This window comes from Cryptomeria japonica, chromosome 9 (assembly GCF_030272615.1).
Source record: "Cryptomeria japonica chromosome 9, Sugi_1.0, whole genome shotgun sequence".
In the NCBI taxonomy this organism is placed as follows: Eukaryota; Viridiplantae; Streptophyta; class Pinopsida; order Cupressales; family Cupressaceae; genus Cryptomeria; species Cryptomeria japonica.
Window position 1 is genome coordinate 474,954,794 of NC_081413.1, and position 72,089 is coordinate 475,026,882.

At 36.1% G+C, this 72,089-nt stretch overlaps 1 protein-coding gene across 2 annotated transcripts; it reads left to right on the top strand.

The window, feature by feature from the left end:
- Window positions 1-1,798: 1,798 nt before the first annotated feature.
- LOC131075964 (sec14 cytosolic factor) lies at window positions 1,799-46,842 on the top strand. 2 transcript variants are annotated; one of them, XM_058012963.2, is made up of 6 exons: window positions 1,799-2,174; window positions 32,852-33,110; window positions 33,294-33,330; window positions 33,448-33,553; window positions 44,864-44,974; window positions 46,242-46,842. In XM_058012963.2, exons 1-6 carry the CDS (start codon window positions 2,022-2,024, stop codon window positions 46,380-46,382), a joined length of 807 nt encoding a protein of 268 aa, XP_057868946.1. In that variant the 5' UTR covers window positions 1,799-2,021; the 3' UTR covers window positions 46,383-46,842. The 2 variants fall into 2 exon arrangements, with proteins under 2 accessions (XP_057868946.1, XP_057868947.1); XM_058012964.1 differs by lacking the exon at window positions 44,864-44,974.
- Window positions 46,843-72,089: the final 25,247 nt, after the last annotated feature.

A 72,089-nucleotide genomic window follows, 5' to 3' on the forward strand; every position in this document is an offset into this window, starting at 1 on the left:
AAGGCCCAAAGAGCTCAATCTATCATTCAAAGTCATAACATTTATCAAAATTATATTGAGATAAGCCCATACTAAAATAATTCAAAGTAACAACTAAATATAAACAATAAATTTTAATCTAAAAATGTGAACAAGTCTATAATCATCAATTCATAAAATTACTGAGTAATTAGTAACTTGATATTTTAATATCATATCAACAACATAAATTGTAATCAAAATATAAACTAATATAAGGTCCATGAGTGTCTAAAAAAAAAAAGTCTATCAAAAGAGGGTGTAAACATGAGGAGAAATGGGCCTCACATAAACTTAAAGAATGACTAAATTTGAGAGGAGAAAATAGTGTTCTTTTAGGAGAATATGTTATGAGGCTTTTCTTGTATGTTGACCATCTCATCATGACTACCCGATCCATTCAAGAGTTACAAGAGCACTTATATGCCTTAGAGCACTTTTGCAAGGAAGTAGATATGCAAGTCAACACGAACGATACTAACATCATGATCTTCTCTAATAGAAACAAAAAATACTAGCTCAACTTTTATTTTGAAGGGAATATTGTAGATGTCATAGAACATGGAAACCCAAGATTACCTTTAATAATAAGCTCAATTGAGATACTTGTAGGAGTAATAAAACTTTGAGAGGATGGACAACACTTTTTGCATTACAAAATAGAAATAAAGAGGTAGAGCTATGAGACTAAATTTTTTTGTGGATGTTATTCAAGCTTTTATTCATTTTGGTGGTACTTTATAGATGTGAATTATAAGCTAGCAACACTTTATAGGTAAAATGGAAGCAAATAAAAAGGATACAAAAATTCATGATCACAAACAAATTTAAACTCAAAGCTTCAATCTCTTATGAAATTCTAGTTGAGAAATATATCTTCCCTATTGATGCTATTGCTATGGTATGCCTCTTAATTTAGAAAAAATCAACAAACAAAGGCACATAGTGACTTAAGCCTATCATCAAAGAAGTCTTGAATGAGAGAAATGAGTTTTAGATGAAACAAAACTTCAAGTGGATATGCAAGTGTAGTATCCATCTAAATGTGTGCTTAAATGATAACAAAGAAATTAAAACTTTCTTTATAAATAATTTTCATAAATTTATGTGGGAAAAGTTGTTAGGGAGAACGAGAAAATATTACTTTCATTAATATAACCACACCTATTATCAATGACAAAAAGCATACAATCAAATATCTCTCTTAAAGGGCGATGATACTTATAGTCCAATTGAAAACTAGCTTATATCATTTTTGATGTGAATCAAGGAGAATAAGGAGAAAGAGTTGTATCTTTTACTTGGTTAAGATGATAGAATAGAAAAACATTTTATCTTAGAATATGCAGCTAATAGTCACTTTCAAAACTAGATAGTAGGTAAATGAATAAATTAGTGATTGCTTCTTCTTTACATAATCTATTTGAAAAAAGAAAGATTAAAAACTGAAAGAGCTCACATCAAACTTCTTAATAATAAATCAACAAATCAGAAAGCTGTACTTGGCATGTAAGGTTGGTAACTTGGTATCCATCTAAAGCTGTTTTAATTCAGAAACATCTTTCCATCTATTTTGGATTGTGGAAATCTCTTACAAGGTTGGTATTGGTATCCATCTAAAGCTGGTTTAATCCAGAAACATCTTTCCATCTATTCTATGAATTGTGGAAATCTCTTACAAGATTGGTATTGGTATCATCAATAGAAAATCAACAAATCAGAAATAATCCTTTTTTAATAAAAAAGCCCGTGTTGACTATTATATAAAGAATATCATGAATTGTATGACGACAAATGTGCGCTGAATTAGATGTGCTTGTTCAATGTGACACGACAGTGATCAATGCCCAATCTCGCCTTCAAATGCTGTATGTGGCGACAACTACTCGCAGTCATTATTAGCAGCTCATTAAGACAAATTAATTTTCAACTAATACACAGTAGGTACCATTGAAATTGAATGTCCCGACATTGACAATGTCGCTCCATTTGCCAAGCAGAGAATGCAAATGGATCCCCTCTCAAGCCCAAACCAAAATGGGGTACATGGGGATTGGAACTCGGATCATACTCACACTCAACCCATTTCCAATGAAGACAGGAACTTGATATTGTCGATGAGAGATATGATCGAGAGAGAGGTTCCCAATTCACAGGTCTGCCTATCCTCCTGGCGCTTTGTCTTAAGAATTTTTTTTTTTTTTTCAAGCACGTTGGAAATTCGCTCTATAATTTATGCAACTCAACGGCTAATACATAGTTTTACTATTGAAAGGATTTAATTTTATAGCGCTTCGCTTCTGTAAAATCAAACCATACAATGAATTAGATGGCTCTACCTGTTTAAATTCAGGTATGGAATTTCTCAATAGGAACCATTTCTAGGATTTTTTATGTTTTTGTTTCAGAATAAGATGATGGATAGCAGTGACGTTGCAAGTGTCAGACGGTAATTATGGGTTTTGTTTAGTTATATATGTTGGCCAAATCTTCCATTATAAGAGAAAATCCACAGATGGTTGAAAGCCTTCCTTTTTCTCTTGTTTTGCATGTATAAGCTAAGGCTCGAGCTCGGGATCTTCCCTTTTGTTTACATGCCTATTCCGTGCGTGGAGCCCAAATTGTTCTTTCAACATTTTGTAGGTTCTTGAAAATCATGGATTGGTCGTTTGGTGTGGATTTATGTTTACAAATTGAAATGATTCGAAGGGGCCCATGTAGTGGCTGATCATTCTTGCTTTTTTATTGCCCCACAAATGCTGTGGTGGTCTGACTAAATTTTAACTTTCACTTTTAGAGGGGTTACCATAAGTTAACTAATTCAGACTAATTCAGACTATAGGCATCACTCCTAATGTTTTGAAATATTTGAGGTCTTGTTTGAGAATGCGGAACGATGTTTTTGGGCATCTTCTATGTTATGCTGAGAGTAGAAAGGATTGTTTTAGAGAATTAAGCATAAAAATTGCAGCTTTTCTTTATAGGCACAGATAGTTGCAGGAGACGTCGACACAAGTTCTTTTATACACAGTTCTTTTGTGAATTACCTCAAACAAAAAATATGGATTGTGAAAGCTTAAACACTCTTAAAAAGATATTGTTTTGGCATCTTCTAGGTTTTGCTTGAATATCAGAAACAACTCTGAAAAATTGGAAATATTGAATGCTAAGGCAAATTTTAAACTTGATTTTGTATGGCTTGAAGCTTTTTACATTCTTAGTTACCAAATCTGGCCACATCTGGATTTTTTGGACCGGCAGGATTTTTCTGATTTGATCTGGAGTTTTAAAAATTAAATTCCTATGGAAATTTTACCTAAAGTTACTGAAAATTCCGGACATCCAAAGTTTTTTGACTTCCAGACTGAATTGAGTTTTTTGAAGAGGGTAACTATGGTTACATGTGTCAACCAAAAAATTTGATGTTACAAAAAGTATAGCAGCAATTAATAACCTCTACATGTCAATCAAACATTCAATTTTAAGAAAAACATAGCAGCAATTGAAAGCCTTTCCATAATTTGCACTGAGATTTGCCCATCCAAAGAAAAAGTTCTATGTGCCTTAATGAAAACCCAGCTTTTGGTCCTTTGGTGTGTTTCTATATTTGCAAGTAAAATAAATCGAGTTTCATGTTGTTGAGATCCATGGATATAGCCTTATAGGTATCATTCATTATTTTTATGTGCACAATGTCTACTAAAATGTTTGAAAAGAGTACTTAAATCTTGACCTTAGAGAAATCCTGTTGGGAGACTTTGAGGTCACTGGATAGGGAATCTGAAGGTTTGCAGGCTGTTGAAATATTGTTGAAAGCTTCCCCCCAAAATTGTAGATCGTGTAATGATACTTCCGAGGGAATCGTTAAATGGTTGTTTCAGATGCTAGTTCTAGAAATATTGTAGCCAGAAGGTAGAATTTTTATATTTAATTGCACCATTTTATTGCAGATTGTTTTGAATCTTTGTCAGCAACACTTGCTGAAGCCTGAGACAACTGGATCATATTCCTTTAGGAAACCCTTACCTAATCTTAAGTTGAAGTTAGCATTTTCCAGCTGCATTGCAGCTTTAGTTTGTTTAAAAAGAAGTAAACTAAAATGGAGGGGCAAATGCCTCACAAGTTGACAAAGGTATACATCTTTTGACATGTTATTAGGCTGTGCCAAGGATTGAGATATTGGATCCTTTGGAAAGAGCCAATCTAAAGTTTTTGAGCAAGTATTGTTGAGAAAATTAAGTTCATCCTTTGCTGTAATTCATCTCTTCCTGCACTAGATTTTCTACTCATTGTTATCAATCTACAAAACAGTAATTAACAAAGATATTAATAGCCATGCCACTAAATGATTTACATCTCAAATGGAAACAACTTAGTTTCTTATAAGCATTGTTTTCTTAGTATCATAAATAAATTGGGATATGCTTGTAACGAATTGGGAAATGCTTATAACTTGTTAGTAATAAATTGGAAAAATGCTTGGAAAGTTTAGTAAGTTGGAGAAGATCATGGGGGATCAAATGCGAAAGTTAGGCATTTCCATGGAGGTTCCCAAAGAAAATGAAGAATTGTCAAAAGAGCAATCTTAAACCCATGAGAAGGGAAGCCAGGATAAAGATTCAGCCTTTCAAAAGTGAAGTGAAAAAAATGTGATCTTTGGCTAACCCAACTTGAAGTATATGTTAGTTGATATCAACTTTGAGGAACAAAAAATTTCTTTGGCAAGGTTCAAATTGGTATTCACGCTTTAACTTTGTTTGGAAGTTATGCTTATTTATTGGCTACGAGAATCCTCCCTCAATTTTTGAATGGGATGACTTTAAGAAATTGATTGAGAAACAATTTTATTGCTATCACAATGAATAGTAAAAGTCTATTAATTGACATTATTTTACACAAAACAAGGCCAAAGCATTTAGGATTAAACAAGTGAATTTTGTAAGGAGGATGGTGAAAAAAAGTAAAGATGTGCAAGATTATGAAATGGTGATGAAATATATTGTAACTCCATTTGCATTTAGGGAGGCTTGTATTGTTAGCCAAGCCCAAGGAGATAGATTTGGCATGTTGCAGAGTCCATTGTCTTGAGATTAACACGAATTGCCCTCTTCACAAACACATAAATAGCAAGTGTAATGTCCCTTCCTAAATTCTGGAATATGAATCAGAAAAAAAACATAGAATTAGGTTTAGAGATTATACCTGGTCAACTGGAAAACATATGATTAAACATAATTTCCTGCATATAACCATGAAACCATATGCAAATAGGTACATTCCTCTGTTAATAAACATGTAGGTTTAACATTATGATATAAATTCCAAATTATATATAAACATAATGTTGGAGGGAGGATACTATGGGGTCTGCTTTGGAGTCTCTCTACCCAAGTCCAAGAGAGGGCGTTAGCAACCTTCTTGCTCCACTTGGTGACTCCAACTGACCTCCTCATATATCAACCCTCTTCATGACTTTCTTACCTTGTGAGTTTGGGATGAGGCTGTAACCAGGTTGCTAGACTCCTTAAGGTAAGTACTCTCAAGGTCCTAGACGCCTCTGGGGTCATTCTAGGACAGCCAACTTACAAGTCTCTCTTAACCTCTCCATGACACCTTCATTCCCTCCCTCACACGTAAGTGCTGTCATTCTGATTATAGTTCTTTAAATTCTTATCAGCATGTCCTTTATAGCTTGTTTGTTAATTTCTATCCATGATTTATTATACAGATTTTCATAGTAAATGTGTACACCTTATATTCACTGTATCGTGTTATTATTATGTTTGCTGAGATAGTATTTATCTAACTCTATGATGTTTCTGTCAGATTGTATAAACAGTAACTTTTTCATTAACTCCCTTTTGTTACTTGTGATGTTATTTAGGATTGTCATTTATGATTGTAATTCTGATCTACGTGCTTAATATTTTAGCCGTATGATTTGAGCATTCATGATTCCTTTATAGTCCTTCGTGTTATACATCTTGTATCTATTATGAGCGATTCTCCATCAAATTGTGAGCTCAGTGAATTAATCTATTCATGCCATTATGACCAATTATCTGTATATTACTGAAGTAAATGATATTTATTCCTCATGATTCTAATACTGTGACTGTGAGTCTTAACAGTGTGCATATTCAAATCTGATCAACATTTTAGGAAAGATGTTACTGTGCTTGATATGCAGAAGTACTGTTTTGCTGATGGTGTGTTTTTCTGCCTTGTGCGAATTCCCCTCTTTTTTCTCCTGTCCGTGTGTTTCCCTGAACACCCGATGGCCCTTCTTAAGCCTGTCAAGCGCTGTGTCTCTTTGTTTGGAAGGAGACGTGTTATTATGAAAAGAGACTACTCTCTCTTACCACCGCCCTTCTCAAGAGGGTTATGTCCCTTTGACCCTAAATAGTTATTAGTTACTTTTTATTAATTCATCCATTCAAGATATTAAGACTAGTTATCGTACAGACTACATATATATTTAAATATTACTTTTTATTAATTGCATAAAAGGATAAGTGACGATTTTAGTCACCATACATAACTGTTTTGAATATAAAATAAGAGACATTAGGGTTGGGACATGACAGCAAGGTAGTTTCAAGCCAAATAGGAAAGCTAAGTGTACTTATGCAAAGAAAGAATCTAATAAGTACTAAGAGATGAATCTTGAGGTTCCTATCTAATGTATGTAATGTAATAACCTGGTCTAATGGGTCAGTACATAAATTGTTTTATGCTAACTTTTCTTATATACTTTTTTCTTCACGAAAAATCAGTCATACTATCCTATGATATGTTATACTTGTCATCATCCTATAACACAATCTGCTTACTAAAACTTTTATTCTTGTACTAAATAAGGCACGTTCTTGATCACACCAAATCCCTAGATTCAATCTAATTCTCTGAGTCTGTCTACCATGGACCACTTAATCATCCCATGCAAGGTATCAGGGGTATGTAGTTCCCCAAATAAGTTATTGATTAACGATTCTTGATAATTTGTTTATTGTTTATATTTACACTTTCCAATTCCAGCTTAACCTAAAGACGTTGATTTATTTAATCTGTTTATCTTTCCAGTCTACTCAATTTTCATATGACCATTCACAAGATGAATTAGAGTCTAGTCAATTAATATTACGAAACCCCCTTTAAATTTGAATCTTGTAATCTAAACCTCTTCTCATACATTGATATAGCTTGCCTTATATATTAGTTAAAATCCAATTCTTCTTTTCACTATAAGTGCTAGTCTTTTCCCCTTACAAGTCATGTGTAGGCCATGTCTTATTAGACTTCATTTACCCTTTGCTACAATCTCACTACTATCAGCTGGTCCTTCAAAGGTGGGACTTCATGGCTTAAAAGAGAAAGGTTAGTTAAGGTCCCTTTAGCTTCTTCACTCAAAATGTGATCAAAGTAAGATATGCCATTAATGGATCAAATTCAAAATGAGAGTGTAGGTGCTAAAGGGACCTTAACTAACCTTTTCCACCAAGACATGCCATGAATGGATCAAATTCAAAATGAGAGTGTAGGTGCTAAAGTGACCTTTACTAACCTTTTCTACTAAGCTGTAAAAGAGATCAAAGCAAGACATGCCACAAATGGATTAAATTCAAAGTGAGAGTGTAGACACTAAAGGGACCTTGACTAATCTTTTCTTCTATGCCATGAACTCACGACTTCGAAGAAAAGGTCAATTAATATATATATATATATATATATATATATATATTGATACATAAAGAACTGCCATGGTCTTTTATATTGATGGGAAAAAGTAAAACACCCCATCCCAAGTGGAGGTTGTAATAGCTACATTTTAGTCTAAGGCATATCCATCCCTATCTTATTGCAAAACAAGAACATGAGCCTGCTTGATAGTTCCCAAATATGATCCTTTTGTTGTTGAAAGAAGAGAGACGAGCATTGAAGTTGATGGAAATTGAAGTCTTGCAAATTGTGTTTTACCAAATCACACTTGAACAGACACAAGGACTCTTTGAGAGCTCCATTATCTCACATTTGGGAGATGTTGAAAACACCCCCAATGACACGTGTTGGGTTCTTGTTGAAAATTGAAATAGAATGCCTTGCAACCTCCTACAATGGCTTATGTATGAAGATATTAGCTAAGTTACTGGTTCCGGTTCGGATTCGCGGATTCGGCAATTTTTTTTTTTTTTTTTGGTACGGGGACGGGTTCGTTCGTACACACACACACACACATATATATATATATATTTTTTTTTTTAAAATTTTTTTTTTTTACATATATATGTTCAAACTTCAAACATCAAAATTATATATGTTCACAGTTGAAACATACAAATATGAAACATACAATGTAACTTTCCCATACAATGATAGATAAATGATAACAGATAAATCATAAATCATAAATCCATAATTGCCAATGCCAATAAATATTCTGATATTGATATATCCTAAATCATAAATGTAATATCATATTCATAATTTGCAAAAAAGATAATATTCGAGTTTCAAGTTTCAAAATGTTAAAATAAGATTAAAAAATTTGTTTTTTAATTGTTTTTCTTTGTTTTCTAACCCGTGGGCCCCGTTTTTGGGAACCCACGGGCTTGGGTTCACTCGGGTCCTCCCTGGTTCAACCTGGGTCCCACCCGGGTCCTGCCTAGGCGGACCCATAGGGAACCCAACCGCCTGGGCAGGACCCTGGTGGGACCCAAGTCAAACCAGGCTCGGACCAGGACCGGGCATGAACCAGGACCAGGACCCGGCCATTTTTGGCAAGAACCGGTAACTGAGGATATTAGCTACCAACTTGGCCCACATCTTCCTCCCCATGATGAGGACAATGTCTTTAAAAACTCCTCTAGTAGTCCCTCATTATGTGTGATCTCCTTCAAACAAAGAAGAGACAACAAAGGCTTTGATGGCATTCTCTAACTCATTGAGGTATCTTCCTTGCTACAATCATAGATACATTTTTGAATGAGAATTTTTTTTCTTTAGGAACTGTTGACGTGTATTTTGTACACAGCCTAACACAGAATAAAATACCCAAGGGTACCTTATCCTCTCTTGAACAAAGCCTTCGATTGCTGAAGATATCGCAAAAAAGGATCAACCAGGATGACTCCAAGGTTCCTGTATGTAGGGTCTCTACGTGTGGACAAGCTCCAGTGGTATGATGTGATTTGCTGGAATCACAAGGGGACTTACATTGAACGTCTGATCTGCTTTGATTATTGCTGGAACACGGGCTCTTACTAGCTTAGATTAAAAAAAAATGGGAAAAGGGGGTGAGGGCGAAGAGAGGATCTAATCCTAATACTAAGAATGTAGGAGCAATGATTTGATTTTTGATGAAACTCTAACTAGGTCTTGTTTTGACATCAATGGAACATCTACACAAGGCTAGTGCGATCTTCTAAGGGAAGCTTTATGATGTTCAAATCATCACCGCAGGCATAGACACCATCAAGTTGATGCATATCAATGAAGAAGCGACAAATTGAAATTGAGCTTACGCTGAACGATTCCAGTTGACTACACAAGGCAAGTCTGCAATCAACAAACTGCTAGTAGTATGGATATACGAATTTCACCATCAATCAAACACATTTCCTCCATTCATCTAATCATCTACCATCTAGGATTGAAGACTCAACAAGAAACCATGCAAATTGCAAAAAAAACGACACACTTCACCATTACTTCAATGAAAATGGAGTTTGTTTACAATCAATGGCAACAATTTCTTGCCTTGTCCTCCTATTCTACTCTAATTGCTATTCTATCAATTTCTAACTACTCTCTATCTACTAACTGCTTTCTATTATTTACAACTCTCTCTAATTATTTTACAAAATGAAATGTCAGGGCTTATATAGTGCCCACAATACAATTTGATGGCTTAGATCAATTCGAGATCAAGGCCAAGATTCAACAATGAAAACCCTAATTAGGGTTTGTTACAACCATTACATAACATTTAATGCTTGACCAATGATAAAATTGTATTGCTTGGACACATGTCCTCTCTAGAAAAATCGACCAATGGATAGCCGGGGTAGGTACATCGGAGTTTGTGCCACCTTCCATGAGTTAAGTGCATTGAATCTAGACATGCTGAGGTGGACCTCACTGATTGGAGAAATGATGACTAGGACGCCACCTCATTTGACACTTGTAACTTGGTAGATATTCAACTTGATGTTGTTGAGAAGCTTGCTTTAATTAATTCATCTGAAACTATTTACTTCTTCAACGAGCCCTTGTTCTAACTCCTTGTGTTCTTGATGTGCAGGATGATGATGTACCTCGCCTTGGAACGTTGGATTGAAAGAGGTTGCCCATGTCCTGGCTTGATCGTCCCGGCAAAGACCGTCCTTGATCCGGCTTGATTTTCCTTGATGAGATCTCCATTTGATGCCTACACAACATTTCAAAATTAGTAACATGATTTTGCAATACATAACATGAATTAGAGAGCAAATTTTAGGAAACTTAATGATAAGTCCTTGAATTATCATTTCCTCAATGACGATTAAGCTACTGGAATTCAAAATTCAAAATTCAAAATTCAAGGCTATGACGATCAACATTCAAAATCAAAACAATAAATCAATATCGCCATACCTCACTAGAGAGCTAACTCTAGAATGCAAAATGAAGAAAATCGCCTAGGCAAAAATCAATGCTTGAAGCTTTCAACGTGATCTTGAAGGATAATGAACGTCCTCTTTATCAATTCACCACTCTTGGGGATGTCTTTGACGTAGTCTTTGGCAAGTTCGCCTAACTTGAAACTCGAACTCCTTTGATAATGCTTGTGCCTTCCTATTGATAAGACTTGCACCTTGAACACAATTCGCACCTCCTTTTGAATGATAATATCGCACCTCCTTTGTATACTCCAAATTGCATATGAAAGAGGATGCTTGAATAATGATTTAAAAATGAAATAAACACCTCCTTTTATAAGCACTTTCCTCATGCATTACCTTAGGCCGACTTGGTGAAAACAAAGATAATTAAAAGCCATTTTTAATAAAAACCAAGGCCGACTTTTGTAAAATAAACCCAAGCGCTCAATTTGATTTTATAATTAATTAACTTTATGCCTTTATAATTAATTTTTTCGATTTTTAATAGGCAAAATTAATTAATAAATGTTATGCGTTATTTTTAAATGCTTTTTGATTGAATTTTTTAAATTTATCGATTTTAGCATTTAAAATAAATTCAAAAAATGTTTTAACGCCAAAAAATTTTGAAAAGGTGGAAAGATACAAACCTATCGCTCTGGTCCCTGGGAGAGGGACAGGAGCGATCTACCATTTTGGTCTTGATCCTTGCGCTTTTGACATTTAAAATCTCTATCCTTACGTTGAAATTGCCATTTTCGTTGGGTCATTTGAGCTTGATTGATTTGCTTGTGCGAATGAGTGCCTCTAGATGTGATATCGCCCTGGTCCCTTGGAGAGGGACAGAAGCGATCTTGATGTTTTCTCCATTTCTAGCTCAAATTGGTAACATTTCAACGTTCACCTCTTTTGTATCGCCTTCCAAATGATGTCCTTGACCTTGCCTATCCTTGCCTTGTCTTGGTTTTGACGGAACATGAGTGTTTTAATGAAAATCGCCTTGGTCCTTGTCCAAAGGACAGGAGCGATATAGCTTTTTTATTCAAATTGGTATACTTTTGACGTTTGAAACCTTTGTATATCATCTTCAAAAGACACCTTAGACCTTACATGATCTTGCAAAACCTTGACTTAACGTGATTTTCAAAGGATTTGGTCAATATAATCAATATCGCTCTGGTCCCTTCCTGAGGGACAGGAGCGAACTTCCATATTTTGAGCTTGTCCTTGTCTTCTTCAACTTGTAATTGCTTTCAACGCGTAAAATGAAGTCCCCTTGATCCCCTTGGTCGCTTGACACTTGACAAATTTTCGAAATCTATGTCATTATAAGAATTTCGCTCTGGTCCCTTCCTGAGGGACAGGAGCGAACTAGGGGTCTTGGTGTAATTCCTTCAACATAAGCGACCTTTGTAACTTTGTGCTTGATTAAGACGCCTTAAAATGTCTTCACCACCATGTATCCGAACTTGGAGTGTCCTGAACTTGAAGAAAAGGCAACATAATCATCATATCGCCTTGGTTCCTTGGAGAGGGACAGGAGCGATCCTGGTCCTGTAGGCTTCATCTTTCTTTTTCACCTTCAAAAATTATCTTCAACGGATTCGTAATGTACCTTTTCATTCATCCACGCCTTGGAAATCATTTAAATTTGGCAAGAAAATCATCTAAGACAAAAATCGCTCTGGTCCCTGCCTGAGGGACAGGAGCGAACTTGGGCATTTGGGTCCCTTGTTGACATTTGGTAATCTTCAATTTGTCTTCAACAGTTTCAACTCACCTCCTTTCTTGCCTTCAAACCTAAAACTTGCTCGATCTTCGTCCAGAACATGCTCTATGAAGGATTTCGCTCTGGTCCCTGGGAGAGGGACGGGAGCTACAAAGAGTTTCGCCCTGGTCCCTGACTGAGGGACAGGAGCGATTTTGCTTCTTTGGTCCATTTTCCTCATGTTTGCGCTTTCAAATTATATTCAACTGATGAAGTGTACTTCCTTGGTTCTCCTCAAATCATCAAATCGTTCAAATCCTGCAAGGACAAGACAATGTTGGATTTTAAGCTTAGGTCCTTCACTGAGGGACAGGAGCGAAATTTGCTCTCTAGGCCAAATCGTTACAATTTTCATCAAAAAATGTCTTGGCTAAGGAAGATATCATCTTACTTAATGCTATGAATAAAAGTTAATGTCCAAAAAAGTCTAAAATTGTGTATCTAAAGAAAATCGCTCTGGTCCTTCAATGAGGGACAGGAGCGAATTTGACCTTCTAGGCAAAACTTCCTCATTTCATTGTTTTTGATCAAGTCTGGATGCTCTATCATGCTCATTTTGTCCTTCACCATGCTTTTGATGTCTCAATTTGCTCAAACAAGGTCAGGAATGATTCCACTAAGCTTTTTCGCTCTGGACCCTTGGTGAGGGACAAGAGCGCTTCGCCTTGGTCCTCCTGGGAGGGACAGGAGCGAAATTCGCTCTGGATCCTCAGTGAAGGACAGGAGCGAAATTTGACTTTTCGAACTCTCTATCAGGATAATTTTTATGGAATATAACATTTAAGTATAAGTGTTATACTTTAAGTTATATTCCATATATACTTTCAGGATGTTTGAGAGTGGTTTCAGACCTCCAGGAGTTATATTGCAAAATCTAGTTTTTTGAGGTTTTTCAGTTTCCAGACTTAGTCAAATTTCAGGATCAGGACATTCCAGACTTAGCCAAATTTCAGGATCAGGACCTCACTCAAGCCGGACTTGCTTATCCATGTGATCCCCTGGGCGACACTCAAAATGCAAAGGCTAGCTAACAAAACCCTAAAAAACCTTAAAAAAAAAAAACAAACCCTAAAAAGCAAAAAAAAGCAAGGGTCCCCATTTGCAATGGGGCGATGTGTGAAAACGTCACAACAGGAACCCACGCAAATCTCATTTTAAAGAATCTAGAAGGGAAAGAAAAGAGACTACCTCATAGTTGAGGAAATACTGCATTGGGATAGAGGGATTGACTTGTTGTAATGATGGGATGGGTGAAGCATACGACAACAATGTTTCTAAGGTTAAACATTCAAAAAACATCCCTGGATGATGTGAGAGAATGCTGTTGTTTAAGTAGGCCTGTGAACTATCCCATCCAAGCCTCTAGATTGTTTGAAGTTCAAAATTGCATCAACTTCATATGTTGTTCACTATTATCATATCTTCCTCTTAATCACAAGCATGATTTGTTGGGGAGTCAACATCAGAATTGGCCTCCTTGAAACAATGCTTGTGTAATTCTCTAGCCGATCTATCATCGACCAAGTCAAACCCAAAATGTTCTTTAATTTCTAGTTAGCTACTTTCCTTTGGCACACTTAATTAATACAAATTAATGAGTCACCTTCTATGTTAACATTTTGAAGTCTTTTCTGCATGCAAAGATGGAGATTTGCTAAGAGTGCTTGCAATTCTAGCTCATTGTTAGTTCCATTCTAAAGCCTCTTGGAGATGGCCCAAACTTAATCCTCATTCTCGTTTCTAATTATGCATCTAGCCTTAGGTATGCTTGGATTGCCCTATGTAGCTCCTTCAAAATTTTGGAAGTCGACCCCTTAGAGGAGGGCACCATTTGATTTTAGCCAGTGCTCCCTGGGGACACATCCCCTACCCTTTTACCCTCATCTCCTATAGGGAACATTTTAGGGGTGCCTAGGAAATGCCCCTTGTCCCCTTTTTTTTCAAAATTTAGGAAATATCCTTGGGGCATAAAAAAATTTGTAGGGTACATTAGGGGACAACTAACTGTCCCTAGGATGGCTAGGGGACATCTAGATGCCCCCCTATCTATCTCGGGGATGACTATATTATGAAAAGTAAATGGTAAAATATTGAATGTATTAACAAGAAGCAAAATGCTTCAATATTAAGAATTTACAAAATTAGCAAGTTTCTAAGAAGAAATTGAAGAAGATTGTTTCTTATCTACATAATTTACATATTTTACATAGATGACCATTAAATAATGATAAACAATATTATTCTAATACCCTCCCTTAATGGTCAATCTATCAACTACACCAAGTTGCCCCCTAAATTTCACAAACTTTTCTGAGCTCAGAGACTTGATGAGGATATCTGTTGTCTGATCAGCCGTCAGAACATACAGCAACTGAACTATTCCGTCTTCAACCAACTTCTGAATGAAATGACAATGAAGTTCAATATGCTTGGTTCTCTTGTGGAAGACCAAATTTTTGGCTAGTTTGAGCACCCCCCGATTATCACAGTAAAGGGGAGTAGGACCTGCTTGAGACATTGTATGTTTGAAAGAATCCGTCGAAGCCAAACTACCTCACAAGCTGCTTTAACTGTTCCTCGATACTCTGCTTTTGTCGAGGAAAGAGCCACCACTAGCTGCTTCTTACTAGTCCATGTGACTGCACCAGATGCCAATCTGAAAACATACCCAGATGTTGATTTTCTGTCATTGACGAAACCTGCCCAATTTGAGTTTGTGTAACCAGAGAGTCTAGGATCGTGACTTTTGATGTATAGGAGTCCAAAATCAGAAGTGCCCTTCACATAACGCAGCACACGCTTCGCTGCTACCCAATGATCAACCTTTGGAGCTGTCATGAAGCGTGAAATGTAGCTCATTGCAAAATTGAGATCAGGCCGAGTAGCAGTAAGGTAGATGAGAATGCTGATTTGTTTACCGCAGGTGAGTCCGATTTGGTTGTCAGCTTCAGCCCTTTCTCCATAGGTGTGGATGCAGGTTTGCAGTCTTGCATCCTAAACTTGTCCAGCAAGCTTCGGGTATACTTAGACTGAGAAATGAAGATATTACCTTCTGTTTGCCAAACTTCAACACCTAAACAATAGTGGAGAAGTCCCAAGTCTGTCATGTCAAAGGATTGGCACAAATTCTGTTTGTTCTGATCAATCAAAGTTGCCGAACTACCAGTGATAATCAGGTCATCAACATAGACAACAAGAATAAGAATATCATCACCAGTGTTTTTGACATACAAATTAGAATCAGATGGACTCCTCTGAAAGCCATTATCTGTGAGGTACTTGTCAATCTTGATGTACCAAGCCCGAGGAGCATGTTTCAAGCCATTGAGTGCCTTCACTAGTCTACACACCTAGTGCTCTTTTCTAGCAACCTTAAACCTTGGAGGTTGCGTCATGTAGACCTCTTCCTGCAACTCACCGTTGAGGAATGCACTCTTAACATCCATCTGATGGACTTTCCAACCAAACAAAGCTGCTAAGGTAAGAACAAGCCGTATGGTACTCATTTTGGCTGTGGGAGCAAAAGTCTCCTCATAGTCAATGCCTTCCTTCTGTGAGAAACCCCAAGCAACGAGATGAGCTTTGTACTTGTCAAGGGTTCCGTGAGCTTTGTACTTAACTTTATACACCCATTTGCAGCTAATGGACTTATTCCTTGGTGGAAGATTAGAGAGGACCCAAGTGTTATTCTTCAGAAGACTTGGGTGTTCAGCTTCCATAGCCTTTTCCCACTTAGGAATCCCTTTAGCCTCATAATATGTTTGAGGCTCAAAAACACTATGAATGTTGGCGATGAGAGCAAAGTTGACTATATGTTGTTGCTTGCTCTTATTTCTAGAAGATCTACCCTCAATGAGCTCATCAAGACGAAAATCACTGATGGTCCTAGCCCACCCTTTAGACCGGAGAGTAGAAGAACCAACATCAGATGCAGGAGGAATAACTGGAACTGGAGGTGGAAGGGGATCTGGAACAACTGGAAGATTAGCATCATCCAAAGGAAATTCAGGTAGTGCATCATCAAATTCAGAATCTGCATCATCCCTCCCATCAGGTGAAGCGAATGGAAGACGAACACCTAAATCAGAAGCCTTCAAAGGCTGATCCTCAGAATTTTGCTCAGATGAGGAAAGCTGAAAAGGTCCTCGTTCTTCATCAAAGACAACATGACGATTGAAGATAAGACGATCAGTGTCTACATCAATCAACTGGTAGGCCTTGTGGTTGTCACTGTACCCTGTAAACATAAGTTTCTGATTCTTGGAATCCAACTTGGAGTGCTTGGCATTTGGAATCCATACATATGCTAAAGAGCCAAAAACTTTTAGATGATTGATCCTGGGTTTGTGACTAGTCCAAGCTTCCTCAGGAGTCTTTGACAATAGGACAACCAGACTCTTTCTCTACTAAGGCCTTAAACTTCTGAAATACAGTAAACACATTTGATTTTTGTCTAGGAAAGTACACCCACATTTTACGACTGAAATCATCAACAAAAAGCAAAAAATACCTGCAACCAGTAATAGAAGGTGTATTCATTGGACCACATACATCAGTGTGAACCAACTGCAATACCTTTGAGGCTTGCCATGAGTCACCATCCTTGAATGGTGTCTTGTGCTACTTCCCAGATTGACAAGCTCCACAAACTCATTGATTCTAAGTATGGATCTCAAGTAAGCCAAGAACAAGATCTTCTCGAACAAGCTGAGCAAGGTAATGAATGTTCAGGTGCCCATATCGCTAGTGCCAGAGACTGCTGATAGAAGATGATTTAGCTGCAAAGGCATGCTCAAGAGAATCACCCGTATCCACAAGTTTGTAAAGACCATGATCCTCGATGCCAACAATCACAGTAGTGCGAGTCGCACGATCAACAATCTAGCACTTGTGTGAATTGAATATCACATCAAGCTGAGGAGAGTGCCGCATAATTTGGTTCACTGAGAGTAGATTTAGTTCCATGCCAGGAACGTAGTATACATTGAGGAATATGAGATTCCTCCCTCCAGACTGTATCTGAACGTTGCCAATAAAGGGAGAGAATTCTGTAAATCAATCGCGCCGATGAGTGAAATGTTGAGATGCACCAAAATCTATATACTAGGCAGAAGACTTCACATGGTCTTTAGGTCTTTTAGCCACGAAGGTGTAAAAGGCAGACTCTTTCTGCTTTGTGTGCTCAACGACATTGGCTTTACGCTAAGATCCTCCTTGCTTCCATTGTTCAGAAGCCAAACAATTGCGACAATCCTTGATCATGTGGCCATATTTATGATAGTAGTTGCATTGAATCTCCTTCTTCGAACGATCCTGAGACTGACTGGAGCCCTTTTGCTGAGATGACTAAGATTTGCCTTTATCCTTGTGAAACGATTTGGTTGCAAAGGCTTGTTCTGTGGAGGATGAAGAAGCACTGCTACCAAATTATTGTTTCCAACGGTCCTACTGTAGAAGTTTGGTGCACAATTCTGGAAACTTCAGGTCAACATTTGTGGAAACTTCAGGTCAACATTCGTTGAAGTAATGTTGAGTGTTTCTATAAAGTGCTCATAGGATTTAGGCAGACTCTTCAAGGTGATGAATACCATATTCTCTTCCTCCATTTTCAGACCAATAGCTTTGAGCTGATCTCAAATGTCCTTAATCTTCGTGAGATGCACTTGTAAGGACATACGTTCATCCATCATGATGGAGAACAACTGTTTCTTCAGGAAGAACGCTCGGCTCTTGTTGGATGTCTCATGCAATTCCTTCAGGTGCTTCTAGATATCTGATGCTGACTTGGAGAGGGAATTTGAGGCAATTGGTCATCTGTGACGGAGAGCTTGAGGAGCATGACGACTTCTTGATTTTGCTCATCAAACTTGTCCTAGTCTTGTCCAACTGTGGTAGGACGAGTCTCTTTTCCCAAAACGAGATCATCAAGGTGGCGGTATTCGAAGATGGTCATCATCCACTACTTCCATGTGTTATAATTTTTGCCGTTGAATCGTTGACTTCCCTCCAACATGATGTTGGTCAATGACGCCATTGTACACGCTTCCCGAGGCACAAAAAATGAAAAATTTTGAAAGGTGAAGAATTGATTGCAGAAACAGATGTAGAATTAGGTACATACTTCAAAAAATGCGAAGTACGACTAGCACGAATCCCAAGGTAAAATTTTTGACAGACCCAAAAATTCTGACAAAGACCCAAAAAAATTTGGGAAAAACCCACAAGGAATCTGCAATTAAAAATTAATCCTGGCAAAAAACTAAGGGTTTTTTGCAAAACCTTAGCTGACAGGATGAAAACAAAACTAGGTTGTTGAAAAATTCGTGCAAGAAGCTATGAAAATTCACGCGTTTGATGAAGAAGAATTTGGAGGGTTGGAAAAGCCTAGCCATCACACATACACAAATACCCAGATCATAAAAAAGCAAAAAATCTGTCTCAAAAAAAACTAGAGGAGGCCGAAAATCCGCATTGTGGATGTGTAGATCAGAAGAGACGTCACAAAAGAAAACGTGTCGCGTGCTGGAAATTTTTTTCTGTGATTGGAGAAAGAAATCATGAAAAACGCGAATGACGTCGCATAAAAGAATCGCAGGCCGTAGACAAAAAAAATCCAATGCAAAGTCGTGTCGCACTCAAAAATGATGCGACACAAAGAGAAGAAAAGACGACATGGGACGAAGTCACGGGAGAGAAGATTGTCGTCAAGAGTTTGTAGAAGAATTTCCGTCGCGGGAAAAGAGATTCTCCACAAACGCGAAAAATCGCGAACACAAGAAGTGGCATCATGAGCTACAGAGGACAACGTGGGTTTTTGAAAATACGTCGCGCAGGTACGAACGCAAGAGGATACACACAACCTAAGAAACCCTTCTACACTCAATAAAAGACCTTTAGAAAAATTCGAATTCTGAGAAAATTTCTTGCAAAATATCTTGAAAAAAATTTGACGAATTTTTTAATGTGTTCCCCACTCTGATACCATATTACGAAAAGTAATTGGTAAAATATTGAATGTATTAAGAAGAAGCAAAATGCTTCAATATAAAGAATTTACAAGATTACAAAATTAGCAAGTTTCTAAGAAGAAATTGAAGAAGACCATTAAATAATAATAAACAATATTATTCTAATAGACTAGCCATCCAATAACATACCTAGGGACAATTTTAGTTACTTTAAAAAAAAGCTTACAATCTTTGAATAATTGTTTGGTTTATGACATGCCCATCTAGGATTTACAAAAAAATATGAAAATGGTGTTGCCCTGAAGGTTTGTGTGGTTTTGAAGGTGTCGCATTTGAGCCGTTGCCCTCGAACACCACAAGGGGTGTTACCCCTTAGCATCATTGGGGGCATTGCTTGAACCCATTGGAGACATTGCCCATAAACCTCCATCAAACTATAAGTCTAACCAAGTAATAGACCAGTGATGAGTCATGATCACAAAATCCACAAAATACACATCACTTGTTGCAAATTACTACATCTTCACAATGAAGGATTATGTCGTTTCATACATTGGACAACTTGTTTAGTATACAAGGATTGCCATAAACAAAGATGGTATGCTATAGTTATTACATTGTTGAATACAAGTTAAGTCATAGTTGGCAGGAAATGCCATTTTCATAATGCAAAAATGTGTTTGCATAGACAACTCATAGAACAATCCCATTTAGGGTCAGAGTGGAACATAAATAGTTATCTTTTTACTTAATTGTTACTCTTTGTTAATGAGTTTGATAACAAAACATGCAGTTTTGAAGGCTTGAGGAAAGCTTTATTAATAAATAATTCCTATTCAATTACCCATGCTCACAAAGGGTCTATAATGTCTATGAATGCTTTATCAATGTTATCATATGAATATTTGAAATTTCTTTATATTTTAAAAAAATTCTTATTTTTTAATAGCTGTCTTTTGCCATCCCTTAAAAATTGGCCAAAAAAAATCCTTGTATTAGAAACACATTTTGCCATCCCCCACCATTTTCATCCTGAAAACCATATTAGACCATTTGGTTTGAGTAAAGGGGATGATCTTGCTAGTGCCATTAATGAGGGCTAATTTGAGGTTTTCCCAACAATGCATTAGTCTCTCATCCCACATGTAGAGAGGGGAAGGAATTTTGTTAGGTGTTTTGGAGCTTTGACATTCGCACTTTGCAAATGCCCACCTCTATGCCTTTAAGCACTTTGTTGACCTTTAATTCCTTCTTAAAAATACGCTTGTGGTCTTTCTAGTTGTGCCAAATAATCATTGAGGGATTTGAGAATCAAGCCCCAACTCAATATGAATTGTTAGATCTTGACCAACTCTTAAAGTAAATGGGGAGGTCATTTAGGAGAGCACTCTTCTAGTTTAAGTAGCCGCACAACCATCGCCAGTGTGCCCTTAAAAGGGCAATTGAGAAGTGGTGATCACCATTTTCTTTTGATTGCTTAGACAAGACACACCATGAAGGACCATGGATTCCAATAGTTCTAAGATGATCTCGAGTTAAATTTGTTTTGTGGAGTGCAGTATAGGTGAAGGTCCTTACTTTAAGGAGGCAGTGCTTATTCCAGCAAAGGTCTGCCAACCAATCACTATTGATCTCTAATAGGTTCTGGAGTTTGTATCCCAATTTTATTGAGTAAACTCCTGAGTTAGCACCTAGCCATGTGCTTTGCCTTCATTTGGTGTTAAATTGACTTTTCTACTTGTGAGTTCCACTTGGAGAGAAACTTTATGATTATTCAAAAGAGGAGTGTTGTTTAAACTTTTCCAAATGCAGCCACCACACTCTTGCATCTTTGAATCCAGGTAGTCTACTACCTTTGTACACCAGAGATTTGAAAGAATCTCCATGCTAGAGGAGGATAAGGATAGAGTGCTTTGGCCATTATTGATGACCCAAGAAAGATGATTAGTAATAAGGGTGCAAAATTGAAGCATGAAGTTCTAGATATGGGAGTTGGCAGGGGGATTTGTCATTGATGGGATCCCTGTTGGGTTAAGCGAATTTGAATACTTGTGCAAAATTTGAATGCATTTTGCCTCCAAAGATTCAAACATTTTCCAAATGAGCTTTACCACAAGGGCCAAGTTTTGCTTCCCAAGCTCCCTGATCCCAAGATTGCCATCCTTCTTTCTCCACAAATCATTTCCCAACAAATAAGAGGAAGTTATTTAATCTCATATGACCCTTCTCATAAAACGTTTTTGATTAATTCTTACATGTTAGCTGTCTTCATTTTCTGAATGCTTGACCTCATGTATATTGGAATGGTTTAGAGAACAACTTTGATCATAAGGGTTTTCCCCGTTTGAGTAAGCCATCTCTCCTTTTTTTTTTTGCATTGATAATATATTACCAAAAGGAATCATAGAGGATACATTCCAGCTCAGCTCAGATCAGACAGAGCATCACAGTTTGGAGCATATTTTACAAACCAAAAATAAAGACGACAATGTTTCAGATCAGATCAGACATTACAGTCCCGAGTAATACTAGAGCCTATTACATTTCAGATTATATCACATGCCTATACTAGAGCGTATTACATTTTGCAGTATATATCACATACTACAAAAATAAACGGAGAACACTGTCCCTGTCACTGGCAGTATAGGGCACTACTGTCACTGAATATCATGCTCAGCATAGATAAAAAAAGAGGCCACTGTCAAAGTAGGTAGCTGAAACAAGTTTAAGCAAAGTTTTCACCATATGTATCAATATCATTCCACCCTATAGGTGGCTTAATAGCAGAGATTTCTTCATTGGATCTCACAACTTCTGGCATGAAGTCATCATTCTCTGACTGTCCTTATATTCATCCTTGAAACCTAGGTCCTCCATGAGAGTGGCTTGGTATTTCTTATTATATTTCTTTTGAAATTCAAGATATCTCCTTAAAAATCCTTCATTACCCTTCCTTGTGTATGGCCAATATCTAGCATACTTGATCTCTGACTTGTTAACAATGGTGTGCCCTGCATCCATCAACTCTTGGAAGCTCTCCGTGGAGATATCTAATGTAATAGTCACCGGCATTGAAACAACATTGAGTCTTCTAGAAGACTCAGTAAGCATTCTTTTTTTGCCTTGAAACCAATCTTCATTCCTATACTTAGACAAAAGCCAAAGAATCTCAATAGATAAAACAAGCCAAAAAAGATTATAAACTTTGCTAAGACCCTTAATGCAACCAAACAATGTTTGAAGCCTACACTGACTTCTGTTTGTACCCCAAGAATCCAACCCAGACAAAAATAAGGACCAGACTTCTTTAGCAAAGAAACAGTCAAAGAAAATATGCTCAATACTCTCAGGTATTGTACAAAGTGGACAGAGTTTAACACTGGGAATGGACATGGGGAGTTTCTTCAAAAGCAAGAACCATTTAAAGAAAGACTTCTTAGGCTCCAGAACACTAGACCACAGGTGATTAAGAATTTTAGACCATTGGGCAGGATTAAGGCTCAGATTCCAACAAACATTGAGGTGACTGGTCAGAGCATGTGTCTTCACCATGGAGCTGTAGACCACTTTGCTATTCACTTCAGATAATACTGTGCAATCACACCATGTTGCATTATCACCACGACTAAATCAACAGTAGATTTAACAGGAAAGTTCAGAGCTTTGCAAGCTTCCCTAACCACTGAGTAAGTTCTCCAATGGGATTGGGGGAGACCATACTCAGTGCTTACGTCAGACCAAGACCTTAACTGCATATTCTCAATAATAGGGTTTGTTGTTGGTTTTTGGCTTTTTATTGGGTTATATTTATGACAATTGCAATCCTCAGGAACAAAGTCTAAATGCTTCAGACGATGCCTGTGTGCAGTTATGCGTAATCAGTGATTCCTTTACGAAGGGGCAAATGTGACATTCAAACTACTCAGTAGTACCATCTCATAATTGAAGTCTAGGAGGAAAGCCACCTCATGAACTTGTTACTTACTGTGTTTAAAATGAGATGAGTTTAAGTAGGAAAATAATTTTTGAATATCTCTATATTATTTAAATTTATTTTTAAAACAAATATTATAATTATATTTTTATATTATATTTTAATGTGTATTATATAAAAAACATTGTATAATTGATAATTTTTGTATAGTATAAATTAAAAAATATAATGAATATTATCTATGAAATATATAATTTACATAATATTTATTTTTAAAAAATGTATAATTTTATTTAATGTATAATTATTTTTTTTTTGTTTTGATCGATAAAAGGCCGAGGCCAAAGAATTTAATATATAATTATTAATAATAAACGTATTTCTCAATAAATTTTTTAAAAATTTCTAAACGTGTAAAATATTTAATATTCATACACTTATGCATGATGAAGACTTGAAATCTTTTATGACAATGTCAGGTTTGCAAGTTCAAAACAAATTCAGGGTGCTTTCTCTCCTGTCAAAACACAAATGCCCACCTCCAATCACCCATAATGGTAAATGACCAAAAAGCTCAGTGGGCTGTCCAAAGCATTCGTTCTGCCTTGTGTGTCATCTGGAGTCTCCAGCCAGTCATTCTACTCTTCTCAAGGATCAAGTCCTTGTCAAGGAGGAGCAGCTAGATGATAATTTCCTTGAGTAGCTAATCTTTTTGTATCAATGATATCTATGTTGTAAAAATGATATATTTTGTTTTGTTTTCTGGTCAAGCTTCGCTCCCACTTTGACCATCTCAGCATCTATCACTTTGTAATCCACCTAGTATACTCCTGGATGTCCAAAATTTCCAGGCTATGCTTCATGTTTCAGTTCTATGCTTTACATCCATATTGTAATTACTATATTTCTATATACATTTAAATATATACACTCCTTGCGTTTTGCCCAAAAAAATAATTTTTTAAAATTTGTATTATATGTAAAAAGTATAATATATATTAATTATAATTATATTTAATAATATATTATATAGAACATAATCTGTAATAATAAAAATAGTTTGAATATTAAATTGGTATATAAGAGACAAATAAATATTAAACATATAGTTTATATAATATAAATAAAATAGTGTTCAATTAAAAATAAATTATGTAGATGACTCATTATTTACCATGATCGATTGCAATGTAATAAATTTTTAATTTGTCCTGAGTTTTATGATTTATTTGAAAAGAAGCTGCATGTAAAATCATCCTCTCATATATTGAAAAGTGAATGAGCAACAACATCTCTTTCCATTATGCTTTGATAGATGTCATTCATGTTGTCCATCCATTTTAACTGACAAAAATGAACAAAGCTATCAAGGTGAAAAAAGCCTTTTGTCATCTATTAAAAAGATCAACAATAAAGAACAACTCTCTCTCTCTCTCTCTCTCTATATATATATATATATATATATATATATATATGTATCACTTCCTCTATGTTTATCTTTATATAGCTCCAAGTTCCCCTCTCTCATTGTCTTTCTCTATTTATCTCTATTTCTCCCTCTCCCTCATCTTCTCTCCTTCCATCTCATCCTCTCTCTCTCTCTCTCTCTCTCTCTCTAAATGGACTACCAGTTGACCTCATGTACACATTAATGTATGGAAAAAAATAGACCGAAAATATCCCTATTTGATCTTTCACACCTCTTCGACGTACCCATTGCACACCAAGGTGCAATTGCTAGTAATAAATTGTAATTATAGAAACACTTTGCTAGTTATATAGTATTACTAGTAATATGGTGTACTATTGACCTAATCAGGCTTATGGGGCTGTAAGAAAGTACAATTTATATAAAAAGTGTTTAAGAAGAGGAATATAAATCATAGACCAAAATGAGCTCAGTTATGCCTATGAAATTGAGATTGACTGAAGGAATCTATAGGTGATCATTGAGACAGAATTGTGTTGACGACTCTTAAGAATGCAGACTTTTTGCTGGGTCATCTTTCTAATGAATAGAGCAACACATCGTTGATCTTACTAATGAACAAAATCCCAGTTCATTATGTCAACAAATATGGATACAATGTTAATGACAACACTATCAATAAATTACTTATTTATCCACCCTTAGTTATTTTCATTTTGTAAATATTTCATAGTCGAAATTTTGGGGCGTGACATGTAACAAATTCAATATAGACGCCTTATAGCACTCAACATTTTTTAGATAGACTGTTTAAGATATATATGCTAGTTACTTCCATCATCGATGGTCAATTTGCACCAATGACCTCCAACTTTTCACCGAGTTCTAAAAATATGCTTCCTTTTCCATGGAAATTCTTCCTCTTTCATAGGCTTCTACTACACTCTATTTAATAGTACATACCCTTTTCTTACATTCAACTAAGAAATTTTCAGACTTATTTCATTAGATAATTTATCTTCTTCACAAGCTACACAATCTCTTGTCACACTTTTATTTCCTTTGCTGTTTCTAGATATTCACAGTAAAAGAAATCCCATCAATTCCTCTATTACTACCTCTTCCTCCACAAGAGTAATAATCATCTCTCACTTTGCAGCGAGGAGATTGTTTTTGCTCCATCTTCTCATTTTTAAAATTATTTGCCTTTGCCAACAATTCTTTTTTTGCCTCCTTATCTTCTCTTTTCCTTTGTTGTCTTCTGTTGTCTTCTTAACAACCTTATCGTTAACCTCAAAGTCATCTCACTGTTTTCTTTAACAATTTCACTTCCACCCCCGAAGTCATTTGAAATGCTTACTCTTCAAGGTATAACTTAAACATATTTTTTTCATTTTAAATAGAAAGTCGAAGGCCATCTAAATACTTGTCACAATTTTTTTCATAACAACTTTACCTTAGACAAATTACCTTTACCTTCAGACTCATCTAATTGGTTTCCTTGACAATTTCACCTTTATCCTAAAATCCATTTGACATGCTTCATTTACAAAATGTAAACATACTTAAATAGAAATTCTAAGGCAATTCAAATACTTGGCACATTTCTCTTTATATTCATCTGTGTGGTTAGATCAGATGGCTAGGTTGTAGAATTCCTTCATACAATCCCTTGCATTGAACTATTTGTGCTTCAATTTTTGTAGCGTCATGAGCAAACTCAGATGATAATTAGAAGGAAGGATTTCTTTTGAGTTTAAAACCATTATATTTGAGGTTTTTATTTTTTCTTTTCCTTTTATTATTGTTTCTAAGTACACATGTTTCCATCAATGTATATTCTGATCTTTCAACTTGGTACTCGCAAATTTAAGGGGTTCATCTATCTGTTTATATTAACTTCATACTCAAATTAATACTTTTGATCTGCAATCCATTCTATGGATTCCTCAGGATTCAAACATCCAGAAAATGTGAAGCATCATGTTTTGAGTTACCTCCCATTGTTGAATGTTTTTTGTCATTTGATGAGATTTTCCTCAAGTGAGACTCCTATTCAAATGATTGGATTTCATGTTGCTTATCCTCATTTTTTAAGAAACAACTCCTCTTTGTTGGTTCACTTAGACAATATTCAATTTGGTTTGCTTGACTCCTAAAATCTCAAGAATTTTCATTGGTCAACCTCCTTAGTTTAGAAGAGCTTTTCCTCTATGAACTATTCTTCACACTTTTTTAATTATAGCTTCAAATTATTCTCTGATACCAAAAACGATGTTGTGGTTGAGGGCTGAATTAATAAACATCAACCTCTTTATGGTTTTGAGTGTGTTACACAAATTAGAAGTCAAAATTTACTCACAAAAGAATTTGCAAAAAATCTACATTGAGAGAAAACCGCTTCAAAATTTGGTTGCTACTCAGAATTCATTGCATAAACTTTCTGGCAAGATAAGACAACAAATCACTCTTCTACTTTCCACTTGCCAAGTCACATTAAAACACACTCTACAACTAGCTTGGCTTTCCGACTTTCTTGTATTTTCTCTTGCATGATGCACCTGCTCACTTCCTTGCAAGCTTCCTTCACTTGGACCGCTCAACACTTCCAAATTCTAAAAGCTCCTATCTAATGCTAAGTACTTATGATCTTCATGGTTCTTGTTCATCATAGGTTGGAAGAATAATTGATAAGGAAGACGAAGCAATTCACCTTCCAAACTTTACATGATCTTGGGCATTGAGTTGAAACCAAAGTTAAATCACTGTAGATGGATGACTGAGCTACATGTCAAAATAATTGATAAGGAAGACGAAGCAATTCACCTTCCAAACTTTACATGATCTCGGGCATTGAGTTGAAACCTAAGTTAAATCACTGTAGACAGATGACTGAGCTACATGTCAAATTTTGCCTTTTTACATGTCTCCAAACAACCACATGTAATGCAAGGTATGCTTTTATAGTTGAAACTTGACTTGCGAAAGTTGGCATAATATCCCTTGAGAAAGTTAGTCGAGGAATGTACATGATATGGTTGTCATCATGACACATGTTGATCATTTCACATTTGGGCATTCAACATGATGTCCTATGTGAGAAACCGCAAACCAAGAAGATTTTGATTGCACCTTTGTTTTCCTTGGGAAAAATTATGTCATTTTAGAAAATGACATTTAATTTTGAGTCCATATGGCAGTCATTGCTTACCATTGTCGTTATATGATGACTTTAGCTTTAATGTGGTGTCTTTAGTGAGAAACCACATACCAAGGGAGTTTTGATGGCTCCATTGTATATCTATAGAAAATTTATACAATTTCAAGAAAAAACAACATTCAATTTTAAGTCTGTATGACAAAGCTATGCCCTCTGCAAGTCTTAGGCTGCTAACATAGTGTTGCAGGCAGGAGACGAGAAAATGATAACTGACATGGCCATCATATGTTGATTTTCAACATGATCATCATATGATTTCCAACTTGGTCAGATAAATTTTGACAGTGATGTCTTCAACATGCTATCACCTCTGCGAGACCACCAACTTATCTAAAACACGCATGAAATTCCTAATTGCAATATTGTTACCATCAAATTGGTTGGAGAACATTAGATTCCTGATCTCAACAGTATCCTCCTTTGACCAGCAGGCTGCCAGTTTGTTAGGAGGTGCTGTCCTCTTGCAATCTGTATTATTCTTTTGTTGGCGCATTTGTGACTTCGTTTATAAGACTTTCTTTGATTTGATGGTAAACAAAATAAGAAATGGCATGTAATTAAGTGGATGTAATGTATCAAGTCAAATAAACATGGGCTTAGGATTGAAAGATCTTGGTCTGCAAAGGATGTTTTACGCCGTTATGTGGATTATTAGAGCTTTGAAAGGAAATGCTCTTTGTCAAATTCTTGTAAGGAATGCTATTGTTTTTGGTTTCTCTAAAACATCTCTGAATGGTTGGATCTATCTCATATTGATTTGATGCTTGGTTTGTTTAGTGTCAAGAGTATGGACTTTTCTGTATTTAATTCTATTTGGAAAGCTTTGGAGTATGTTAAGCATTGCATTGATTCCATGTCTGCTTGTGCTATATTTTGACCTGCTAGGGCCTGGGCTGCTAAGGGCATTAAGTTTTTTTTGGGACCTTTTTTATGTGGCAAGATGGATGAATTGGGAAGGATCTAGATCTAGGTCTCTTTTCTTTGGCAAAGATAAAAAAGATCTATACAATATTCATGAATGTTCTTAAAATGACCTATTTGATCTTTTAATGGAGTGAAACTCAAAGAGTTAGGATGAAATTAGGTGGGTCAACCGATTAAGTTTATTGAGATGATTGTTAAGTTTGTGTAGGCTAAGACAGGTTTTTTGAGATGATTGATAAGCTTGTGCATGCTAAGACAGTTTTTTTGAGATGATTGCGAAGTTTGTGTATGCCAAGACTGTTAAACCTCCTGGTCTTTCTAATAAGATTGAACAGAAAATGGGAGGTCAAAAACCCACTTAAATCTTTGTGACAGATTTAAGTGACAAAGACTTGAAGTGGTTTGGTGTTCATGATTCAAACCTAAGAAGGATCATTTTAAATGGCTTGTGCTCTGCCAGAGGATAGCGGTGGGAAAAGTCTTTTAAGTGTTTGGAATTTATACCTGAAATTTTGTCAAATGAAAGAATCTATCACATTTTTTTTGAGTACATGTGTGATAGATCTGCTTGGTGATAGAAATAAAACTTGACATTATATATGTTGGTGGCTGTTTTTCCAATGTTAAGTTGATTAAAATTTTGAAGAAACTTTTGGATTATTACATTTACTGAAGTTGTGTGGTTCATCTGGAAGAAAAATTATTCTCAGTGGTCTTGTTTTCAGTTCCCCTTCGAAACCTCTAGAATATTTTACTGAAGTTGTGTGGTTCATCTGGAAGAAAAAATATTCTAGAGGTTTTCGAAGGGGAACTTTTGGATTATTACATTTATTGAGAACACTAGAGGTTTCGAAGGGGAACTTTTGGATTATTACATTTACTGAGAACATCTACTGGTTTCACTAGTAGAGTCATGTTTTCTGACATTATTTATGTGAATATCCAGATAAAAATTCCTGAAAGTTAAGTGAAAAGCTCTTAGCTATCGGGGTTACTGAAAGCTGTCTAAGTTTAAGTAATTCAGAAAGCAGAAAAAAACCCCTCTGATTATGTGGTCTCTGTGCAGGCAGTTTGTTCACTGTCCAAGTGAAATAGGAGTTTGATAATGTTGCCTGGATAGAAGTTTATAATTAATTTTGAGATTTGATCAGAGGAATCAGTGTGGGCGGTGTGATTGTAATGTCCCCTAATTAGTTATACTTTAAATTTACCTAAATTTGCCCGAATCTAAAATAGGTAATTAAGTTTATGGGAGTACCTTTGTATGCTGTTTTCCTGTAACAAAAAATTAGAGAACACATATGAAGTAATACTTATAAACTGAAACATATACTAATGAATTAGATTGAGTGATACTATTCTTTTTTTTAATGTATTAATTAACATTAGTATTGTATTTGTTAGATAAAATCAGATTGTAGATTAGTTGGCATTCTTTATTATCCAATTCTTAGTGCATTAGGGTAGCCTAGTTGGTAGGGTGTCCAAGAGAACCTCCACCCTAGGCCCAAGAGAAATGCTACATCCCTCTTGGCTCCATGTGGCAGGTGTTAAGCATCCATCATGGAGTGGCGTACCCAGTGAGGTGTCCTATTGCCGTTCCCCCTCGTCACAACCGCCACCTCTCTAAGCCCCAAGAGCAGATGCTACACCCCTCTTGGCTCCATGAGCCAGGGTTTAGGCTTCCACTATGTAGTGGCGTACTTAAGAGAAGGTCCCTCATATACAATGAACCATTTGCGATATTCTAATGAAGTTATATTTGTTATTCAATTCAACTCATTACGATAATCAATTATACTTGGCATAGTTATTACAATTCCATTCCATTATATTACATTAGTGTCTTATGTTAGATTGTCATCAATGCTTTCTGTTAGTACTATTTTGTATCAGTATTAATCATTATTTGTCATTATTCCATTACAATAACTACACTGCTTCTTATATTATTAGCACTATACGAATTCACAAACTGAATTTGATTGCCTTATTCATTCTTAGATTCATTAACATATATATATATAACAGTGATGTTATGTGTAATCATTTTAATGCTGTTTGAATAATTATATAGTTTCTGCTTCTTCAGCTTTATATCGTATTAATGCCACCTATTTATTTAAGATCATACAGAGAGTTTATATTTAATGCTATACATACAGGATTTCAATATATATAATACTGGCTGTTATATTAATATTAAATCAGAAATCCTTCATATAAGTACCTGTCACTGAGCTTATTTTTCTTTCCTATCCTTGCTGGCAGTCTTGATAATCTCCTTGTTGGCAGCCTTGATTAATCCTCTCTATTCTTTTCTTATCTTCCTTGTTCGATGCCTTTGGAAAGGATTGGAATTGTTTTCATATATGTTGGGAAAGGTGACTTAAGAGACATGTCTCTTGTCTCCTAAAATCGTTACTCTAATCGTGCCCCTTCATATCAATAAAGCATAACTGATGGTGTTTGATTATTCAATCCATTAATCTTCATAACAAGGTTAACATTGATAAAGTTGGTTAGTTAAACCGTTCCATTAGTAATTGTTCTTATCGCTCAATTTGATTAGTTTCTTCATACTTCGATATTCTTGGACTTAGAGAATGTTTGATGACAATGGTGATTTGCCTATTCATACTTTGTAATTAAGTAAGGAATATTGTATTAAAGCTATCAATCATGTTTATTAATGAATATGTAATATTAATAAGAATATGAATGAATATGTAATATTGATAAGAATATTAATGAATATTTAATATTAATATGTGATGTGTAACATTTAATGAATATGTAATATGAATGTGTATAATGATCTGTTTATTATCAACATGTTTATGAATCTGATTATTGGGTTAAGGGTGGGGACATAACAGTGATGTTTTACATCATTCTGTGGAATGTATTAAAAGGCAGGAAGAAGATGGTGGCAACATTAGAAACCAGGTTGAAACATCAAGAATATGATATGGCTAATGGTTTACTACTTGTCTTGCGACAAATGGAAGTTGATACTGAGAATGGACAAGGAGTAATGATAGTGTGGGTTGGTAACTGAGTTGGTGGAAATCCTGAAGAACCTGCTGGGAATGCGAGTATTGGGAAGGTGAACGATCAAATTGTTCATCCTGTTGAATTTATCTCTAGTTGTTTAGTAGATGTTGACATTTCTCTTTAGATTGATGAAAACCAAATCTGTAGTATATCATGAATTCACTCAAAATAGGGAATATATAACAGTGGACACTCTCTTGGAATTACTTGATTCTCCTTACTTTCTAAAACTTGAAGCTTAATACCCAGATTACATCAAACACATCGCTTCGATTTCCTGAATTAAAAATATGTTGCTCTAAGTAGGTATTTACAACCTCCAGTCAAGGACTGAACTCACGTGTTGTTCACATGGAACCTTAGGGGACCATATTGGGGGACTAAAATGCAACAAATTTCACTTGCATGACAATGGTCTCAAAATTCTTTGACGTTGTTTCATGCTATTAGGATAGAGATATCTTACAAACTAAACAAAACTGCATATTAAATGCTAGTGCAATAGAATGGTAGTTTCGCTCGCTATGATCTGGACCTGAATAAATTCTTTTAAAGGCTCTGAACTTGTGGTGTCATGCCAATCATCATTGTTGCAGCACTTGTACCCTTTGTTCTTGGGCTTGCCTCTAATTAGTTCAGAGCTGGTTTACTTTGTTAACTTTTTACCCTGAATTATGATCAATGCTAAGATAAATTTCTCATGTGTTAATGGAATGACTACATTTGCCTATCTAATTTCAAAATTTTAAGTTTTCCATGAAAAAAATGACACCTTTTTCCTGTTTACAACTGTAGTTTTCACGTGTTCTTACCTAAATATTATCCTATCTTGACACGTTATTTCTTTCATGCATCACCAATGTAACTCATAAGTGTTAACTTACATGCAGCTTGTGGATGATTCTACTCTTCGGCGTTTTTTATATGCTCGAGAATCAAATGTGCAAAAAGCTAGTGAGCTATATCTGAAGTACAGAAAATGGAGAGAGACTTTTGTACCACTTGGCTATATCTCAGAAACAATGATCTCAAATGAACTTAAGAAGAACTTGATATGCATGCAAGGATTTGACAAAAAAGGAAGGCCAATTGCAGTTGTTAAGTTTGCAAGGCACAAACCTTGCCATAAGAAGCTAGATGATTTAAAACGTAGGTTACATTTTCAATTGCTGCTAATTTGGTTCAGTGGCTAGTTACAATCTTAAGCTCTCCAATATATAGTTAAAACAAATTTAATAACCTTTATCCTATCACATTTACCTGCACTAATTTTGTAAGTCATTTGATGATATTGTTCCTGTATAATTTAATTTATTTATAAATGTTGTGCAGGTTTTCTCGTCTATAGTTTTGATAAAATGTCTTCTAGGTATTCCTCCCTTCTAGTTACTTATTTCTGTTCGTCAATGAAAGAATCTAATACTAATCTATTCCACTTTTTATTTAAATCTTTAATAAGATATTTGTATTTGAGAAATTATTACAGCACACAAGGAGGACATGAAAGCTTTTCCATCATAGCAGATCTTGATGGTTGGACGTTCAGGCATGTAGACATTCGTGGAGGCCTGGCAGCTGTGGAAATATTACAGGTTGTTTTGCAGAGGCTTAAATGCCCATATTTTTTTACCCTTGTGCATTGAGGTTTTTATTCTGTCAAAGATATAATGAGATTCCTCTGCCAAATGCCTGTATTTTGTATTTTTTTACGGGGTGTAACTTTGCTCCATTGGCGGTGCCTATTTGTTTATTCTACATGTTCTTGTTATAATACTTCCCGTGCATGCTTGTTTTAAATTTAAGAAGGTATTCTATTTGAAGCCATTAAGTCCATAAACTTGATGCCAAGATCATAACCTGTATATTCAAAACACAATGTTGTAGTGGGGCAATTTTATCGACACATTGCTCATTCATCAGCTTCTTATTGCAACAGGTTCATCCTATTGAATCAGAAAAAAACAAAAAACTAGCCATTCTGCAGCTATTCTATGGTGCAATATACATAAGGAATTATACATGCTCGAAATTGTATCACATGATTATATTCTATGTGAAGAAAAGTACAGGAGAAGTCAAGCCAATTGAATGGATGTCTGGATTCAAATCTTGGTGTATCTGTATAAATTATTGGTGGAAGTCAAAGAAAATTTTAAAAAGTGAAGAGTGTATATTATGCGGCAAACATACAAGGTCAAATAAAGGAGCATTTTGATCATCATATGTTACTGTTTAGAACTGTAGAGAAACTAATTGCTCTCCTCCATATGATACTATATATATGTATATATGTCTCTCATAAAAGAATGTTACTAGTGTTAATTACACATGGCCAAACATGTATAAAACACCACAAGGGCAAATATCAAGCTGTCTATGTCCAATATTGTATTATGGATTGAGAAACAAACCCCATAGTGCAGGCATAAGCAAATGTCGACTATCATACTCTGACAACTCATGGAGATGCAAGTGGATGCAATTCTGATTGTCACTTGGACATGGGAGGCTGCTACTGCTGCTTTTCACAAGGCTAAATTTCCTAACCGTGGGGGTCACAAGGCTAGTCTGCAATCATTATAGCAACCTAGTTTGCCCAACCCAGGCCAATTTGGTTGTGGTCTGGGTGTGAATAGATGGAAATTCCTATCAACTGGCCAAGGTTCCATTGCAGTGGACTCTGGCAGTTCCTGGGTTTTTCTTGAGAGTCCCTGAGGCGACAAGTTTCCTTGATGCTTGACCATGTTTGGCCAAGAAATAGGGATTCATTGAACAAAAACAGGACATAGATTGGCCCATCCACATTATGTAGAATTATCCTGGATTATACTGATTACTATAGTTTAAATACTCATGACTTGAAAAACTCGAGAGGCCCAAATTTGACCCAGACTCAGCAACTTGGCAAAAACTTGCCAGAACTTGGCAAATCTAGTGTCTCTTATGGTGATACATGTAATGTCCCCTTGTAATAACATCCATGCTGAGCCGTGTTAGATATCGATTATTGATAAAGCGATTATCAAACATCTTCCAAGACCAATATATATAGCCTGTAGGAGGAACAAAATAAAGGACTGATTAGGATACACAGTTCAATGATCAATTAAATGGAGAAAGAAGCGAGCTCAGTGACTCATTCATGATAGTGTGAAGAATCGACAAGATGAACCACGTATATCAGGGTTAATCATTAATACTAACAAATAATTAACATATGATGAAGGGTTAAGAAATCGGTTTATTTATGGAAGAGACCCGATTAGAGATAAATTAAGGGAAACGATTTCAAAGAGACAAGAGACATGATTCTTTTGACACCACTCCTCATCATATATTAAGACAATCTAGTTCATTCCAGGAAGGCATGGAATACTGTTTGTTATTTACTTGTGTCCATATTTGGATCTGCTCAAATCAAGCATCTGCCTTTGGCATATTCAGGTTGTACAGATTAGAAATCAACAATCAGGAACATCACCATTATTTGCATACTTCGAAGGAATAATCAGACATGGCAATTAATCATCATCACTCTAAGTGACAGAGAGAAGACCGACAGCATAAGTTCATAGTTGTATCAGAAACAGCAGAAAGGTATCTCCATAGTATAGATCAGAACAGTCTTTGCATAGTTCCCACTGTCATATCAGACATAGCAAATATATTTCATCTTATTGAATTGATAAGGATCATATATCATATTCATTGTAACCAAATAATAGTTGCAGATCATATATTGCTTCAGATATCAATTGTATCAAGTCAGAGGAATAAATATATTCATATAGCAGATTATAGCTATCATTTCTTATTATAAGTGGTATCTATTATCATCTATTTCAGTTTTTATGAAGGTTTTGAGTTAATTACTTAGAAAGAAGTCATTTGTGATTAAAGTGTAAGCTAATAGTCCCTTATTCCTAAGAATTCACATAACAGGACATTACAAGTGGTATCAGAGCAAGCAGTCCTGCCAGCCTGTGGAAAGACTAATATGGGAGAATTCAACATCAAGATAAATCAATTCATGGAGAGCAACACAGTACACAAAAACAAATAACACAACTATTATAAACATATTCACAAACCATGATCAGTAGCAATCACAAGGATAAAGGGAGTAACAAGGAATGTTCAAAACTTAATGCTTCCAAATTTAGACCCATGATCCCAACCTTTACTTCAATGGTAGATCTAGGGAACAATGACCTTACCTTAGTCGAACTACAAGAACATTTTTGTCAAGATTGGCTTTAAGGAGAGCTGCAAACTGAAATATCTCTCAAGGACTATATGGATTTCAGGATGAAGCACTTGCCAAAAAAGGATTTTTATTTGGGACTATGGAAAAACATAGGAAAACTTAACCTATCCCAGTTCAATGGCTCAAGCGAGACTACGGTATGTGCATGGGTACAAAAAATTGACACATATTTTCAACTCAATCCTATGGTAGAAGATGAAGCAATCAAATTTGCGGCTCTACATCTAGACAAAATGGCACATGAATGGTGGTATCACAGCATGATCACCATGGATCATACCCAAATCACCTCATATTTGGAATTCATGGAAAGATTAATCGAATGATTCGATAACAAAGATCTTGAACTTTATTTCAAGGAGATATGGGAGGGATCAATCAAAGAATACATTAGTAACTTCCAAAGGCTTTCAGTATTAGTCACCGAGGTATAATTAAAAAGATTGATCGCATTATTTATGGATGGATTTGAGGAACCTCTCAAGGGATGGGTAAAGGCTCTCAATCTCGACACATTGCAAGAAGCTATAAAAAGGGCTCGAAATATGGAGACCAGCACACCTAAAGGCATTATGAAAACAAAAACACCCTATCAGAAGGAAGCAACTAAGGAAAGTATCAAAGAAAGAAATATCACCAAAGAAGAAAAGTTCTGTTTTACATGTAAGGAACCATGGAAACCAAAGCATAACTGCTGAGGAAAGGGAGTTCACTACATAGAAATAAGACCCATTAATAAAGAAGATAAAATCAATGGTAATCAAATCAAAGTACCAGAAAGGGAAGAACCCTCACATGAGAAAAAAGATGGTGGTAAAATTGCTACCATGTCAACACCGAGATTTAATTCCTTTAGGGTTCGTGGCATATTACAAAGAGAAAAGATCATGATCCTAATTGACAATGGGGCAACCCATAACTTCATTGATGCAGCTTTAGTGGCAAAAAAAGGCCTTCAATTAGCTAAACATGAAGGATTTAAAGTAATGGTAGCAGATGGCTATCAACTATCATGTGTAACCAAGGTTCCCAAGTTAAACATCAACATCAATAATCATACAATCACCAAAGACTTCTATGTTGTGGAGTGAGGTGATAATGACACCATACTTGGCATCCAACAAATGACAACTATTGGGAAGTATTCACAAAAGTTTCAAACTATGGAATTTAAATTCAAAGATAATGGCAAGAAGGTAGTATTCCACAGTCTAACCGATGGAACTCCTAGAATGGTATCCGCAAAAAAGATGGAAAGTATTTTTAGGAAGGGTGAAGTGACGTGGGCAGAACAATTCCTGATCTCCCCCAAAATGACTAATAACCAATCTAAGTACTATCATGATGACAATTGACAAGCCATTTTGAACAAGCACAACGTAATATTATCAAATTTCCACAATAGTTGCTTCTGGATTTGATTGTGTGACTTTTCTTAGCATCAACGTTTCGGATCACACTTTGTGATCCATCATCAGGGTGTTTAGAGAATGTCAGGATATGAAAGATAGTTGCAGACTTAGGCTAGTCCTAGGTTGTATTTGAAGGATTGGGTAGAAAGAAAGCCAAAAGCACATGGAATGAGGAGAAGGAAAAGATAGAAAATGGCCAATTTGCATTAATGTCAAATATTTATGCTTACTTCACTATTATTCACCTTGCTTAGCATTTTATTTATTTATTATACATTATTTATTATCAATTATGCATCATAAATAATACTTTTTACTCCATTTTTTAGGTTAATAATGCACTATCAACATTATTATCATTATTATACATCATTTATGCTGCATTATTAACATTATTAGCCTTAGTTATATGGCATATCGCTCTAGTATTACGTTTTTTCATTACATTTATTTGATTGCATTTTTTAGTCATTTTCTAGCTTCTTTTAACTTTAAATTTTCTTCTTATTTATTTATCTCTTGTAATATTTAGTCTTTCTTTCAAGTTCTCTTTAAAACATTTGCCATTTTTTATATTTTCCTTCTCCTCGTTATACATGCTTTTGGCTTTCTTTGTACCCAATCCTTCAACTACAACCTAGGACTAGCCTAAGTTTGCAACTTGCTATCTTCCATATCTTGGCTTTCTCTAAACATCCTGATGATGGATCACAAAGTGTGATCCGAAACGTTGATGCTAAAAGAAGTCACACAATTGAATCCAAAAGCAAGTAAATTTCGTAAGCATAGTTTAGTTTTTGGGGATATACCATCGGGAAGACCCCCTCACAGAGGATTTGAACACACTATTGAGTTAGAAGGAGCGAAACCCATCATCACCACTCCATATAAACATCCAAAAAGGTTCAAAGATGAGATTGAAAAGACAATCAAAGAATTACTCGACATGGGATATATAAGACCAAGCTTATTGCATCATCCATGGTTTTGGTAAAGAAGAAAGATGGAACATTAAGAATGTGCATTGATTATTGAGCACTCAACAAAAAGACCATAAAAAATGGATACCCTATACCCAGGATCAATGAATTGTTGGATAAACTACACAGAGCAGTCTATTTCTCCAAAATTGACTTAAGGTCGGGCTACCACCAAATAAGGGTCTAAGAAGAGGACATCCACATGACTGCCTTTCGATGCCATTTTGGCCACTATGAATTTTTGGTCATGCCCTTCGGACTTACGAACGCACTAACAACTTTCCAATCTTACATGTATCACATATTCAACAAGCAATTCAGGAAGTTCTTATTAGTCTTCTTCGATGACATCCTTATACATAGCAAAACATGAGAGGATCACTTAAGGCACTTGGATGAGGTCTTGGGAATAATGGAGGCACAATCCTTATACGCCAAAGAATCTAAATGTGAATTTAGAATGACCGAAATAGTATACTTGGGTCACGTTATTAGCAAGGAAGGAGTCCAAGTGCATCTAGAAAAAATACAAGCCATCTTGGATTGGCCCCCACCAAACAATCTCACTGATTTACGAAGAGTCTATGGACTCTATAGCTATTATAGACGATTTGTCAAAGGACTTTCACAACTTGGGGCACCCTTGACAAATCTCACAAAGAAAGGAGCCTTCAAATGCTCAGATGAGGCACAAGGGGCATTCGACAAATTCAAAGAAACCATGAGTAGTTGTCCAGTCTTGGCACTTCCCAACTTCAATCAAACCCTTTCAATCAAACCCTTTGTCTTGGAATGTGACACCTCAGGAGAAGGGATTAGAGCTGTTTTGATGCAAAATGGACATCCAATAGCTTTTGAAAGTAGAAAGCTGAATGACAATGAGTGGTTGTATTCCACATACGACAAAGAAATGCTCACTATACTTATGCATTTACCAATTTCAGGTAATACTTAGTTTGTGCAAAATTTGTGGTAAGAGCTAATCACAACAGTCTAAAGTACACCTTAGAACAAAAGGATCTAAACGAAAGACAACAAAAGTGGGTTAGCAAGGTCTAAGCTTATGACTTCGATATAGAATACATCAAGGGAAAGAGAAATATGGTTGCAGATGCACTATCCCGGAAACCAACCATTTGTTCCTTATCCATAATCTCCAATGAATGGAAGTCATCTCTTAGCGGAATACTCAAAAAATATCTTCACAAGTGACCTAATTGAAGGAAAAATTCAAGATGACCAATACAAGGTAAAAGTTGATATCGTCTTCTACAAAGAAATATCTACCTAGTCCTCGAATCAAAACCTAAAGAGAAGATCTTGAAGATGGTTCATGAAGCACCTACGACCGAGCATCTGGGCTATTTCAAAACATACAAACAGGTACGAGAACGATTCATGTGGAAAGGATTGAAAGATGATGTTCTTCAATTTGTATGGGAGTGTCCTACATACCAACAAAATAAAGACGAACATACCTTTCTCGCTAGGCTACTGCAACCTTTACCAATTCTGGAACAAAAGTGGGAAAGCATATCAATGGATTTCATCACTGGACTTCCTAAAGTCCTTTGCAGAGATTGCATTTTTGTGGTTGTGGACCACCTAACGAAATATGCACATTTCTTTGCCATTTCATCAAAATTCAATGTACTACAAGTGGCAGAATTGTTCTTCAAGGAGATATTTAGGCTTCATGGATTACCCAAAAATATAGTGAGCGATCAAGATAGTCGATTTCTTAGCATATTTTGGATTGAATTATTTAAGTTAGCAAGTATCGAAGTAATGCCAAGCATCATCTACCACCCACAAATGGATGGGCAAACAGAAAGAGTTAATAAATGGATTGAAGGATATTTACGTAACTATGTAGCAGGGCAACAAAAGCATGGATCAAATGGCCCCATTTAGGGGAATACTGCTACAACACTACATACCATATGTCAATAAGGATGACACCCTTCAAAGCCCTATATGGATACGAAGCATTATCGTTTTTGGAATTGGCCTTTGGCGAAAGCAATGTTCCTAAAGCAAAGGAGTGGATTCAAGAATGCCAAGACATTCTCAAATCTCTTAAAGATAACTTACAAAATGATTAAAATTAACAAAAGGTATATGCAGACAAACATAGAATGGAAAGAATCTTTAACATCGGGGATTTGGTATATCTTTGATTACAACCATACAGATAGTCAACCTTGAAGAAAAGTGGGGCAGAGAAGCTGAAACCAAGGTTCTATAGGCCTTATGAAGTAACAAGATGGATAGGAGAGGTAGCATATGAACTAGGGTTACCAGAAAGTAGAAAGATACACAATATATTTCATATATCTTGTCTCAAGAAGGCCCTTGGGCAACAAGTCATCGCATCCGAAAAACTTCCACCCTTAAACAAGGATGGTAAACTAGTTTTGGTTCCCGAAAGAATTATAGATATAAGAGAGAGAAAGTTAAGAAACAAGATACTCAAAGAGTACCTTACTATGTGGAAAAATCTTCCTCTCAAGGATGCAACTTGGGAAAATGAGCAAATTCTTGAACATCCAAATATTAAATTGCTTGAGGACAAGCAATCTTAAGGGGGGAGGACTGTAATGTCCCCTCGTAATAACATCCATGCCGAGCCATGTTAGATATCGCTTATTGATAAAGCGATTATCAAAAATCTTCCAAGACCAATATATATAGCCCGTAGGAGGAGTAAAATAAAGGACTGATTAGTATACAGAGTTCAATGATTGATTAAATGGAGGAAGAAGTGAGCTCAGTGACTCATTCATGATAGTGTGAAGAATCAATAAGAAGACCCATGCAGATCAGGGTTAATTATTAATACTAACAAATAATTAGCATATGATGAAGGGTTAAGAGATAGGCTTATTTATGGAAGAGACCCGATTAGAGATAGATTAAGGGAAATGATTTCAAAGAGACAAGAGATGACTCTTTAGACGCCACTCCTCATCATATATGAAGACAATCCAGTTCATTCCAGGAAGGCATGGAATACTGTTTGTTATTTACTTGTGTCCATATTTGGATCTGCTCAAATCGAGCATCTGCCTTTGGCATATTCATGTTGCACGGATTAGAAGTCAACAATCAGAAACAGCACCATTATCTGCATACTTCAAAGGAATAATCAGACAGAAATGAATCATCATCACTATAAGTGACAGAGAGAAGTCTGACAGCAGAAGTTCATAGTTGTTTCAGAAAGAGCAGAAAGGTATCTCCATAGTATAGATCAGAACACAGTCATTGCATAGTTTCCACCGCCATATCAGACATAGCAAAGATATTACATCTTATCAAATTGATAAGGATCATAGTTGTATCGGAAACAGCAGAAAGGTATCTCCATAGTATAGATCAGAACACAGTCATTGCATAGTTCCCACCATCATATCAGACATATTAAAGATATTACATCTTATCGAATTGATAAGGATCATATATCACATTCATTGTAACCAAATAGTTGCAGATCATATATTTTTTCAAATATCAATTGTATCAAGTTGGAGGGATAAACATATTCATATAGCAGATTATAACTATTATTCTTATTATAAGTGGTATCTACTACCATCTATTTCAGTTTTTATGAAGGTTTTGAGTTAATTACTTAGAACGAAGTCATCTGTGATTACAGTGTAAGCTTATAGTTCCTTATTCCTTAGAATTCACATAACAGGACATTACAGTACATCTAGGCACCTTTGGGATGTTCTAGGGGATTTTTGTGCCTTTTTGAGATGCTCTTGGCTCTTGTGTGGGGCGTTTGGGCCTCCTAGGGAGTCTCCAAACTTTTATGAGGATGTTAAGGTCACCTTGGGAAATTAAAGGGATTCCTGGCTTCCCAAATGTTTTTGGGCCTCCTTGCCATGTAAAAATCCAACAATTCTAAAAAATTCTCAATGTTTTTAGGGGTCTCTTATGTCTTGATCCTTGGTAACCCTTCTTGTGTCATCTTTTGGAATTCAGGGGTCCTTTTACTTGGATCCGTTATCCCTTTGCATCCTTGTCCCAAAAAATTGGCAAAATGTAGTTTTCACCTTAACTTTGTCCTTTTGTAAGTGGCTAAGTTGTGAATTCTTCATTCTTAGTTTGTCAATCTAGGATTTACATGATTGATAAATTGAGAGTGTGGCTTGCTTCAACCCATTTGCTTCTCAAGCCATCTTGTTCAGTTTTCTTTATGCTGCTTTAAACCCTTACATTTCTTTTGTTAGGTTTCTTATAGAGTTTTGATCTTTCACGATCGTCGATTATATAGCTCTCCTACACCTCCATCTCAAGGTTTGCTAGGAGATTAACACTTTCGTATGAATTAACACTCTCCTATGTGAACTCACCATCATGGATAAAAGTTTCAGCTTGTCAATTGAGACTAGGGTAGCCTACTTCTCTTGTGTTCCTTCAGTTGTGTATACTTTATCTCTTTCTGTAAGAGATCCCTTTATCTCCATTCAACTTGATTTTGAGAAGGATTTCCATTTTCAAATGCCAATTTACATGAGATAAGTCTACTTATTGGTTAAAATCTTATGATGACATCCAATGTTGCCATTCCTGTCTACAAACATCCATTTGTTGACCTCATTTTAACTTATTTCCATCGACCCATAGACTAACTCAACTAATCTGCTTACTTTAGGTAATAGATAATTGTAGGTAATATACTAGCTATAATAGCTGTCCTCGTCTTTTCCTCCCTGCCTAGAAGAAATTGTACCTAATTTCTACATGATTTTGGGAAATCTTAGGAAAAGCTGACTTAGATAATGACATGGTCTCAGTAGGGTGCCTTTGTAGCTGCTGTTGGTAGAGTGCCATTGTAGTCAATAAGGTAAGTAGTGGTTTTCCTCTTGTGATTGAGGTTGACCATCAACCATGTGCTATTTAGCCTATTTTACATACGGTTGTTGAAAAATGTGAAGAGTAGTGTAGGATGATTAATAGAAGCCACCTCAAAATGAGATAGTTCATACAACTTGAGTTTTCAGAAAGATTAAATGCCGAAGGAAATTTTCCTGGTTGCTTCGAGAATAGTATAAGATTTGTATCTGGTGGGCTTCAACTTGTAATATTGTTTATTGTAAAACCTCTGTTTACCTAAGGAAAACCTTAGAAGATCACGTACTTAATGATGATCATAAAGCATGCTGAATTTGGCTTAGAGTTTCTATAAATATTATGAATTTCTGTGTGAAACTTGACCAAATGTGCAAATGAAGAATCCTTCCTTTCCCCTTCTGCTTGTGGGATGTATCTAGAGCTTGAAGAACTGCAAGCCATTACAAAACTTGAAAGGAGAATACTCTTATGAAGAGAAGAGCAATTGTAGCATGGAATAATGTGCAATTAACAAGTGTAGTTTGATCATTATTCTCTGAATGAAATGAAGTGGAGAAGCAGAATTGTAATCCAGAAGCCAGAGATGGCTTCTTTCTTTGTGTTAAACGATCCTTCTACTTATGTTTTTCTTCCTACTTATTGATTCTGTAACATCTCTTGCCATTTAAAGGGTCTGGTTTATTCAACAATGACATGTATCTGTGTTGGGTGGCATCATGTAAGGTTATGTTTTGTTCACCTACGACTTGTTTGTTTATTTCTGTGCTGGACTTCTTAGTTATGCACATGGGTTTATTGTGGGTATATGTTATGTTTTAGTTTCTTATTTCTGCATATCTCTACTTGCACTTGCCTCTTTTTTTTTTAAATTAAGTATACTTTCTTATGCATCGCGAGTAATTTGGAAACAATTGCACAAGTTTATATAAGCCTTAAGCCCAAGGATATGGTTGGATTTTTTTGACGAGATGATTTGTGAGTATATCATATGACATGTTTGGCAAGAGCAAGGTTGCTATTTTCTGAAATATTGTCTGGCAGTACATGTAAAAAGGTTATTAACTGATTGAAATGAATTTAAAGGAGAGAGCCCATTGATCACCGAAATATATTGTGAGCAGTTAGTGTACTGTCTTTGATTATAACAATTGCATGCATATAAAATTATAGCATACAATTATGAAAATTGAGGCATTGAGGAGTCAATCTCATGATTTACCCCGAGCATTTTTTTCTTCCTAATCCTCGTATATTTCTTGCATGTAATCAAAGGAAAAATTGCACGAGTCTTATTGTGCCAAATTTGAGAAATACAAAGCATGGCATATCAGTTTAGGCATTCATTGATTCTAAACTAATGCACCTGAAATGTGACAGGATTATTATCCAGAACGCTTAGGGAAGTTGTACTTTGTTCATCTCCCATATATATTCTGGGCAGCATGGAATGTAGTACATCCTTTTATCGACAGGAGGACACGAGAAAAGGTACCTATTACTCATAAGTCAAAACTATGCAATTCAATTGGTGATCATAAAATTGCTGTAGGAACCTCTTCTCCCTTTAAAAGATATATCAACTTGACCATAAAGAATTGAGCCTTTTAAACAAACTACCATTAAGATAAAAAACTTGGAGTGAATTTTAGCTCCCAAGCACGAATGGATTTAGCCTTTTACTTGTTCTAAACATGGGCATCTTAGTATAGCATCATAAAGCTTCAACACATTTTCTATCCTTAACATTGTAAATTCAACACTAAGCTTTTTCCCTGCTAATACACTGTTGGTCTTACCTATTAGCCAAGGAACCAACTCATTCTTGATTTTCAAACTTCAACCTAAAATATGCAGGGATTGATGGTGCTCTTCCAATTTTTTCCATACTTTATCAGGCATGATATCTACACCAAATCCACCATGACTCAAAGCGTTGAGGAGAACCATGTCTCCAACCTTGATAGTTATCTTTGGGACACCTTTTCCTAATAATAATACATTCCATTTTTCTGCTGGCTTTTGTATTTCTTTTAAGATTTTCACTGCTTGGACTTGTGCTAATTTAGGTAGACAGTCCATTAATAGTTTTCTAATTCCATTTCGATCAATCAAAGATGCAAACTGTTGGATTGGACCATTTTAAAAAAAAATCCTTTTCTCGTCTTTTCTAATGTGGTCATCCCATCCTAGTTTTTGATGGTGGTGTGTTTCGTAAACCCTCCCCATATTATCTGACTGATTGCTCGTGTCTTTTACAACTCGAATCTCATTTTGCATTTGCTGTTTTTCAATTTGCATATCTAATTTGTTCTTTTTTCTGCCTCGGGCTATATTCAAGCAAGCAATTATTTGTCATTGTCATCTTGTTCAATTTTTAGCATGTTTGTTGCTTTTAGTTTTGGGTAATAGAACAATAGAGACGAAGTGTGTTGAAGGAACCTAGGGCTATATTTTTAACTAAACACAAAACTAAAGGAATTTCTGAACAAGAGAGGAATAGTAAATGGTTTCAATTCCCAAACCATAAAATCCATTGGATATATTCAAGATCCTTTTCAGTTCTCAAGTATATGTTAAAGAGGACTAGGATGAAAAGGAATTAGACATGCTTAGCTATGCTGGTACTTCTTACACGGATGGTTTACCCACTACAAATGCATGCGTATTTTCTATGTGTTTATTCCATTTTCAGTTTAATGATAAAAATAATTAAAGGGCTATTTTGATCATTTTTTGTTTCTTGTTTTTCTTACAGATAGTAATGATTGATAACAAGGACATAAAAACAACTCTGTTGAATGATATCGATGAAAGCCAACTGCCTGAAATCTATGGAGGTAAATTGCCCTTGGTACCAGTTCACGATGCTGTTGCACCAAATCGGCCTCCAAACTAAAAGTCATCATATTTAGAGGATTGGCAAAGCCATAAAATGTTTCGCATCATATACCATAGATGTTAATTGTGGCTAGTATCTGATCATATAATAAGAAATTTCAGCGTGTACTACAGACGCTGGCATTGACTGGTTTACAACCTCATTGTTGTATCTGCATCTGAGCTTCTCCTGCATTTTACTCTTTGAAATCTCAGAGCTCAAGAATTCAAACAATATCATCATATTCCAAAATGTTCTTTTTGGTATAAGACGTCACCATGAGAATGGATGATTATATCTACTTCATAATTCACTTTCTTCCAGGTACAATTAAAGATAAAAAGAAGATTAATCGAAAAACTATATCTTGCCAGTAATTGGTTTAGAATAGTTTAACATATTTGATTATTGAGAACATGAAACAAGAAGATTTGTGCACTGTTATGTGAATAATGAAATTCCATCACATGCAAATTAATTGGTTTATAATCGAAAAACTATATCTTGCCAGTAATTGGTTTAGAATAGTTTAACATATTTGATTTATTTCGAACATGAAACGAGAAGATCTGTGCACTGTTATGTGAATAATGAAATTCCATCACATGCAAATTCAAATAATTTTTTAATATTTATAGTCAAAACCTAAAGAGGTATATTGTGTGCCCCTGTACTTGTTCTAAATGCCATGGCGTATGGTATATGGTTAATCTCCAGAAGCTTTTTGCCTTGTTTTATTTTCAGGACACTTATTGGGTTCTTCATAATTCACCAAAGCTCTCATCTTGTTAGGGCTTCTCCTTCAGTAAAATTGTTCCTGCGCGTATATGCCGTCTTTGTGATATTTTCTATTGATTAGTTTTTTAATTTGTGAACTGTATCTGTCATGATTAGTTTTTTTTAGTTTGTGAACTGTATCTGTCATGATTAGTTTTTTAGTTTGTGAACTGTATCTGTCATGATTAGTTTTTTAATTTGTGAACCGTATCTGTCATGCCACACAATAACTTTAGTGCATTAGATCATTCTAATGTAATCACTTGAATTTCTTAAGGATATATAGGTGAGGATTTAATAGTTGACCAACTTAACTTCGCGTTTTTCAAAATACTATCAATTTTTTACAGCAGCTTACTTGGTAAGTCCTCTGCTTATAACTAAGGTTTCAAGGTCACATCATCAAATATGAGGTCACATCAGCATGCATTTTGCCGAGTTGTCCAAAACAACCCCAAAAAAGGTCGTGCATAAGGGGCTCCCATACTTGTGTAGCATCCATTTTACAATTTAGGGTACATTTCATTCAATTATGGGTATTAAAGTCACAACTATTGATGCAATATTGTCAAAAAAATTGGACATTAAATCAACAAGTATGAGTATTAAATCAACAACTGCTATCACAATAATTGAAAAGTGCTCAACTATTAGATCCTCTTCTCTAACAAACCTTTATGTAATGTGAAATACCACAAACCTTTATGTAATGTGAAATACCACAGACTTAGTAAGCCACCTTGATGTCATAATGTAAACTGAACGCTGGATGAACTTCAAACCAAATATGCATTTAAAACGTAGGAAAGATGGAGTAGATATGGCTGTGGGATGCTGTTGTAAATTCATGATGCATTACAATGCATCAGCATTATTTATGCCATGATGGAAGTTTCCTTCCTCTAAAAAGTATTTTGATGTCATGTCCCCTTACCTTATTTAATTGAAGTTTTATAATGGCATAACATTTTAAAAGGACAACTTATGTTTAATTAATTATTTTATGACAACAATACACCAGCGTTATTTATGTCATGGATGGAAGTTTCCTTGCTCAAAAAATATTTTGATGTCATGTCACCTTAGCTTATTTAATTAAAGTTGTATAATGACATAATATTTTGTATTTTGATGTCACGTCACCTTAGCTTATTTAATTAAAGTTGTATAATGACATAATATTCTAAAAGTACAACTTGTGTTTAATTAATTATTTTATGAAGGGCAGCGACTGTCATAAAGTGATTTTAATAAGGCATCATAAAAGTAACTTCTACTTCTATGGGAGTAAAAAGTAACATCAAATTTAAAGATTTCAAAGATCACTTTTGGAGGGAAAATGTAGAATTATGGATAATAATATTTTATTTTTCTAAAAGTGTTTACAAAGGGAGGATTTGAGGAGAGAAAGTTATCCAACTCATTTTATCAAACCTCGACTTATGAGATTGAACATTGTTTAACTTGTCTCTTTTAGGACGAAAACTCTTTGGGAAAGAATGGTTTCCATGATGAAAACCTTTCTAATTATTAAGTGATCTTATCCAAAAATCTCTAGAATGTTGAATGTTAGTGTTGTATAAAAAAAGCGATTCTAGACAAATCAATGCATTAAGCAAGGTAAATCCTTCTTCCATACAACATTAGAGATGTGAATACGCTTGGTTTGCTATCCACAAGGAAGAGCCACATTGACTTGGACTCACATTTTTGCTGATTACATGCAATTAGGATTGGTTGAATGTGTGTGCAATGAACTAGGTAAAAGGAGGATAAATTAAACAAGATTGAGAGAATATAGAATATGCAAAATATAAATGCACAAGAAAGTTACAAATTTGAAAATGAGATACAAAGAAGAGCTTGGTGTTGAAATTTGATGTTGATTGTGTCAGACTCAACTACTAGGTGCCCCTATATTGAAGGTAGTTTTGTCAGAGGCGATGTCAAAAACGGGGTCAAGAGGCTTTGCACACCTATCTCTTGAAAATTTGGGCCAAACTAGCAAGATAGTGGCATTAGGTGCCCCATTCCTAGGGTTTTTGCCCATTGAAGTATGAAATTGTTTCTCATCACCTGCTATAATCGATTGTATTGCTATCTTGATCACAATCTTTAGATCTAAACCCACACACATGAAAATAGGGGAAAAAGTTGTGATGTAGAGGGGCTTGCCTAAGTCAGACCTCATTTTGGTGTTCCCACCTCCACAATAACAATGATGATAATAAAGAGTGCTTGCCCTCAAGGGAGTAGAGACAAATGAATAACATAAACTGAAATGATCACCTTAGGCATGAAACCTTTTCTTGAATCTCATGTAAGGTGACGTTGATTTTCTTTCATGAAGTTTTTCAAAAGGGTTAGTACATGATAAAAATGATGAATCATAAACAATGAATGATACTTGATAGTAGATTGTTGTAAGGTTGATAATGCCCTCAAACTTCTTCACTTGATTGATCTTGATTGCTCAAGATTGGAAAGAGATTCTTAGAAGATCTTAGGTGTTGCAAATGCGAGAGGGAGTTCTTTTATATGCAACTAACACTCTTTAACAAACAATTACTTGCAAAGGTTGACAACAAAGAATGCAACTATTAAGGGTTCAAAGTCGACATTCACATATTTGAATTTGGAGCCAAATTTGGAGGACATGGGTGTTGGGCACCCTAGTCCAACCCTTTTTGGGTGCACAAAGGTCTAGGCACAAGGGGGTGAGAACAATAGTGCACCCGGTTCGAGCCTATTTGCACTAGGTCAGGTGCAATCTCCACAGAGCTGCTAAGCACACCATGGGATTGTATATGATAACAATTTACGATGTTATAGTTAGAAGTTTTTTTAATTTTTGGAGTTCATTATAGTGATGTGTATTGTTGCTATAGTAAACCGTACTTATAGACGTCCAAAATTAATTAAATAAATATTTAATTAATTTATCCATTCTCGCATAATTAATTCCATTAATTATGTTATCCTTTATTCTTCTCAAAATTAGTTAAATTATATTTCATTAATTTTATCCCATTCTTCTAAAAATCATTTCAATCCCCAGCCTTAATTAATATTTCTTCTAAATCCTAATTAGTTAATTAATCCCAACTAATTAACTAACCCTTTGATTCTTACAAATCACCCTTTTTAATCCTATCATTAGCCTAATTAATTCTACTCTAATCATGATTATCATTTCCTCCAATTTTATATTTCTCCACTCATTTTCTCTCCTCATGTCCTATCCTCTTAACTTTCCCACTTGCATTTTTAATCCCTCATCAACCCACCTAATCAATACCCTTAATTACTTGCACATTCCTAATCACCTTGATTAGGAATGGGTCAACTCTTTGCCATAAATGACTTTCTTCTCTCACCTTCCAAACCTTAAATGCACCAACTTTGTCTCTTCTAAGGAATGTCAAATCTTTGCACATTTCCATGCCCCTTCTTCCCAAGGAATTTTTAATTTCTTTATCCCTTTATTCTTCCCACACAATCTTTTATTTTGGAATTTTTAATTCCTCCTCCCTTCCCCCAAGGAATTTAATATTCCTATTTCTCTTCCCAATGTACTTGGGGAACTCTTGTCCATGTACTTGTGGGGTGTGGCGACAAGAAATGCCTTTATAACATCTCTTAGATCCCACACCTAGTCCTCTCAATCTTCCTCCACCTTCTTTCAATCCTAGCCCTCCATTTTGAATTTCTCCAATCTATAAATTGGAGTCTTCTCCCTTCACAAATCATCCACCATTTGAGTATTGTTATGTTGCTACATTGAGCTCCAAATCCATCCATTGCACCCTTTAGCCTAACCATCACCCATCATATTTAGCCTGTACTCCTTATCATACCTTGTTGTGTAGTGGAGAACAATCCACATCTATTCCATCTCAAGAATCAAATCAAGTGGACATCAAGGGCACTTTCCACTTCAAGCTGAATTGGAGGAAGATGTAAGAATCTAGATATAAAGGTTATTTATGTATCTTTTGAATGCATTTTGGTGTTTTATTTGTGATTTATGTAACTAACAATTAGCATAGGTTTTTCCCCTCTTCATTTTGGCATGTCCAGTTGGACGACAAGTCCCTTAAAATTTCAAGTTTTTGGATGTTTTTGTAGAAATCTTGTCGCAGGTTGTGGTTTGGCGTCTTCGACTACGCATCGACGTCTCCGCTTCTAGTTCGACGTCTCCACTTCAATGAATCAATGTCTACATTCAATTTTTCATTTCCCACCTAATTGCTTCTATGCAGAAATTGCAGATCGACATCTCTGCTTGCAAAACGACGTCTCTACCTGCAGAACGACGTCTCTACCTCTATTTTATTGTCTCCACTCTGATATTTTCTGGTCGTGGAACTATCTTTCTTAGCAGGCTGAAACACCATCTGGGTAGACATTGTTTCACATATCAACGTTTGCACAGACCTCAATTCATGGATCAATGTCTGGGTAGACATTCATCGATCGACGTCTGTGCAGACCTCAATTCATGGATCAACGTCTGCATAGACCTCAATTCACGGATTAACGTCTGCGAGTTAAATTGGTGTCTCCACTTGGGTACTTTTCTGCTTGTTGTCTATTTCTAAATTTTAAATTTTTAGACTAATCGTTTTCTGTGCAGGGCCTCAACTGACGTCTACGCAGACAAATAGGTGCTTGGGCCTGCACTTCAACATCTTTGCTGTAAGTGCTTATTTTCAAATTTTTGCTGACTTTTTCTTGTCCTTACAACTTCCTTGTTTGACCAAGACGAAAAACTAAGACTACTAACAAGTGTTGCAGGACGTTTTGTTGAAGAAAGCATGATTTTTCCACTAGTTTAGATGCATTTTGTCTTGATTAAAAAACATCTATTTTGGGGTTAAAAAGAACGTTTGTCTTCCATATTTGGTGCACTTGCACATCTATAGAGTGAACCCACCATTAGGCTTAGTATCCTCTCCCCTCGCCTTCGTGGATCTTGGGTGAAAGAGAAAAGCAATTAACAACATCCAATTTTTTGTCTTTTGAGTAGAGAATCACCTCTTAGGGGCTTCATCACCCCAAGGGAATGTTTCAAAATTGAGGTGCATCGGGGATATCGTCTCTCCCGATGGGATCTCGAGCGGTTTTTTTCAAGCCACTATATAAATACGTTGGTCAGGCGACTGGAATGTTGCGTGAATTCGGCTATGTGGAGGCCTTCTCTACACCGATAAGCCCAATTAAAGCCTTAAGTGGCTTGCTTTGAGAATCTGTTGTTGGATTGGGATCCCTTAGAAACTTACTAGACACCTTGTTTTAGTTGCCAAAAATCCTATTTTCTTGTTGGTGCAGGAGGTCGGACCTCTGACGCTGCCCCAATTTGTATCATTCAAAGTAGAGATAGATGCCCCTGATTCATAAGATCTCTGGATCTTCAAGGTAAGAGATTTTGGTATGCTTGAGAAATGAGTGTCCTCGAGGGGAGCCAACGCTACCAGACCTCTATCTGTCCACTTTATCTAGGTATTTGGAGAAATCCAAGTGGGGATCCAACAAGTAGAATTCACTTTCTAGCCTAGGTTGTATGTCTTTTGCGTGTCTTCATTTTTCATACATGTAAATTTGTCACATTGGGCTAATTTAGGCCCCCCCTCTTTCACGCTTGCTTCAAGCATTACCTTGGACAAGTGTTTTCATTGTTTGACATTTCTTCCCAAGACAAAACAAATCCAAATCCACTTTTCACCCATGCAACATAAACCCAAGTCCCTTAAACAACCCAGGAAATCCATTTAGCGTCAAGTCAAGAAGAAGAAGCCAAGTTATAAACAAATCCTCAAACGTCACAAATTCTTGTACATCAACCACAAACTCTTGTTAAAACATCGTACCTTCCTACACCATTTTCATGATTATCTACACGGTTATGGAAATGAGTTTGATGAAGAACCTTTGAGATCTTGTGCTTTTCACCAAAGATTAGGACTATCCCAATCCCTTAATAGGAGTGGTCGTATCTCATTGTCCAACCTGCCTCTTCCAGAAATCACTTATTTAGTCATTTCCCGTCTAAGGTAGCCTTCCCTCCATTTCCTTTTCTTCAACCTACCTTCTTACACAATCATTGCAATTTTCACCTTTGAGGACTCAATACATCATTCAAATCAACAACCTTAATCTAATTTCAATCAATCAATCAATCAACCTCCCAATCCAAGGCCATCACTTTGCGAAGTTTGGCTTAGACCTTTATCATTTGTCAAATCCTCAATTAACCTTGTCCTTGAGAAAGAATCTATCTTAAGTATATTTTTCAATTGATCCCAATCATTTGGGTTGATCAAAATCCTAATCCCTTGCCTTATTTTTCTTAGGAACGAAGTCTATCCTAAGTAGAACAAGGCTTGATTCAATCTTAATCCAAAGGTATGAGTTTAGCCTAGCTTGGTTGTTACCTTGCTTTATGGCCTATATCATTGACCCTTACACTCCATCTATGTTCTGATCCAAGGACTAAGGTGTCATCTAAATCATTCTAATCCAAGGACCATCCAATCAAATCTGATCCAATCCAAATCAAACCAAATCCAATTTTGCTAAGTCCTTGTCCTTGTCTAGAGTCATCTCATCACTTTTCTTACCAAGTCCAAAATCCATTTAATTTTCCAATTTGTCATTCTATTCTCGAGGGTACCCTTGCATGGTTTACACACTCTCACAAAAGAAAAACGTGGCTGCCCAAAACCCACATTCAAACATCATGGGTTGGTTCGAAGAAATACTTATGGAAGTTTAAAAATCACCCTATCAATCATACCCATCTAGCTCATTCATGCCTCAAAATTATCCATTTTCCACCTATTCATGTCTCCCACCCTAGCCTGCTTACCAAGTCAATCCCATGATCTCACATCCATCTACCATATCGCCATCCATTTCACCTCAACACCTTATAGCCAATCCTAATCCATATTTTGTTCCTTATCCTTCCTTTACTCGTGACAAGAGAAACCCATAGTATTCCTCATCCATGTATCCATCTTACTCCTCCCATCCAATATGTATGCCCCAATCCTCTCCCCCATCTACATCCCATTCCCCCTCTTTTTAAGACACCTCCATCACTTCTACTCACCATCCAAGTCCCTCACACCATAGTTCTCCAAGCCTTAATCCTAATCCCCCAATCCATAATCCCAATCTTCCATCTAATGCTAAACCTCCACATAATCCTTTAAAATCCATAGTATCCCCATCCCTCGAGACTTTTTTCCAACAAATAATCCAAGACTTACAAGCAAAGGAGACTAAATCCTCACCTTCAAACAAAGCTACCCAATCTCCCCAAGTCCTACATCCACCTCCACCCCCTCCAAATCAAGACAAACCTCAATCCCCCAAGATTCATGACACTCCCATCCCTCCATCTACCCAACTTGATCCTCCCTCCCTTTCCCACCAAGACACACCTCAATCCCCTATGCTTCATAATACTCCCATCCCCCATCTATCCAAGTTGATGAATCTACCACCTCTTTCATCATGCCATCCCCACAACCCAAAACATGTCAAGAGCTTGTTCCAAAGAATGCTAGCATAAATTCCTATCCATCTCAAGATCACAACATCACTTCATCTCATAATCACATTACATTTCAAGAGGAAAGTATCCCCTCCCTCCCATTACATGATCCCCTTCCATCTCAAGATCCAATAATCCCTCCCACTCCACCACATGTTCCCATCCCAAGTCAGGATTAAAGTATTCCTCCATCTCCATGTCATGATCCCAATCCATCTCAAGATCCTAATTTCCTCCTAATCCCCCACATGATCCCAATCTTACACAAGATCCCATCATCCCTATCCAAGCTATCCATGAATCCCATACCTATAAACTTGGCTCTCCCACCTTCATCCATTCTGGTTTCCTCCAAGAGCTTACAATTCCTTCAACCTCGCATCCCCCTCAAAATGGACTCACATCTTGTTTCCAAAATAATAAGTATCCTATTGGAAAAAGAATTTATCAAAAAATGAATTATCAAGGCAAAGGGTTAGGCCTCCATGGACAAGGCATATTGGAACCCCTTCAAGTAAAAGAAAATACAAGTTCATATGGCCTTGTCTATAAATCTCATGCTCAAGATGTTGGTATATCTTCCATCTCTCCTAAATCCAAAATCTCTTCGTATAAATCAAAATCACACCATCCCCCATCTTCCACATTCATTTTGGGCCCTTACATCCAAAAGTCCATTCCTTCCTCATCCACATCCATTTCGGGTTCGTATGTTCCAAAGCCAAACCTTGCATCCCTTATATCCATCTTGGATCCTTACATCCCCCCATCTATCACTCTATCACCTCAAATGATCCCTAAGCAAGATCAACAAAGGTACACATCCTTGAATACCTTCACACACTCTCCTTCCACCATATCATCCATAAAATATCGAAGTCATCCATCCTCATGCACCCATACCATTGTTATTGGAAGCAATTTGGATGCCAAATATCAAATTCATAAAACCAAAAATCCACAAAAATCCAAGGATCAACATGTACCATCGAAAAGACATGCTCAAGAAAAGAAAAATATGATCCAAAAGAATGAAAAATCCAAAAGGCCACAAAGGCCCAAAAAGAAAAATTAAAAAACCATGTGGATTCCCAAAGTACTCATCGAAGAGATGCATCTCAAAGAGAAATCCAAATTGGCATCGAAACTTGCTAATCCAAAAGCTCACTCCACTCATAAGACCTCCAATCCTCCATCTAACAATCCTCCATTTCCAAAATCCATTTTGGGCCCTTACGTCTCAAAATCCACTATCTTAAGTCCATCATCCCCTTCATCTATTTTAGGTCCTCATGTCCCAAAATTGACATTTGATCCTCCATCTAATTTAAAATCCTCTCCTCCACAACTCCACCACCTTTCAAGGTGGGTGCCAATGTTGATTTTCCCAACATCCCCATCCATTATCCAGAAGTCTTTTACAACCCCATCCATTATCCAACATCCAATTTTCATAATCCCATCCCTTTAATTCAAGATTTTTCATAAATCCTTATCCCCCTCCATCTTCCATCCATTCCATCTCCTCATCTATTTCTACCAACATCTATGAGAATACCTCCAGTTATCTTGGTTCAATATAACACATCTTTAAGGGATATTATCCATGGAACTAGATGCGTGAGTCCTCCCTCCATCTCCCTTTCATGCATCCACTATCTTCCACATCCACTTATACTCATCATTATCCATTCAAACTATTCCAAATAAAATTTAAAAAAGAAAAAAAAAGAAGAAAAAGAAAAAAAAGTAAAGATAAAAATACATCCAATGGTGAAAACCACGTTTTGTGGTGCCTTGGGTAAGTACCATGATGAAAAATTGGTAAACAAGCATCATGTGTAATCCCCTCATCCTCTTGCACTCTACACTTGGGGGCAAGCTTCATCTATGCAATCCTACCATTCACATCATCCATATCCTTTCTCCTCTATCCACATCCTATCTAAGTCCACCCCCCTTTCCTATCTTTGATCTTGACTATCCTATTCATATCCTCCATCTCACATCCTTCATCCTACCCAAATCCATCCTTCATTCATATCTTTGATCTTGATCAATATAGAGGAAAAATAATATCCATGCATGATTTGGAAAATGCAAGCCTTAATTCTTCCACATCCATATCCCTTGCACAATATCCTTCCATCTTATACATATTTTCCATCCTTAATTGTACTATCTTCTAATGCTGGGCATTTTACTCCTTTGAAACATAGTTCTTGGATCTCCTTTCTCCTATCCTTCATCTGTTTGTCCTCCATATCCTATCACTATCCATCTCCTATCCAAGCAATCTCTCTATCCATTCCATCCTTTTACCAAGCCTTGGTTCTCCCTTGTCATTGGTCCCACTCCCTTTATCCTATACCAACAATCAAATCCTATCATATCCAATCATTTATCCTCCTCCTATCTTATCCAATCCATTTATGACCCCCTTTACACTAATATTTCCCCCCATAAAATTGAGCTTTTCCCATCTATCTGAGCTTATATTGACTTGCATGTAAGCTAAACACTTATCCTTGACGTGTTAACCAAATCCAAGTGGAAATCCTCTCATTTGCAGACCTTGCACAATCAACTTGTCTTTTTTCGTCTACCAATCTACCAACATCTTGCATCCTTCCCATGTCTGGAAGTTTATCCAAATCCATTATCCTACCCATCGGGATGTATCCTTCCCATGTTCGACAGTCTATCCAGATCCATGTCCTACTCTTGGCAAGAGATATCTGTTGGCCATGTGTATATTGTTTGCATGATTGGTCTTTTCACTTTGATTTGCATTTTGTGTCCTAGGACTACTCCTATCTAGGGCTACCTTGATCATTCTATACCTTGGTATGCCTTGGGTGAGTGTATATTGGGGCATCTTTTGTGGTATGGCGTGTTTGATGGTTTCTCTTGTACGATCCTACAGTTTCACATATACACCATCATCGGTGTTTGCAAACCTATGTGCATTAAGATAACCTATTGTTTGAGAGCCTAGTCCACGCATCAGATATTCACAACATCTTGACTTTTATGGTCAGTGGTGTAGACGTCCAAAATTAATTAAATTAATATTTAATTAATTTATCCGTTCTTGTATAATTAATTTCATTAATTATGTTAGCCTTTATTCTTCTCAAAATTAGTTAGAGTATATTTAATTAATTTTATCCCTTAGCCTTATAATTAATTTATCAAAATTAATTATATTTCATTCTTCTAAAAGTCATTTCAATCCCCAACCTTAACTAATATTTCTTCTAAATACTAATTAGTTAATTAATCCTAATTAATTATCTAACCCTCTGATTCCTACAAATCACCCTTCTTAATCCTATCATCTAGCCTAATCAGTTCTACTCTAATCATGATTATCAATTCCTCCAATTTTATTTTTCTCCAATCATTCTCTCTCTGCATGTCCTATCCTCCTAACTTTCCCACTTGCACTTCTAATCCCCCATCAACCCACATAATCAATACCCTTAATCACTTGCACATTCCTAATCATCCTGATTAAGAAGGATTCAACTCTTTGCCATAAATGGCTTTCTTCTCTCACCCTCCAAACCTTAAATGTACCAACTTTGTCTCTTCCAAGGAATGTCAAATCCTTGCACATTCCCATGCCCCCTCTCCCGAAGGAATTTTTAATTCCTTTATCCCTTTATTCTTCCCACAAAATATTTTATCTTGAAATTTTTAATTCCTCCTCCCTTCCCAATAGGAATTTTATATTTCTATTTCTCTTCCCAATGTACTTGTGGAACTCTTCCCCATGTACTTGTGGGACATGGATACAAGAAATGCCTTTATGACATATCTCTTGGATCTCACACCTTGTCCTCTCAATCTTTCTCCACATTCTTTCAATCATAGCCGTCCATTTCGAATCAATCTTGGCTCTTCATTTTTGTAAGGAAAGCACAACGCGGAAAATGCCTTCCATAGTGTTAAATTCAAAGAGGAGAGAAGTAGAGATGACTTTCAATTTTAGATTATAGTCATCAAGATGCACATCTCCAAAGTAACGGAGCATAACATAACAAGGTTCACATAGAGAGCAAAACATGTGGGAAAACCCTTACAGGCAAAAAACCCACCACCAAAGAAGTAATCATTTGTATTATAGTAATAAGAAAATTACATACAAGTTACAGATCATTCTTTCTTAGGTGTACATTTACAGTCTTTGTTCTGGCAGCATACAACCAGATTGTGTTCAAACCCAGACTACACAGTCACAAACGTTTCTGCAACACAGTCTTTTCAGCATCCAACAAAACCAACAATTTCCAACCTGGTTGCCCTCACCATTCGATCATCTGAATCGTTGCTTTTCACAACTTCTAGTCTGTAAGACAACCCTTAATCACCCTCAGCATCCAACCATCAAAATCAGTCTCTACTGACTTCTGGTCTGCAAGACAATGATCTCTTGTCACACCAGACTACTCATCTTCTCAGCAAAACCTATGCTTCTGCAACTACGCAACCTACTCTTGCAACCGTTTATTTAGTCATTTTAACTTTTGTCTAGGAAAATGGTTAAGCTCAGTTTTCATGGCTCTAATTGTCGAACGTTACGGATTTGTTTAAAACATGATGTGTAATGTAGATTGGCTTCCAAACATGTTCCTGAAAAACCTCATGAGGTGGTGGGGAGAGCAAGTCTCCTTTCTTCTCCGCTAACCCGTAGCATCGTCTTCAAGCCGTTCTTCTCCATGCGGTGTGGCAGGGAAAACAAAGTTTCCTTCCACACCCCGCTAGCCTGTGACACTATTCACATGCCCCTCTCTAGTTGTGCAAAACATGAAGGATATCAACCAACCTTGGAACTTGCCGATAACATATAAATTTTCCACACCACTCATTGCCATCTGATCGAGATTTAAACCAGTAAGTTTGAGGCACCCATTCTCAACATTCTCCCATTTGATGAAGAACTTATTGGTATCTCCAGAACATTCAAGACTGGACATCGACTAGAACAACAACCATCATGACTACTCCCATCCAATTGGTAAACCCATAGGATTGAAAAATAGCACCCACAACACGTGCTAAACCATCTGATCACACCTATCTCAGAGGTATCAACCATCAATAAAATCATGCCATAAGCATAACCAACCCATAACCTACAACCACAATTTCACGTGCAATCCATTCGATGAAGATTAACACATCTAGAAACTCCCACTGTATGGGTATTGCTAAATCTAAAAGTTCAAAGGAATACAGATTCTATCAATCATAACACATAGAAAATGTAACCATGTAGTACAAAGAACCATCAACAAAGATAAGCACATCCTGCAAACAACACTGCTGCAAGAAACCATAAACATGTAGCATGTCCTTCTACATACACCTCTAAGTGTCAGCTATGACAAGTAAGATCTCTTTTACAACATCAAAAGAAGATCAAAGTACTCCATTTCCCATTTCAGGAAATCAACCCACTACCATTCCCTATGTTAAGGAGATAAACATGCTATCCATCTCTCACAATGAATCTTCCATAACTATCTAACTTAGCTCAAGATCCACAAATTTGAAAGAAAAGCATAAATCACCTGAGAAACTATGGGCAATACTTCTCAAGTGATAAACTGCCAAGTAGACCAAGAGTGGGGAATAATAATGCTCCTCCAAGATTTCAAAGTCATCATGCCTCATCCAAGTGTAATCTCCTCATAGGTCTCTGTTGAACTCACATTTCACCAAGGTGTAAGCTCCTCAAACTTCTAGCTGAAATCTCATCAAGTGTAACCATCTCAACATACATCTCTCTTCTCAAAATACCTACAACCTCACCTAATTCTGTATGTATCCATGAGTACCAGAAATTTATCAATCCATGCCAAAATCCAAATGCATCTCTACACTCCCATGAAGTTCTCAAGCATATGACCATAGCACCCAACACAAAGAGAACTCACTAGACCACTATCAAAGCTCCAATCTGCAGAATCAAGAACCCATGATGACATCGTGATCTAAACATCCCCTCCTAGGAGATCACATGATCCAAGTGAACAAACCATGGTCTAAAGAGAAATGTATCATGCCAAACTCTAAACTAGTATCAAGAGTGCACTATTACATAATACCAACATACTCTAAACCAACATCACCTGTCAAGCATAACCAACACCTTAATCAAGAACTCCTTGAGCCCTCAAGATGTCAACATCTTCAAATATCATGAAGATCACCATCTTCCTACAAGTGTACCCGCAAATATGAAAGACCATTTTGTAGCAACATGATCTAAGGCGTTCTCCAGCCATCGACACATTAAGAAGATCATTCACCATCCAATGGTGAATAAATTGTCATTGCTAAAGCTCCCACTGAACCGTGCTACCAAGCTCTCCAAGTATCATGACATACCATCTCCTAGTCTGAAAATCTTCCAGGCCCACACACATAGGTGTACTGCCAGTCACACCAAGTGAAAGCAAGATCTCCAAACCAAGAAAATACACCATGCTACAAGACCCCATAACCGACTATCCAGGTACTCACTTATCATCCATCCTCTTATCTCAAAGCAACCACACCAATGCACAAGTGAGAATAGAAAAGGCCAACTAACAAGTCTACATAAGCACTAAATCAAACCTCGTGGATATAGACAATCCACTTTTGAGTTATCTCACTCAACTAAATAGGTGATCAACCCACACAACTGCATATCTCATAGATTAAATTAGCTACATGCAAACTCACTATAACATTAGCTACATGTAAAATGAGATCTCAAAGATAATATTCATGCAGACAACATGGCTTAAGCACCATATCAAGCACATATGAGAGTTGTCAATCATGTCCACATCGAGCACCATAGTCTAGGAATCCTCCAAGAACCACCACATAAATGCTATGTGACTAATCACTATCAACATCCCCATGCAGAGAAATCATTTCACCTCCTCTCACCATGCACAAAGCATGCATGTAGAACTGCAGCCATCTCATCTAGTACCACCCCAAAGAAATGAGGCCTAGAAAAATAGCTCTTTAGCAGATCCACAAGTCTGTTGGTATTCCAAAGCACCTCCATGATCAAAACATGCTAAGCTTCAACACAATGCTGCACCATTATGAAGCTCTCCAAGCAAATGACCAATGTACTCAATACCAAGACTCACCTCTATTGAGATGTCATGTTATCAAGGCAACAATGCATGCACTAGCATCACTCTGAGAAGACTCAGTTTCAAAAGCATTCTTCTTCTCCTTCTCCTCACAATCTTTTCAAAAATGGCTAGTCTACCCACAATTCCACCATCTTGCCTTGGACTTCTTTCTTTGAGACTTTGATCTCCCCTTTGACTTGGACTTGGACTTCTTGTCCTTCCCCTTGCCTTTTTCTGTTGATCTACCCCACACGACTAGAGCATCCTTGACCATCTCAGAAGATTTCCTTCGTGCTTCCTCTGATAGCAGTGAAGCAACCACATATTCCATTTTGAAAGTGGTTGTTGTACTTCCAATGTCCATCACCAGATGATCCCATGTGTCAGGAAAGAAACACAACAAAAGAGTACAATGATCCTCGTCAGTGATTGTTACACCTACAAATGTCAACTCTACAACAATCATGTTGAAAACATTCAGATGGTCTGCTACAAATGTATCTTCATCCATCTTCAAGGAGTACAACCTTTTTCTCAAGAATAACTTATTTACTAGAGACTTTCCCTGATAAATGTCACCAAGATTCTTCCATAATGAAGTCCTTGTCTTCTCCTCATGAACATTCAACATAACAGAATCTACAAGATAGAGTCTAATAAGACCTTTGGCTTTCCTATCAGTAAGATCCCAATCCTCTTGCTTCATGCCTGAAGGTTTAGTTCTAGACACATCAACCCAAAGGTTTGTCCACCAATAGGTCTACAAAACTCCCACAATAGAATTAACACAAACAACCCATTCTACCCACAAGGATAACACAACTAAATTTTCTCCGATACCACTTGTAAGGAAATCACACACGAAAAATGCCTTCCATAGTGTTAAATTAAAAGGGGAGAGAAGCATAGATGACTTTCAATTTCAAATTAGAGTCATTAAGTTGCTTATTTCCAGAATAACAGAGCATAACAGAACAAGATTCGCAAATAGAGCAAAACACTAAATTTACATGGGAAAACCCTTACGGGTAAAAAACCCACCACCAAATAAATAATCACTTGTATTACAGTAATAAGACAATTACATACAAGTTACAGATCATGCTTTCTCAGGTGTACATTCATAGTCTCTGTCCTGGTAGCATACAACGAAATTGTGTTCAAAGCCAGACTACACAGTTACAGACGTTTCTGCAACACAATCTTTTCAACATCCAACAGAACCACCAATTTCCAACTTAGTCGCCCTCAAAATTTGACCATCCGAATTGTTGCTTCTCACAACTTCTGGTATGCAAGGCAACCCTCAATCACCCTCAACATCCAACCATCGAAATCAGTCTCTATCAACTTCTAATTTGCAAGGCAATCATCTCTCATCACAACAAACTACTCGTCTACTCAGCAAAACCTATCCTTCTGCAGTTGCACAACCCACTCTTGCAATAATTTCTTCAGTCATTTTAACTTTTGTCAGAAAAAAATGGTTCAGTTCAATTTTTGTGGCTTTAATTGTCGAATGTTACAAATTTGTTGAAAACATGATGCGTAATCTACATTGGCTTCCAAATGTGTTCCTCAGAAACCTCACAGGGTGACAAGGAGAGAAAGTCTCCTTGCTTCCCTGCTTACTTGTAGCATCATCTTGAAGCCGTTCTTCACCACGCAGTGTGACGGGGAAAACAAAGTTTCCTTCAATACCCCGCTAGCCCCTGGCACTATTCACATGCACTTCTCAAAGCTGCGGGGTGGCAAGGAAGACTAAGTCCCATTCCCCGCTATCCTGCGTCGCTTTCACATGCCCTTCTCTAGTTGTACAAAACATGAAGGATATCAAACAACTTTGGAACTTTCCGATAACACATAAAATTTCCACATTGAACTGCTCATTGCCATCTGATCGAGATTTCAACCAATAAGTTTGAGACACCCATTCTCAACAATTTTGAGCCTTTCCAAAATATAAATTGGAGTCTCCTCCTTTCACAAATCATCCATGATTTGGGTATTGTTATGCTGATACATTGAGCTTCAAATCCATCCATTGCACCCTTGTTATGCCAAAAACTTGCCATAGCCTAACCATCATCCATCAAATTTAGCCTATACTCCTTATCATACCTTGTTGTGTAGTGGAGAAAAATCCACATCTATCCCCTCTCAAGGAGCAAATAAAGTGGACATAAAGGGCACTTTCCACTACAAGCTCAATCAGAGGAAGATGCAAGAATCTAGGTGTAAAGGTTATTTGTGTATCTTTTGAATGCATTTTAGTGTTTTATTTGTGATTTATGCAACTAACCATTAGTCCAGGTTTTAATCATCTTCGGTACCATTTCTATAGTGTTCTATATGATTTCTACGATGCATATTTTAATTTATTGTGATTTTTTAAAAAATTTTTGAAAGCGAAATAATGTCATACTTGTTGCCTCGTATTTGGGTTATATTGGACTTATAACAACAACCATTTTGTTTTCATATTCCATTAGCTATTCAATTATAGGATATATGGGTTAGTAAATGTTGTGATTGCATTTAATGACTAATTTAGTTGATTTGAATTCTTAATTTGTTGTAGCTGTATGACTCATGTTTTGATAAATGTAAAATCACTTTTGTGCATTTTTAATACTATTGTATTTTTCTCAAACATTTGCAAAAAAAATAAATAAAAAATGGCCTGGGATATTTCACTTAATATTTCTTTGGAGACAAAGGTGTAAGTCCTTTATGTCAGGAAATGGGGTAGGCATGGAATAGTCTCAATCAATTATGTTTTTAAATATGAATGGTATTCTGAAACCATATCATATCCAAGGTCATATAAAGATATAATATCTTTGCCTCTTCCTTGTGCTAATTATGTTCGTGCGAAGATGTAAGTTGGAATGCACACAAATTAGAGTCTACAGGTTTGGCAATTTATGGCCATTGAGGTATCATCAAGAGTGAGCATCCTTCCTATACTTGCCACATAAATGTAAACACTTTGATCATTATAGGCTACAAAATCAACAATCTCAAATTTCATAAACACATTCTCAGTACTAGGGTTGAGGAAGAGTTTAGCAAATGATTTCTTATATTTTTTGCTGACTTATATATATTTGTATGTTGGCACCCTTGATGGCAAATAAAAGATTTCATTATTGCAATATTTGAGAGTTAACAATTTGGCACCCTTGACGACATCTCACTCAAAATCTCTTGAAGATCTTGCTCTTTTGTATCTATGATTGACTTTACCTTCTCCCAAGCATGCCATAAATGACTTATTCATGTTAGTAAAGTTGTTCATATTCATAATGAGAAAAATGAATCTAAGAGGGTAATCTACGTAATTCCACTAAGTGTCATCTATGATCATTTGTTGTCTTTTAAATGTTGGAGTGCTTCCATATAGACCAAAGTAGATACATGACCCTGTCAAAAAATGGCTCTCTTGTTTGTACATATTATCGTATTAGGATTGTGTTAGAGGAAAATATGATATCAAGAACCTATTCAAAACAAAGAAAAAAACTTACATATTTTTTATTAAAGTAAAACGAATTTTGTTTCAATTACATTTTTTAGTAGTGTCACTTATTGAAAAATGATCACATGTGGTGATTTGTAATAAGCGAATGGATTTCTTCATTGTAAACATATATTTGTTTGATTTATTTTATTTTCTTGTGCATTTTTTGTAGTATGAGGTTGAGTGAGTGGACAACACAAGGTGTCCAAAATATATGTAAATACCAAAATCAACTTACTAGTTGCTTCACAATTCTTTGTGTTGCTCATTATAACTTGGCCAACTTTTTGAGAACCCACTTATCCAATGCACTAAAAAATTTATTAACAATAAATTATGCATCCTTAACTTATCTCTTACAACCTACAACTTTAAAAAAAAATGCTCTCCTTAAGAACACATTGCAATCACATTGATCAATAATTGACTTCTAGCACCCTTCCATCAAAAGTGATGGACACCCTTGATTATTTTACAAATTCCTAGAATTTGAGACTATTAAGTTTCAATATTTATGATAAGGTATTGCACACCTTATCTTAATTTGGGCCCATATATATTTTTGGAACTTGATTTTATCTATTTCATCACACCTCATTGAATGACAACCAAACAACTTTGAAGGATAACCCATTTTAGAGACATTTTGTAATAGTTTGATCAATAATTTCTCTAGCATCATTTTGAAATGCACTTTGTAATTGTCTTTTTTGTTCTTTTCATATTAGCAAGCTTTTTCAAAGACAACTTTGGGGATGACATGAGATGGGGGAAGTAGAAAGCCTTGATGATCCCTTTTGTCTTCTCAAAGGATGTTCTGTTTTAAGGACAACTATCACACCCATTTTCTCTTGCTCTTTGATATATTATACTATTTTAGCACAAGTACACAATTCTTTCTAGGGCAAGCTTTGATTCCCATGCTAGGAATGACACACAAATGTATTTTCCTGAGCTTGTGCACCTTTGATCACTTTTACTACATAATTAAACATACCCTACCACCTAGAATCTACTCTATCATTTCTAAATGTCTCAACATATGTGGACTTGAGTTGATTTTGAAGTGAGGTTAGCTAGAACTAGATGCCATTGTAAACCATATGCAAAGTTTAGAAAACAAATATTGAAGAACACATTGTAGAATCAAAACAAACAAAGAGTTGAGAACAAATCCTAAAAGTAAACTCATTTAATGATTTAAAAGTTCAAGCTTTTAATGTACAAGAATGAAAAATAGTTTTTCCATTTTGATTTTCAAATGAGGTACCCTAGTAGCTTGTAGGCTAAATATTTATAAACTATTTGTTTACTAAAATGTAATTTGGAGGTTATGTACATGAATTGTTTATTTTAAATTCTTCTTGAGAAATATATGCTTGTTAAAAATTAAAGCAACAAGAATGAAATATGCTCAACGAGCAATGAAATCAAAATACAAAGGAAACAAGATCTAAAGATATAATAGCAAGGTTTTTGTTATGACTCTAACCCAACATAGTGTTTATTTGGTTATGAGTAGTAAGCTTGTGCATACCTTAACTTTTAATTCATTCATATTATGATATTGTTATTTAGGTCAGCCTAAAGCCTATATGCTACTTGACTCTATTGGGTGACATCCTTGACATATGTATGTATGTATGTATCTCTCTACACACACACATATGAGGTATAGGTTAGTTATTATCATCATGTTGAGTATTAAGTTCTTGTAAAAGACTATTGGAGCTATCCCTCTCAAAGTGGCATATTATTATCAAGTATTTGTAACATATTCCATATTATATTCTCCTTTGTGCAAGTTATTTCATAATAATGCTAAGATCACAATTACCTCAAAAAATCTCGAAGCAAATAGCTGGTATGCAACTTCAAGAGTGAATTTGTTGGGAACCCCAACTCTACAATAAATCACTTAATTTGGCTCCAATTTATTTGAATTTTTTTATTGTAGATATGTTCTTGAAAAATGTGAGAGATATATTTTTCACAAAATGACCTAAAAAATAAAAATAAAAATGACTTTCCTTCATGGTTCCAATATCATGCTCTAATACCATTTGTTGTAAAATAACTTGCATAAGAGAAGATAATATGGAATATGTTGCAAATAATCAATAATAATATGCCACTCTGAGGGGGATACCTCCAATAGTCTCCAATAAGAACACAATACTCAACATGATGAAAATAACTAACATATACCAACTATATGTATAAAATACTTATGCCTAGGATATCACCTAGATTAACTTAGACAACATGTAATCCTTAGGTTGACTTAATTGACTAAATGAAAATAAAATAATTATAATATGAATTAAGAGTTAAAGTACCCACAAATCAACTACTCATAACCCAATACACACTATAGGGTAGGGGCACAACATTTCCTCTATAAATTATCATCCTCAATGCTAACTTTTTCTTTTTCTTCTTCGCCACCTTTTTTTTACTTCAACTTATTCTTTTGCTAATTCTTTCTCTTCTTTTTCTTGCTTTTGTTCTTTCTCTTCCTCTTATTCTTTCTCTTGTTGTTGTTCATCTACTTCTTGTTTTTTCCTTTCTTTTGTTCTTGTCTTTCACTTGTTCTTTTTTTTTTCTTTCTTTTTTGTCACTTTTTGTTGTGAAGTTCTAAAAAGGTAATTCTATAATAAATCACACAAATAAATTCCATATACTTTGAAATTTTTACTATAACTAACTAATGTTGAGATCATAATTAATCAAAAAAATCTCTAAGAAAATAGTTGGTTGTAGCGCTGAGAATGAATTTGTTGGAAACCCCAACTCTACAACAAATCACTTAATTTGTCTCTAATTTATCTAAATTTTAATTTTAGATGTGTTAATCTATTTTTGAAAAATTCTCAAAAACTTTTTTTTTTTTTTAAATGTGAGAGTTATGTGCTTCACAAAATGACCTCAAAAATTGAAAATATGACTTACCTTCATGATGTCAAGATCATGCTCTAATACCACTTGTAATGAAATAACTTGAACAAAAGAATATATAATATTAGATATGCCACAAATAATTAATAATAATATGCCGAATTGAGGGGGATACATCCAATAGTCTTCAACAAGAACATAATACTCAACATCATGATATTAACTAACCTATACCTCCTATATATACCATACTTATGATGAATACTAAGAGGGGGGGGGGTGAATTAGTATACCGAAAAACACTGTACTTAAACACTTAAACAGTCTAGTAGTAAACCAGTAAAACAATTCAACAAACAAACCAGTTAACACACATGCAAACCAAATAACAAATAAGGCATTCAGCCACAGGAGCAATAACACCATTACACAAGATATTTGACGTGGAAACCCAAATGGGAAAAACCACGGTGAGATGAAACTCACAAGTAACTATCTGTAGAATAGAAACCAGACCGGTTAAGGTCATACAATGTTCTTTACCAGAACAAATCTTGTTAGGAATCTCAATCTCTGTTAGGAGACAAGTCTGATTAAAGACTACCTTGAATAGAGGATTTTAGATACATAGATGTGAACCACCTTGTTAGAGGATTTACAAAGGCTTTTCTAGGCCTACTCGATTAAGGGTTTCTAACTTGTCAAAGATGTGAGTAATCAACAAGTAAATGATCTAGCAAATAGCACAGGTTGCTTGGTTAGATCCTTGGTAGCTCATTCTTAATGCAATCCAGCATTACTTTAGTCTTCAACACATTCATACTCTGCCTTCTCTTGCAAACCTAAACTTCTCTTCTCTGATCACACTTACAAAAACTCATCAACTATTTTCAAAAACCTAACAACATTATCAAAACCCTAGACATGATGTCCTTATTAAAGGAATTTGTTTTCATGTCGGTCCAATAGGATTACAATCCAATTTCCTAGGTTCAGTGAATCTAGACATATTTGGTAACACGACACAAAAAGAACCACCAAAGTGTCGGCACCGCCAAACAATCGGTGGATGGTAACTCATCACAAAATGTCGATTGGTAACTCATCACAGAGTATTATTGGTTCATACAAAATACTGATTTACGCAAAATATTGGTTACCGGTTTGACGAAAATGAAGATTGGAAAATATGTGTTCTGCCGCTTTGATCCTTTGTACCGCTTGAGATCCTCAAACCGCTTGGGGTCATCATACCGCTTGAGACAGGTAACCACTTTCTGCAAAACACTGATAGTCTAAAGACTGACACATGATACCGGTTAGGAACAATTACCGGTGAGCATAATTCATACATTCACAAAGTGATCTCATAACAAGTGTGTGTCCATCAATGACAATCACAACATCAATCATCAAGAATACCAACAATCTCCCCCTTTGGCATTGATGGCAACACTTAGGAAAAATTTTGACATCTAAGTGTTTTACAACAAAAATATGCCATAAGCAAAATTACTCCCCCTAAGCATATACACTATCCCTTTTGCAGAAAATACAATGTATACTACTCCTTATCAGAGATAGACATGAAAGTATATATCAAAACATCAAAATTTATATACTTCTCCCCCTTTGCCAACAATGACAAAAACACTACAGACGAACCCCTATTCCATTAGTATTAAAATAATAAATGTTTATGACAATAAGGAGTAAAATTTGTCAAAAACTGATTTAAAGTCCTGCAAAAATTGCTTCATGGATAAGGACCATGACTCAAGTAGGGAGGTAGCCACCTCTTTCTCTGTCTGCATCTGGGAGACTTGTTCTTCCATGGCATCTATCGTGCTCATTTCTTGAGTGACCGTTAGGGCATCAAGATTTAGATAACATTTCTGGAGAATTTGTAGTCTTGGCAGTAGGACCAGTTGAAGTTCTTGCAAGTTCCTTGTTTGGTTGCTTATTTCTGCCTCAATTCTTGCAGACTGGAGTTGAAGCCGGTGAACGGTTTGTCCATATGTGGAGAAGGAATCATATGGCATCTTGAAGGTGCTAATAAATGACTGCATATCTGATTGCAGTTTGTCCTTCTGAGTGAGCACATCATCACATAATAGATGAGGTTGACATATCTTGCTGAGAAGTAGATTGCCTTCATCCATTGCATCTTTGATGTCCTTCTATGCCTTCTGAAGTTCCAACCGAAGCTCATTCAACTTCGTCACCAGTGTAGTGTTCAGAGCCTTTTGATGCTCTTTCTTGGCATTTGCTTCTGCAACGTCTTCCAGGATTTGCACTTGATCGTCTACAACTGTGCATAGGAGCTTCAATTGTGCAAGTGAGGAATTAGTACTAGGGAGGTTTGTACCAGGTATCAAACCGGTAAGAGTGTCCACCGTAGCTTGGATCACGTCTTGCTCCTTCTTCCTCCTTATCACTTCCAGGCATTCTTGAGCAACCTTAATGCTCTGCAGCAGCTCTGTTTCGTTTGCAGACTGGAGGTCAATGGGACTGGTAATATCAGCCGATTTGGCTTGACTACCGGTTGCCTTTGGAGTCTCCATCTGAGTGCTCTTTGCCACTTCTTCTTTCTCTTTGGCTCTTCTCTTATCTTCTTCTGCCTTCATTTTCTCCTCCTCTTTTTGCTTCACTTCTTCATCCTTCTTCTTCTTCTCCTCTTCCTTCTTTTTCTCCTCTTCCTTTTTCTTCTCCGCTTCCTTTCTCTTCTCCTTTTCCTTTTCCGCTTCCTTCTTCTTCTTCTCATCTTCTTGTTTCTTTTCTCCTCTTCCTCTTTTCTCTTTTCCTGCTCTTTCTTTTTCTTCTCATCCTTTTCCTTTTTCTTCTCCTCTTCTTGCTTCTTTGCTTCCTCTTGCTTCTCTTCCTGTTCTGCCTGTTTTCTCTTGTCTTCTTCCTATTTCTCCTTTCCTTCTATTTTTTTTGGTTCATCTAGAGTTTCATCCTCTACATCTAGAGCGTCGACATCAATAGTGTCTATTGGTTCAGTAACCAGGTTTCCTTAATTGTAGAATACCTCATCCGGTTTCTTGATTTTCAGTTCCTTTTTAGCTTTCCGGTTTGCCTCAGATACTTGATGCAATCTCAGAGTGGCTTTGGTATGAGAGTGAGTATCTTTCACTACTTCAGAGGTTTTTCCTTCAAGCAACATGAGTCTTCTTTTTCTCATGAAGAAGAGGCATTTAAAGTTCTCCATGATTTCATAGAGTTCTGAATTAGATACGTTAGGAAAATATTGTGCAAATATTTCCTCTCTTATTTCCTGTTCTTTTTGAATGGCAATGCGCCATTTGATGTCTAAAGAATTATACAAAGAATCCGGTGTCACAGATTTGATATCTGATGGCGACCGGTCATTAACACATAAATACTTAATGATTTCCTGTTCAACTTCTTCCTTTTCATCATTATTGAAATCATCAAAATGATCTACTAAATCATTTAGCAACTTTCTCCTAATATTTTTAACAATTCTTTGACAATGTGTCAAAGGTTTGTAGGAAGAAATGTCAATATTTACCGGTGCTGATGTTGCCGGTTCATTCTTTGTCTTTTTCTTCATTTGCCTAGTCTTCTTAGGTTGTTCTTCAGACACAGTGTCCTCTAAGTCTGGTGAATTGTTCTTTCTCTTCCTCTTCCTCTCGAAGACTTTGGCAGGTGCCGCTTCCGGTTTATTCTTTGCAGGTGACCACTTGGTCACTTTGGGACTTGATGAAGTAACCGGTGCTGATGCTGAAGGCACTGCCTTTCCTTTCTTTGCTGAGGGTTCTTTAACCGGTGTAACCCTTTCTAGATAGGTG

What these genes read in the sequence shown, in the direction of transcription:
- LOC131075964 (XM_058012963.2), top strand. Translation starts at nt 2,022, where the DNA reads ATGCAAATGGATCCCCTCTCAAGCCCAAACCAAAATGGGGTACATGGG. An exon ending in TTTGATAAAATGTCTTCTAG is followed by an intron (nt 33,331 to 33,447) that starts GTATTCCTCCCT and finishes AAATTATTACAG; the next exon opens with CACACAAGGAGGACATGAAA. An exon ending in ACAGGAGGACACGAGAAAAG is followed by an intron (nt 44,975 to 46,241) that starts GTACCTATTACT and finishes TTTTTCTTACAG; the next exon opens with ATAGTAATGATTGATAACAA.